Source organism: Ambystoma mexicanum, chromosome 2q, assembly GCF_040938575.1.
Source record: "Ambystoma mexicanum isolate Mex_15411 chromosome 2q, UKY_AmexF1_1, whole genome shotgun sequence".
NCBI lineage: Eukaryota > Metazoa > Chordata > Amphibia > Caudata > Ambystomatidae > Ambystoma > Ambystoma mexicanum.
Window position 1 is genome coordinate 1,089,467,740 of NC_090924.1, and position 72,089 is coordinate 1,089,539,828.

The window sequence follows — 72,089 nt, forward strand, 5'->3', positions numbered from 1 at the left end:
TACCCAATGTCTAGAATAAGGTGTGAGATCGCCATTCAGTTGATTGCTTCAATAGTTCTTTGGAAACAGTTTGATATCCCCCGAAAGGTGCTTGCTGATGAACCAACCCCAGCGATACAAATACTGCGATGCACTGACCATACCATGAACAACACAAGATTGTTAAAGTGGACTGGAACATTACAACAAAAGCTGTCTATTCCCTCCTATGGACCGTATGCAAGCCTTGCAATTGTAAAGTTTTTGAATGCATTATTTAAAACTGATTGATAGATTTTGTACTCGTCTGGGTTTTGCTTTCTCTCTCCTCTTCTTCTTATTTACGTTTAATCCCTTTTTAATTCTTGTGTTGAATTTTATACAATTGACATGCTATATCTGTTACTGATATTTTAAAGTCAATTGTAAACAAAACATATTATTGAATGTTAATCAAATAGTTGGAAATCAAAATAACTCTGTTTTATATTGTATCTGTTTTGAAAGGTTTAAAACTTTGAACCAACCAAAATAAAAAAAATATTTAAAAAAAAAGCCGAAGAAAGAGGATATCTCTCTGGAAATGTTGGTTCAACGACCCAAACAATCCAAGAAAAAGGTTCAATAGAATGATTTTTGAAGACAAAGAAAAATACTCCATGAATATACACTGTGATGGTGATATACGTGCTATTAATGAAGCTTTTCCCTGACCCATCGATTTGTCAAATATTCTTAAGAATATGATTGAATACTCTTCCGACGGGAGCAATACTCGCTGAAATCAGACAGATTCCAATGACAGATAGCTGCTGTCGGTTCTGGAAGGACCCCAAGGCTCCTGAAACACATTGTTGGATCAAAAAAGAAGACTTTATGGTAGCTTCTTCAATATTTCATCCATACAATCTTCGGCAGAACAAAGGTGGTCATTAATGCTAAGCGGCCAAGACAAAAGATCAATCTACACGATATCACAATTTCTGGGAAATGTCCTCGAACTATAAACAACGCTTGGGAAAGAACACTCTAATTCGCTACTGTTCTACTTTCTTTGTATGCAATTTAAAACTGTAAAGCGGGGACTCCAAGATGGCCGCCAGCACAGTGTAGATGTGCTGACGGCGCTCTCGGGTACTGACCATTGCGAGGTGCCTACCACCGCACGAGCAGGACCCCCATTAAGGTAGAGAGGAGCCGCACGGTCCAGGGAAGCTGACAAGCAGCAGTGAAGAGGCAGAGGACGTCTTTCTGGCTGCAAAACATTAGGGCGGGACGCGGCGGCCCTCCGTGAAGGAGCAGAGGAGTGAGAACCCACCCGACGAGCCGCAGCAGGAGAGGGGTGCATCTGGTGTTTCAGTACGGATGTGAGGAGGGCCCGGCGACCCCACACCCCTGCGCCACCTCGGGAGACATCGGAGCACTGCCGAGTGAGGAGGGGAAGCCCTGCCAGCCGCCCGGCCTCAGTGGAGGAGGGTGCGTCAGCCCCGGTTGCCCCTGAAGCTGCGGAATGAACAGCAACAGGAGCCGCGGTAGGTGGATGAAGTCCGCAGTAACTGTGCCCGGACAACGAAGGAGGCCCGGGAAGTTGGAGAGCCGGGACGCTACGGAGTGGGAAGGCGCCCCCCCCCCCCTTTAGCGGGCACACCCAGGTCTGGGGAGGACCTAGCACGGAAATGAGGACGGCACTGAGAGGGGCCGGTGAGAGCCCCAAGTAGTGGGAGACTCGGCAACTCGGGGCCTGAGGATCAGCAGGGAGGGAGCCAGCAAGGGGCTTGATTCGGGGCTCCCTCCCCAGAAAATAAAGGCGAAGTGCCCCGCAGGGGAGAACAGGTTAGACACTTACCGCGAGGCAGGGGGGGGTTGGAGGACTCCCCCCCCCCCCCCTCCTAAAGTCAGGGAGGCAGCAAAACCCCCGGGACCCCACACCGGCAGTGTACCAGTGTTAGGGAGAATTCTCTGTTTAGGCTGAATTTCCTAACCTAGTGAGTCCCCCAGCAGCTTTGCTGGATTTTTGGGGTTTATTTTTTTCTCCTGCCAAGAGTGAGACTCTTTTCCCCTCACTCTTGGGCATGATTTGAGTGTGTTTCTTTGAATCTAGATGTGTTTAAGGCGCTATGGGGTCTTTTACTCCATAGGGCTTCATGTGTTTTTGTGATGTGTGTTACACAGCACCCTAAGTGCAGTGACACCGGGGTGTCATAGCGACCCCCCAGTATAGACTCCATACCCTGGGACTGACTACTGTCTCCCAGGGCATGTAAAGTCACCATTGACTTTACTAGTCTTAAATTCTGAACAGAACCAGTACAAACCATCATATTGTGGACGTACTGGCTAGGGCAATTCAATTGCCCCAGGGTCTGTTAGTCGAGGGGGCACGTCTCCGCCCCCCCGATCGAGTTTTGGCTGGTGGCAGTGGATACTACTTTTTATATTGAACCGCAAATATTTTCCTATGGGATTTCCCATTGTTTTAGGCTACTATCTTTATTTAATTATTTACGGTAGCCTCGAACATACCGCCGGTTATTTAATTAATATTAATTCTCCGGTTGGTATTTTTTGCCAAAACTTGATTCTAAAATGGCATTTGTGTTCTCTTCTGTGATTCCAACCCAAGTCGAGCCCTTTGTTCCACTTTTTGGCGGGCTTCTCCACAGAAGCCCTCCAAAGTGGTGCCACTCTGTCTGGGGTACTTAGGAGGGGTGGAGGGGGATTTAGCCACCCTGGACTGAGTTGCCTAGGCAACTCAAGTCGCACTCCGTCCTGATTGGCCCAAGTGGTGAGCCGGCCGGCTCACCACTTAGCATGTTTGAGTGACAGCTAGGCTGAGTGAATGGGGGTTTTCTGCATAAAAGCAGGGCTTTGGGGACTGGAACTTCAGAAGTCGCCACAGGACCTAAGAATCCGACGAGGGAGAAGCTGAGCCGACCTGCCACGACACCACCACCGGTGGAGCCCTGCTGGACCGTCTCACCACTTTTCCCAACGACAGAGGAGATCTCCCGCCGGAGAGTCTTCTTCCTTTGACTGGTGGGGATAACCTGTTTCACCGTCTTTTCGCCTTCCCGACGTACCTCGTGGCCGCCTTGTCTGTGCCAAGCACCCCGGCAACCGGGATACCACGTTTTACCACGACCGCGAAACAAAGTTACCACCTTTAACCGGAAAACTCCACGGCTGGTTTCTTCCCTGGTAGTGCAACGACCTTCATCTTTCCTCCAAGTCGAGATCTTCTCTTCCCCTGGACAACGACGCAGCTTGCACCCACTACCAGGAACAACTGCCACCGCTGGAGGATCCTTCCCACTTAAGGTACCGTGTCCCGCCAGGATTCCCTTGCTACCGACTGTACGGGGCAGATTTAGTCCCCGGCTTTCGAACCTGGGTTAGCCTGGGACACCCTGGCTAAACTTTCCTAAGCCTCTCTAAACTCTTTTTGAACCCTCTGCAAGACTTTCAAAGCCTAGTGTAACTGTGTGATCTTGGGCGCATTTGTGCTCTGCTCTCTCTAAGAATGGGCCCAGCCTTTGGACTTTGGCTCACCAGTGATTTTTTGCTCTTCTGCCTTGCTAACAGTGTTCCTGAATCCTAGAGTGGTGTACCTTTCCATATTCTGCCTTTTTCCCTCCCTTTCTCACAAACTTATTGGAGTGCCATCTAGTTAAGCGCTCACCTCTGTATGAAAATAAGTGGTGTTTTACTGTGAGTTATCTGATAAGGGAAAAGGGGTGTATATATTACAATAGTAACTGTGTTTAGAATATTTTACAACAAGAGTGCTGGAGTGTTTCAAAGTCAGTGTTTGCTTGTATTATTGTGACTGGGTGCCTATTGTGTATACTTTGCATACTGTCTAACTCTTCTTGCGGGAAGTCGGACTGCTCAGCCACAGCTACCAGGTAAATCTGGGTGGTACAGACTGCTACCAAGTGGGTTTACTGCCAACACTTGTAGTCTAAAATCTTTTGCAGTGTTCCCTAAGGGAACTGCACAGGTTTCTGCCTAACGCTCTCCCCCCCCTCCTAAAGTCAGGGAGGCAGCAAAACCCCCGGGACCCCACGCCGGCAGTGTACCAGGGATACTGCGAGGTACCACAAGGAGGATAAAACTGACAACAGATAGCGCTTGGCGTATTCTGGCTTACTTGTTGTCTGGGGCATGCATATGGAATAATTCGCCTGAAAATACCCGGGCTGGAGTGGTGATGGAGGAGACACAGAGAAAGGGGATGCTTTGGAGGGCAGGGCACATGGTGTGCATAAGGAGCAGATGTAAGAAGCATGCTCTGAGCGGCCGGATAAAGTGAGGCAGCACAACGGGGATAGAGCACCTCACTTCGAAGTATTTACGAGGACTAGGGGGAAGCGGGACGACCACGAGAACACCAAGTGGAGGAGTAGAGGTGTGTCGAGGAGTGGAGGGCTGCGGACCATGTCCTCGAAAGCCAAAGGAAAAGGGGGTAAACTGGTTCAGGCCACAGGGGACCCCTCGGCCACCCTCCATGCAATGTGGCCCGTGCAAAACACAAAGACCGGGGCCTGAGACAACCAAGAAGAGACCAGAGAAGGCAATGTTCAAGGGGGCACCGTGGATTCGACCACAATGTCAAGACAGGACTTCTTTGGCGAGCTACATGCCCTACAAACAAATCTGGCAAATACTTTTCAGGAGCAGTTTCAACTCATGCATGCCGATTTAAATGAAGCCCTAGGGGGGATTAGACAGGCGATGAGGCAATTGGGGGAGAGAACAGACCTTCTGGAAAAGGGCCTCGAAGAAGTGGACAGGGAAACTACGGCCAATAGTGAAGCCATTGAGAGACTGGATGTAGCAACTCGAAACCTTGAAATTCAGATGGAGGATATTGAAAATAGATCCCGAAGGATCAATATTAGGGTAAAAATGCTACCGGAATCGGTGCTAGATAAGGACCTAAAAGCGGTACTCCAGGGAGTTTTCGCTGACATCCTGGCAGAAGAGAACCCGGATAGGGTTGAACTAGACCGCGTGCACAGAGTGGGGAAACTGCCTAAGGGTCAGACATCAAGGCCTAGAGATGTTCTGGCGGCCTTCCCCAGATATGCTCAGAAAGAATCGGTCCACCTGGCGGCAAGAAAATGTGAGCCAATTATGTTCAAGGGGCAGAAGATTGCATTGTACCAAGACTTGGCAAGCAGCACGCTCGCAAAGAGGAGACAAATGGGTCCGGTGTTTGCAGCACTTAAGGAGAAGGACATTCGGTATAAATGGACCTTCCCGTTTGGTCTGATCTTTGAGTGGGAAGGGAGCCAGAAGCGTATCACCACGATGCAAGAAGGGGCGGAAATACTTCAAATAGAGCTGGAGGAGACCCCCACAGGCTCGAACACGCAGGGGATGAGCAGTCGACCTAGGCCGAGACCCTGGGAGTGGACAACAGTCGGAGAGAAAAGGAGAAGAGGAGTGAAGGAGGGCGGGGCTATGCGACAAGAGAAGACCAGAGAAGGAGCAACGGTGACTCAAGGCGACCTCTGATGTACAATGGTGGTAAAAGGGGTCGTGGGCCTTTAAAAAGGGGAACTGAAGCTTTGGGGTCAGTGGGAGAGCCACCATTTTGGGAGCAGAACGGGCGGGAAGGCCTGGGATAGGAACGGAGGGGCGGCAGGAAGGAATGTTCTTCCTGGGGGGGAGAAAGGAGAGGAGGGGAGGGGGGAAGGGGACGAGGAGGCTGGGACGATGAGACAATCAGTAGAGGAAAGGGCGGAAGCGCAGGGGCACTGGATGCGGAATAAACCTTGGGTGATGACCTTTCAAGTGGCTAACGCATAATGTGAGGGGGTTGAACACCCCCCTTAAGAGGAAAAAGCTGGAGCAATTTACAAGGAAAGAAGACCCAGATATCATGGGGCTACAAGAAACGCACCTTCTGCACAGGGATCAGGGGCGGCTGAAATTGCGGGGGTTTGACCAGATTATGCACACCTCCAGCCATAGCAAAACAAGGGGAGTGGCCTTGGCTATTAAGAATACAGTTGATTTCAGAGTCTGTGAGGTCCTACGGGATAATGAGGGGAGGTACATTGTGGTCAAGGGAAAGTATCAGGAAATTCCCTACACAATTGTGGTTGTGTACGCACCAAACTCTGGGCAGGAGCAGTTCTTACAGCGAGTGCTGAGGGTATTAGAGGAACAGGCTTGGGGGCAGATAGTCCTGATGGGAGATCTTAACATGGCCTGGGACAGGGAGCGGGATAGGATGGGGGGTCAAGAATGGGGACGGGGGCAGTAATATCGGCAGGATTGAAGGATAGGATTGGGAGAATGGGGTTGAAGGACGCGTGGCGGGAACTCAAGGGGCGTGAGGACAGATATACCTTTTTATCGGGAGTTCACGGATCACAATCCAGAATTGATAATATTTGGGTTTCAGCCGGACTGGTGGGTGGGATCCAGGAGGTGAGCACGGGTCCGATAGGGATAGTGGATCACAAAACGGTCTCCGTCACTCTGGAATTGGGAAGAAGGGAAAGGAGGGTTTGGGGATGGAAGTATCCAAGATCTCTATTGAGAGATCCAGTGATCAGGGGTGAAATTGAGGAGAAGATTTAGATTTTCTTTGCCATCAACAGGAAGGGCGATATGAGAGGATGCACGATGGGATGCGTTTAAGGCCTCTCTCAGGGGGGAACTAATAGCAGCAGCTGCTCAACGAGCAAAACAAATGAGGGCATTGGAAATGCAACTTGAGGCGGAGGTGGAGGTAGCCAGGGAGAAAGCAGGTTTGACCCCATCCAGGCCTGCTGTGAGAGAATACAGAAGGGCACTGGGGCAACTAGAACTTCTCCGAACTAAAAAAGCAGAGGAGCCTCTACTTGCGGTGCGCCAGAAATATTATGCAAAGGCAAATAAGGCGGAGGCACTATTAGCCCGGTTACTTAGGGGCGCAAGGGCGAGGAGCGCAATCACAGCATTGAAAACGAGTTCAGGGGAACAGGTCACACAAACGGGGGAACTACAAGAAGCATTGTCGGAATATTTTTACTCGATTTATGCATCACAGAATCCTCAGGGCAGTCTGCCGGAGCAGTTTCTAGAAAAGGTGCATCTGCATAACATTGGGAGGGAGATCTGAGAGACCCTCAATCAGGAAATTACAGAGGAGGAAGTGCGAAACGTGATTAGAGCTCTTCTAACAAACAAAGCCACGGGCCCAGATGGCTGTTCCGCTGCTTTTTATAAAATGTTTGTTACACAACTGGCCCCACACTATAATACATTCCGACAGACAGGCAGAATCGCCCCATCTATGCAGGAAGCTAAGTTAACTCTTATACTTAAGCCCAACAAGGACCCAGAGGAAAGAACATCCTATAGGCCTATTGCGCTGATAAATATCGATGCCAAGATATTTACAAAGATCTTGGCTAACAGACTCGAAATCCATCTCCCAACCCTGATACACCCCGATCAGGCAGGTTTTGTAAGGGGCAGGCAAACGGCAGATAATATTAGGCGAGTGGCTCATCTAGTAGAAAAAGTGCAGAGAGTGGGCACTCCCTCGGTCCTTTTGGCACTAGATGCGGAAAAAGCATTTGACCGCGTGGAGTGGTCTTTTCTGCTTCGGGTGATGCGGAAAATGGGTTTTGGAGGGGAATTCTTAACTATGGTCCAATCTAATTATCAAGCCCCATCCATTAGAATAGTAGTGAATGGGACAACGTCACGGCTGGTAAAACTGCAGAGGGGCACAAAGCAGGGCTGCCCGCTATCACCACTGCGATTTATCTGAAGCCTCTCTTGCAGGCAATAAGGGAAGCACAGGGAATACAGGGCATAGCCTTTGGAGAACAACAGAAGGTAGCAGCATTCGCTGATGATATGTTGTTCACTCTGGCTGCACCGAGTACCTCAATCCATGCTAGCATAGCCTTGTTGGAGGGATTCAGGGAAGTGTCAGGATTAAAGATGAATGCAAATAAATCTGAGATCTTGAACCTAACACTTCGGGCAGGGGAGCGTGACAGGCTGAAGACAGACACCCAATTTTATGTGGAGCCCGGGAGGGGTTCGATATTTGGGAGTTAGGAACACAGCGAATCTGGCGGGTTGGTATATGGCCAATTACCCCCACTTCTGAAGGAAATTAAGAGATTTTCAGAGATGGAGATGTTTTAGGGTGCCCTGGATGGGCCAAATTGCTGCGATCAAGATGGTTACACTCCCGCGATTGTTATATTTATTTCAAGCAATCCCGCAGCCGATACCACCGAGCATTTTTAGGGAATTGGGATTGCTGACTAAAGATTTTTTATCGGAAGGCAAAAGGGCCAGTGTGGGCAGTCGTTTACTGATGACACCCAGGAGTGAGGGGGGGCTGGCATTACCGAATTTTAAGCGGTACTATGAAGCGGCGCAGCTACGGGTCATCAGGGAATGATTAAGAGGAGAGGAGGGAACCCAGGATAAGCTGTGGGTGAAGATGGATAGGGCGGTCGCGCATCGCATCCTGGCAGAAGTCTTGTGGCTGCCTAAATCTTACAGACATAAACATCTTTACGAGAGCTCCATTACCAAGCTCATGGCGGACATTTGGGATAAAATGGCGGGACCTATGGAAGTTACTCCATTTCCTTCACCTTTTACACCTATTTTCGGTAACCGGGATTTCACACCGGGGATGGAGAAAGGGGCATTTCAGCACTGGCAAGATGGAGATTGAACAATGCTAGGTCATATGTTCCGAGGGAGGGAATTGATGTCTTTTGAGGATTGTAAATGGGAATATGCAATAAAGGAATGGGAACGACTAAGGCATGCACAAATAAGGCATTGGGTGTTACATCCGGAGAACAGGAAAGCAGCTACTAAAGAACCAACGAAATTTGAAAGCTTTCTTTTATCTAATGATGGGGCGAAGGGCCTGATTTTCAATATTTATAAGATTCTAAGCAGCGGGGGCGTGGAGGGCCAGTGGGGGTATATGCAGAAATGGGAACGAGTCCTGGGGAGGGATATCAGCGGGGTAGAATGGGAGAGATTGTGGAGGAAGATACCCAAATTGGCTAAGCCTTCCTAATTGCAGGAAGCCTGGTATAAGATACTGGTTGGATGGCATTATACGCAGGCCTGCCTTCATCAGATGTATCCAGGAACCCCGGAGGTGTGCTGGAGGGGCTGTGGGCTGGTGGGCACAGCGGTGCATATTTGGTGGGAATGCCCAAAAATGGAACCTTTCTGGAGGGAGATACAGGGGGCGCAGGAGCAGGCCTTTGGCCCCGGAGATGGAAGAACGTCGGCGCAAATCCTCCTAGGCATGAGGGACTATGAGAGAGGGGGAACCTAGGGCGAGTGAGAAAGCAAGACTGATACTAACTTTGGCGGTTATGATGTTAATAACTCAAAGGTGGAAGGGCCAGGAGACCCCCAAGATTCAGGACTGGCTAAGAAAGATCTGGGAAATTGTGGCTTTGGAATGGGCAACGTATGCCAAGGACAACAAAGTACAGGACTTTGCCGCCGACTGGGGGGGAAATAGTAACTTTTCTTAAGGATGATTTTAGAGTGATGTGGTGCCCACAACGCCTGAGACTGTTAGATCTGCAATGAGCGTGAAGTGCTAGCCCGGGAAGAAAGCGGATCAGGAAAGGAGTAGTCGTCGCCTCAGGGGGGAGGAGGGAAAGGGAGGGGGGATTTGTTGAGGGAATGTTTCTAATTTGTTCTAAAATTCAATAAAGCGAGTTTTCAACAAAAAAAACTGTAAAGCGAAGTTCAAAGAACATTTTTTAATGAGAAAGATATGACATCATAAATGAAAAACGTTATTTTGTAAACTAAAACATTTTAATAAAAAAAAGTACTTTTCCTTTTGTGTTTAACTTGCTTGTTTTCACGTCGCATTGCAACATCCATCGACAAATGCCTTCCTTGTGCCCCCACCCTCCTGGTGCCCTCTCGCCCCTCCCCAGATCCCTGATTGGGCAAGCTGCCTTTTTTCTGTGAACCCAGCAGGGCAGCCCAACTGCCCGTTGCAGCCTCTGCGGCTAAGGGTCCAGAGGCAAAGGGCAGCTCCCACAAAAGCAGCTCCAGATGGTGTTTGCCGTGGGAGCATGCAGCGCAGCCATCAACCAGCAGCGACTGACAAGGTAATAAAGGTCGGCCAGGGGTACCAGCCATAACTGCTCCCTATTTATCTGTCCCTCCTCTTATTAATCCTATTAGCTAAGTTTGCCGTCTACTGCACGCCACAGTTTTTGTTATCCATTTCTGGCACTAGGTGAATTCTGTGTGTTAGCCACTGGGAGTTTACCCTCTTGCAGGAAAGTCAAACCTGTGTGTTTTTACATTTTTTTTTTTTTTTTTTTTTTTTTATTTGTATATAATCTTTCTAGATTTTTTAACAAAAGTTGAGAGGAAAGAATTGTTCGAGAGAAGCGGAAGAAACGGTGGAACTTTTCATTCTGTCTGTGTTGGAAGAAGCACGTTAAGGATGTGTTTCATGATGTTTATAGTTGCCAACTGCCATGCCTGTTTGTCTCCGTCCAACAGTTTGTTCCAACACGTTTCTTCGCTTTGAAGAGTAAAATTTGTAAAAATGTCTGTCAGGTATCTGTCACGAATTTCTATCGTCGCCGGACAGTTCAGGAGGAGGTGGCGTATGGTTTCCTTGTCCGTGGTGGACTTGCAGAGACGGCAGAAGCTGGATAAGGATTGATGTCTAATCGCCAGTATTTCATTGGTTTCTAGAAGGTTCAATCTTATTTTTAAAAAATAATTTCGGGCCGCTCTATTTGGGAATAGTTTCAGAAAAGGTTGGATAGCGTCGAGTTTCTTGGAGAAAGGAGGAAGGTGACTGGAAAGTTTGTATTTTGAGGCAGAGTCATTGGTGTTGATCCAGTCAAGTTCTTTGATTTTCTTGACAACTCGAACGGGGTTGGCGATGAGATCTTCTGTGTTACAGGCAACTGAGTCTAGGATGTTCAAGACTTTACTTTCCCATCGAGTGAGCATATGGCAAGTGCCCAGTCGGATTTCTTCACTTATCAGTTGGTATGCGTAAAGCGTTTCTTTCTGTCTACATTTTCGATAAAGCATGACGCTATTGCAATCCACAATTGATTTTAGCGAGGAGAGAGTTAGTTCTCGTCTAATTACTGATATCGGAGTTGTTTTCGGCAGGCCCAAAATTGGGCGCCAGAAGTTTGCTTCTAATTTTGGCCATAAGTCATGGGGAAGGTTCGGCATTGCTTCGGCGCCATATGTCAAGGATGGGATAACTTTCATTTTGTAGAAATCTCTTACAGGTCTAATTGAGAATCTACCATATTTAATGTCAATCGCCTTTCCTTGTGTGGCTAGCTTGGTAGTTTTGGCGCGTAGGGACTCTTGCATTGCTTTTTCTTTGTATGAGCTATCTAGGGTGACTCCCAAATATTTAAAAGTTGTGACTTTTTCAATGGTAGTAGTGCCAAGTTTCAAATTCGGTGCCGATTTCTTTTTAGAGAATTTCTCTATTATCATCATTTTTGTTTTGGATTCATTTATTTCCAAATTGTTTGACGTCATGTAGAATTGAAGATTTGTTAATTGACGTTGAAGGCCAATGGGGGTATTATCCAGCAAGATTAGGTCGTCGGCGTAGAGTAGGCGACTGATTTGTTCTCCTCCGAGTTTAGGCGGAAAAACTCTAATCTTTGTTTCCGTTTCCTGGAAGTCGCCTAAATAGGACAAAAACAGAGCCGGTGCTAGTGGGCATCCCTGTTTGACGCCTCTGTTTGTTGTTATTGCTTGTGTTAGAGTGCCTTGCTTGTTCAGGCGGACCCTCATGGTAGTATTTGAGTAGAGGGCTTTAATTGGGTTGAGTACGTCTAATGGACATCTCCATAGGGTAAGCTTTCTCCACAGTCTTTCTCGATCGACTTTGTCAAAAGCTTGTGTGAGATCGACGAAGATGATATATAGACGTGGGCGACCCTCCCAGATTTTGCTTTTGAGGGCACTCAATATCAAAATGTTGGCGTTAGTCCCCAGGTTCTTTTTAAAGCCAGTTTGGAGGTTATCGTGGCACGGGGAGTCTTTGGCCCAAGTAATGAAATGTTTTAGCAGCAAGGACCCAAACATTTTGCCTATTGGGTCAAGGAGGGCAATAGGGCGATAATTCGCTGGGTCTAATCTATCCCCTTTTTTGTAGATAGGGACGACGTTTGCACGAGTCCATGAAGATGGAATTGATTTTGTGGTTGTGCAGCGTTTAAATATTTGGCTCAAAAGGGGAGCCCAAGTCTCTGGATGGGATTTCAAGTCGAGGTTCGTGATGCCATCCGGTCCAGGCGCACGTGATGGTTTTAACTTTTTAATTAAGGCAATGATATCCTCAATGTTGTCCACACTGATCCAGGGGGTTTCGTTTGGTTCCATCAAAGGGGTTTTGATAGTTGGACTCTTAAAAAGGGTTTGAAAGTGGTGTTCCCAGGTCAGTTGACCAATTCCATTTATTTGGCATGGTCGATCTCCTGGTGCAGTTGAATGAAGTAAGGTCCAAAAGTCTCTGGCGTTGTTTCTGGTGATGGCCATGAGAATATTTTCCGCGTCTTGCTGGTACAACTTATGGCGGTAGCCTTTTAACCATGATTTGTAGTCTTTGACGGCCAATTTAATGGTCTCGAGTGCTGATGAGGGCTCCAACCCTTTTGCTTGTCTTTTTATTCTCCTCAGTTCTCTTTTTTTTTCCGTGACTAATGTGTCATAGGTATGGTTTCGGTCTAGTGGTGGAGTCTTCTTTTTTTTTTGAGGAGCTTTAAAGATGGTCAATAGGGGCAGGTAGTCCACGTCTGTCCTAGGGGGTTGATTACTGTAGTCTTTGTATTGCGCTGTGATAGTGGTTATTGCTTTTTCCGTTAATCTGAGTCTTGTTCCTTGCGTGGAGAGTTCAATATCTGAGGTCATGGTGTGGTTAATCGGAGAGGAGGTAGACCAAATTGTTTCTAGTAGATTATGGTCACTTTCCTTTGTTTTAATCACTTTAAAGGAGATTATGTGGGGTAGTAGAGAACGAGATACAAAGATGTAGTCAATTGTGGAGGATGAATTTGCTCTTTCCCAAGTTGGAAGTCTATTAGAGTCGGGAAATGTTAGATCTAAGTTGTCAAAAGATCTAGACTTCATTAAGTTTTGCCATTTTGTCGGCCTCTGGTCTGTTACTAATTTTTTCGATCTATGTCCCTTTGAATTTGCCAAGGGTTGACTGTTTATGTTGAGGTCCCCACATAAGATTACGTGGTCAGGCTTATGTGTAACTTGCACCCAGTCCAGTTCTTGTTCTATTGTGTTAATAAATCTTGAACTTTCAATAGTGGCTGGGTTCCAGTAGATGGTCACAATTATAAGTGTCTTTAGCAAGGTTTTAGACGATTCTCTTTTTTTGGTAATCCAATTTAACTTTACCATTAGCATGAAGTGGTTTTCTTTTAGCTTTTGCGAATTTACGAGACCTCGTCCGCTACGGATTGCTATCAGGAGACCGGCCGTTGGACGGCCTAAAGAGCCTTTCTTGGCTAATACTGTGTGGGTTTCATAGCCATCAAGTACTGGAGAGTGTATAAGCCATGTCTCTTGTAAGCAGACAATATCATAATTTGTTAGGTTTGAAGGTCCTGATGTTAAATGGAGGAAACCTCTGGTGTTCCACGAGCACAATTTTATTTGATTTTGGACGTTTGCGTTTAGACGATCTGTTGTGTTGATGTTGATCGTGTTCTCGAATGGCTACTTTTGTTTGTTTAACTTTAGGGCCTTTGGTAACCATGACCAGAGAGAAAGTAGAGGTGGGTTTGAAGATGGATTTGTTGTCACTGGGTGGGGTTCATTCTGAACTGTTCTTTGAAGTTTTTGACCTTCTTTTGGGAACGTCAGTCTACCAGCCCGCTCTCTATGCTCTGGGTTTAGGTTTTCCGGGTCTTTAGATGGCTCCTTAGATTTTGGTTTATTGGTGCTTTCAGACTGTTTAGGATTTTGATCCAAGGTTAGGCCGTTGGTCGTTTTTTTTGATGATTGGTGGTGTTTTTGACGTAAAGACTGGGAATATTCTGTTATTTTTGTAGATGCCAAGTAATCTTTATTAACTTGGTAGTTGCAAGTTTTAATTTCTCTTGAAGATTCGGTGAGGTCGTAGCCCATTATTAAAAGTTCTTCTAGGGCGGATTCCAGGGCATTTTTTGTTGCGTATGACGCTATGTATAAGTGTGAAATTGCCCTGGATCCTTGGTGGCTCGGGTCGACGATTTGGAGATCATCAGACTTCACTACTCGTAGTTTCGGAATGTAGCTGAATAGATCCATAACCGATCTTCTATTTAGAGTTACCTCATCGTGATTTCCCGGGATCTGTTCTAATTTCAATATCCATCGTATTAGAGGTTTTGTGTGGTGTTTTGTGGTTTTTGATTTGTAAATTGGTCGCTGGGCTTCCTTGCTAGGGGCTCTTGTTGAAAATTTCTTTGTTTGTGCTTTTGGCCACGAACGTTGGGAATTGTTATGCGATCTGTGGGATCGTCTTGCCGACTGTTTACTCGAAAAAGATTTTTCCCGTCTTTCAATTTCATGTTTTGGATCGTTCGTTTTAGGGGCTATCAAGGACTTTTCAAGTACAGGATCTTTAAATTTGTGGTTGGTCGTGGCCAGTCGCGTTCTTCGTTCCTCTAGAGTTAGAAATGGAGATTCTCTAGTCTTTGTTTCTTTGTTGGGGTTTCCTACCTGCAGTGTAGGGATTGTAGGTGGATCGAAAATTTCTTCCGAGTTTCGGGTCGAAGTGGTTGATTGGTCACTGATATGTTGCGAGATGTTCATCATTTCTTCGTCATTTAGAAATGCTTCTATTCCTCTAGGAGATACATTTTGTATTTCTTTTTCGACTCTGCTTATCACCTCAGTTTTCTTTGATTTGTCCTTTATTTTTGATGAAATAAAGAGGTCTCTTTGAGCGTCTATTGCTTTTGAATTTATTGAATTCACTTGTTGGATTAAGGGTGTTATTGGTATTGATCCTTGTTGGTAAGAATTTGTTTTTTCTACCCTTTTTATCAACTTGGTTTTTTCTGTACAGAGAGTGGGTGGGACAGTTAGATCGATAAATGAAGAAGTTTGGGTATTTTCTGAGTTTGTTTGTGAGATGACCTGGGAGGTATAGCACGCAATTGGAGCCACTTTTTGAGGTGGATCGGTACTCTGATCTTGATTCAGTTTGATCGTAGATGCGGAGATCTTTGCTTCTTGTGCCATAATATAACCCTCTAAAAAAGTTATTTTGTTCAGCATTGAAGTTTGAATCGCTGTATGGTCTTTCAACGAGTCCGCTATTGTTTCGTATAGTTTAATGAAAGGGTTGAGGGCTATCGATAGTGCTGACATTAAAGTACAAGTGTCAAGCTTTTTTGGATGTGGGTCAGTTGCATTGGTGTCACGATGAACAGCTGATTTAATTGTCCCAGGAGTTGATGGTCGTATGGGGGGTACAATGATGTTTGATGATCTTCTAGGGGGGAAGTCATAAGAATGTCTTCTTTGGTTACTATAATTGTCTAGGTTTGAGTAGAAAGAATCTAAAGTTTTCTCAAACTGTAACTTGTTTCTAGATTTGACAGAATACTGACTTCCACCATCTTTGTCTTGAGTTTGTGGGATTAATCTTGAGGGCTCGCTTAGTTGTTGAGGTGAGGACGACAGCCCTGATCTTTGTGCTCGGTGCTGTCGTTTGGTTGATGTAGTATATTGTTGGTCGTTTGTTGGTCTTGTATCAGACATTGAGTGGGGTTTATGATCATGGAACCAGTTTGCTTTGGTGGTGCCGAGATGGTTTGGAGAGGAACAGAGCTCTCTCCTTCGACTTGCTCTTGCGTGAAAGTCTGGGTGCGACTCTGCACTTCTTGATCACTGGTGAAGGTTTCCGCAGAAGTAGTGCTTTCTGGGACTGGTGTTTGATTAGTTGTAGATGGTTGTGCCAAGTTTCGGACCTGTGAAGTCCCCAACTCTTCCTGGATAATTTGTGGTATTTTTGAGGACACTTGGCCTGAGAAGTGCCATTTTGTTGGATCGATGTCCGGAGCTGGCCAGGTGTCATCGTTTGTTTGGGGGATAGGGGATCTTCGTTTTGCTTGTAACAATCTACGATGCTTACTAGGCGGTGTAATTGCATCAGCTGCCTCAAGGATTTCTGCATCGGTCAGCTCTTTACATTTTTCTTGGATGGCTATGGAGTGTCTATTGAAAAAGTCTGATAGTAACTTAAAAGGGCGTTGTGGTTTTTTACTGCCCTTTCTTATTGTTTTAGAGCCGACACGAGGAGCTTTAGTAGGGTGTGTTTGTTTAGGTGGCGGTTTAACCAATCTTGTGGGTTCCGCTAGGTTGTTTGACAATTCTAGGGTTGAGTTTTTCTTGAAAGAGACGTCTCTAGGTCGTGATCTCTTTTTTTTTATTGTGATATCAAGCTCCTGCGATGGCGATTTTGTTTTTTGGGATACAATTGAGCTTGTTGAAGCCGTAGCGATGTTTTCTGGATTTGGTATATTTGCTGGTAAGTTGGTGTGAGTTTCCCTATGTATCATTGCTGATATCTTAAAACCAGCTATAGATGGCGCTGTGACCATTTCTCTTTCCTTCACCAAGATTGATGAGCCGTACTTGACTCTCAAGCCACTCGGGCACTCCTGCCCTATTGCCGATGGGCGGCGGGTCTCAGAAGCTCCAACTGGCTGTGTCTCTCCTTCTCCCGACTGGTTGGCGTGCCGGGCATCTTCATTGGGGTCCCCCCCTGACCCTGCCGTGTAAACCTCGATAACCGTCGAGACCCGCGTTGCCTGCCCGCTCAACGCCGCCTCCCCTTCGAGAGGCCGCGGAGCCGCGGCTGCAGTGGCGGGGACGATCGGGGCATTCGACCCTGTCAGCGCCCTCGGGGGCTCCGACTCCGGGCTCAAGGCGGTCCCCCCTCCGGGGGGCCTCCGAGTCCTCGACGAGGCAGCGATCAATGAGGGCGCCGACGCGGGCGGCGCCGACTCTCTCTCGGGGCCAAGCCAAACCCCCGAGAGTGCCGGCCCGGGCCGCGGGCTGTCAGCGGCCGGCTTCAACACAGCGGTCTGGGGGGAACCCGCGGCGTCTACTCCCCGAGCTACAAGGTCCTCCTCGGGTAAGGCGGCTTCGCTGCAGGATGGTAAATGTTTGCTGCTACAAGCAGCAGAGCCTTTCTCAATGGTTTTATGATGGGGAAATTGAACGTTGGCAACACAAATTCTGTTTCCCATTTTTGTTTTAGTATTAAAGCTTGGACTCGTGAGAATGTCACGGTCGTCTGTTGTTTCCGTTACAGTCAAGGGGGGACTAGTTTGGAGTTGATGTTGTGTGGGTGATGTAGTTGCGTTTTTGGTTAGCGACTTGATTTTACTTCTAAGAAGGCGGCCTGAAGAGTCTTCTGGATCCAACCATTGTGGTTTTGAGGGTGATGAGGCAGCCAGGCCCGTCTTGCCTGGCATGACTGCAAGACTGCCACTCACCGCCACTCCGCGTCCGCTCCGCGGTGTCAATGAGTTTTTGTAGGGAAGGGTGTAGCAGGAAACACACCTCTTGAAAAATAGAGCTGGAAGAAACACTGGCAGCTGCAAGACTGCCACTCACCGCCACTCCGCGTCCGCTCCGCGGTGTCAATGAGTTTTTGTAGGGAAGGGTGTAGCAGGAAACACACCTCTTGAAAAATAGAGCTGGAAGAAACACTGGCAGCTGCAAGACTGCCACTCACCGCCACTCCGCGTCCGCTCCGCGGTGTCAATGAGTTTTTGTAGGGAAGGGTGTAGCAGGAAACACACCTCTTGAAAAATAGAGCTGGAAGAAACACTGGCAGCTGCAAGACTGCCACTCACCGCCACTCCGCGTCCGCTCCGCGGTGTCAATGAGTTTTTGTAGGGAAGGGTGTAGCAGGAAACACACCTCTTGAAAAATAGAGCTGGAAGAAACACTGGCAGCTGCAAGACTGCCACTCGCCGCCACTCCGCGTCCGCTCCGCGGTGTCAATGAGTTTTTGTAGGGAAGGGTGTAGCAGGAAACACACCTCTTGAAAAATAGAGCTGGAAGAAACACTGGCAGCTGCAAGACTGCCACTCACCGCCACTCCGCCTGTAGCACTAGCCACCCACCTACTGCTGTGGCGGACCATCTTGGAGGTCTAGTCGTCTAATTTGGTCAAACACCCGGTCTATGAGTTTAGCAAAGGCTTGCGACCATTTGTTGTTTTCACCGGCGATCAGTCTGTTCCACAACTCGTCTGTTTGGAATATCCATAGGTTCTCATCAAGGGCAGGGAGATACAGGTTTCTTGAAACCTTCATGTTGACGCATTCCATCACCAAGTGTTTCAATGTTTCTATGGAGTCAAGCTTCTTGCATAGTCTACAACGTTTATCCCCTCCGCCTCCTCTGATGGCACTAATCTCTCTGGTTGGGAGGAGGTTGAGTCTTGCTCTCATTATCAAAATTCTCAATCCTTTATTAGGGAACTTGGCGCAGTATTGTAATGGTTTATTTGCCTTATTGCAGGAGGGCGGGAGATGGTTTAACAGTTTGTTCCCGGTGGCATTTTCTATGGTGGTGATCCAGTCCAGGTCTTCTAGTTTCTTTTTAATTTTGTCGGGGTTTTCTTTTAGTTCTTTTTCTGAACATAGAATTTTTGCCAGATCGTCCTTTCTCCATTTTACCCAGTTTTTCACGGCCGTGCACTTCCCAGTTGCGATTTCCTCACCTATAGAAGCCAGAATGGGTGGACCCTCGGCCATGATGATTTTTCGATATAGGCTCATCGCTCTTTGGTTCACCATAGACGCCAAGGAAAGCAGCCCTAAATCTCTCCTGATCGCCGGCATGGAGGTGGATTTTGGGAGCCCTAGTACTGTTTTCCATACATATCCTTCCAATTTGGCCCAAATCGTCCTTTGGAGGTATAGTGAGGTCTCTGCTCCATAGATTAATGTTGGCACTACCTTGGCTTTGTAGAAAGTTAACGCTGGAAGAAGGGAGAATTTGCCGTACTTACGGTCTATCGCTCTAGTTTGGGCTGTGAGCCGTTTGACTTTCTCCCATAGTTGGTTTTGTAAGCTCTTATCCGTTTGTGAGCTATCCAAATCGATCCCTAGGTATTTGAAAGACTGTACAATTTCCAATTTGGTTTTTTCAAGGAAAATATTTAACTTGGCTGGTCCTTTATTGATCACTTTCTCCATTACCATGATTTTGCTCTTTGTCTTGTTAATTGCCAAGTGGTTTTTCTCGATGTACTTTTCCAGGATCTGTAATTTTCTTTGCAATCCCACTTTGGTCTGGTCGATGAGGATAATATCATCAGCGTACATTAAGCGCGGAATCTCCATTTTCCCTATCTTCGGGGGAAAAGCCCGAATGTTCGCTTCAGCTTCTTGGTAGTCCCCTAGGAAAGATATGAACAGGGCAGGGGCTAACGGACATCCCTGTTTGACCCCTCGTTCCACCAATATTTCTCCTGAGAGTGCGCCTTGATGATTCAATTTTACACGCATTTTTGTATCCATGTTTAAAGCCTTCATGGGTTCCAAGATGTTTGCTGGACACTTCCAGGCATGAAGCTTCGCCCATAACGTGGGCCTGTCGACCCTATCAAAGGCCTTTGAGAGATCGACAAAAGCCAAGTAGACCTTCGGGGCTCCTTCTTTAATTCTCGCTTTGAGAATGTTTAATGCCATTAAGTTGATGGAGGTTGAGCCCTTTTTTTGAAAACCTGATTGTAGTGGGTCTTTCGCCGGACTTTTTTTCTCCCAATCCCGAAAATGGTCTAGCAGGCGGGAGGCATATAATTTGCCCAGGATGTCCAATAAAGCTATCGGCCTGTAGCTTGCTGGTTCTTGCCTTGGGCCCTTTTTATAGATTGGGACAATCACCGCCCTTAGCCAAGATTCTGGCAGCATCTTTGAGCTGGCGCATTGCGCGAATATTTTGCTGATCCACTTAGCCCATTCCGCCGGAGAAGCTTTGAGATCTACATTTGTTAGCCCATCCGGTCCAGGAGCTCTAGAAGTTTTCAGGTTCCGTATGGCGATTTCGATCTCTTCAGTATTGGACAGGTCAACCCATGGTGTATCAAGGTCCGATGGCAAATCTTTCCTGCTGCCAGGAAGACCCTCGAATTCGGTCGTGAAATACTGCACCCACCTTTCTTCTGCTACAGCATTTGCTGTAATGGTCCTTTGATCTGCTTTCTTGTTTTTTAAGAGGGACCAGAATTCACTAGCATTTTTTGTTGCTAGTTTAGACATCATCTCCTCTGCGTCTCTTTGATATTGCCCTGCTCTCTGCTGTCTGAGCCAGTTTTTGTATTTTCGTTGTTCAAGACCCCAGCTCTTCCAATCTTCTATGTTGTTGGATTTCTTTGCTGTTCTTAGTAATCTGCGGACCACTTTTCTTTTGATCACTAGGTCTTTATCGTACTGGTGGGCCGTGACAGTACTTCCCTTTTTCTTTTTTGCACCTTTGGATTGGTAGGCTACTAACAAGGGCAAGTAGTTTGGACGTTGGTTAAAGGCCGACTTGGGGTCGGCGCCCTCTTTCTGATCCCACGCTCGGTTGATTTTGTCGATGTCTTGTGCCTTTAATCGAAGGCGGGTTTGCTGCGCATTGACCTCAGTCGCCCAGTCATAGGTGTTTAGTTGCTTCATGGACGTCTGCCATGAACATTTCAATAGGTTATGATCACTGTTGACAGTTTGTTGCACCTTGAAACTTGTCAGATCCCTGATGAGGCCGTTGGACACAAAAATGTGGTCTAAGGTTGCTTTAGAATCATTTCGTTCCCATGTTGGAAAATTCGTTTGATTGGGGAACAGCGTGGCCACATTTTGAATGTTTCTCGAGCTCAAAATTTTATTCCAGGCCTTTCCTCTCTTCACCGTGGGGTCGGCTGGGCCCCGGAAATTCGTGGGGCACTTTATGCTCGCCCTGGGTTCAATGCATATCGCATTGAAATCCCCGCAAATTATCAGTTCGATTTGGTCGAATTTTTCGTAGAGCTGGTCAATCTGCGCACTCAGGTTTTCACAGAAGGCTTTCGTGGATGAACGCTGAGGATTCCAATAGCAATTGATAATTGCCACCGTTTTTTTCCGGGTGATTTCCGCCTTTGGGTTATTTTCCTCCTGTGTGGTTACGGTTACGAGTGTTTCATAGGACTGTCTCCACAGCGTTGGTTCTGTGAGGCCTGAGCCCGATTTTATCGCTGTCAGCAAACCAGATGATGGTCTTCCCATCAGGCCTTTAACTGCCGGTGCAATCAACACGGAAAACCCATCTAGGGCAGGTTGTTCCATTAGCCAGGTTTCCTGCAGGCATAAGATATCGAACTGGCTGAGGTTTTACATTTGCTGTTGTGTTTAAAAAGTAGGCGTTTTCCCCCTTTCTGGGAAAGTCAAATCTCTGTTTTTTTACCTTTGCTGTTGTGTTTAAAAAAATAAAAATGTAGGCTTTTTCCTCTATCCCTCAATCTAGGTTTTCCCTCTATCCTGATAACTCACTTCTAGGTGTCCTGCTTTCTGCTGTATGATATAACCTAGGCCCTTTTTCCCCTCTTCTGGACATTTGATTCTTGATTGTTGCTTTGCTAGGTGGTGTAGTTCGGTTTTGTGCACTGCAGTTTCTCCCTCTTACCCTCTCTCCCCCCCTTCCTCTCCCTGTGCTCTCTCTCAGTGGCGTGCTCTATCTCCCCTATATTCTCTAACTGATATTCTATCACCTATTCTATCCCTCTCTTGAAGTCTGGAAGGATAAAGTTCAAGAAGGATCTTCTGGTCTCCAATCCAGGCCTGCCCATCACTGACACCTAAACAAAGCTTGTTCTAGGCAGACTTTCACCGACATATGGGTGCAGTGCTCTCTCCTTTTTCATCCTCTCCCATTAATGGTGGCTTCTGCTTGGAAGTACTCTTGGCATACTTCCTGTCCTGTAGGGAACATCATTAATGTCTACCAAAATGTCCAGGTCTCTCAGCCCAACCTCCTCCTTCTTGATGGGCGTCTTCCGTCTCTCATCAACTTCCTCGTTTCTCCTGCCACTCCCCCTTCAGCCACCTGCAGCAGGTGTACCACACTCCTGTACACCTCCTCGGAAGACCTTCAACAGTGGCAACTGTAAAGGCATCATGAAGTAAGACACAGAGAATAGACTTAAAATTCAAACAAAAGATGTGTATTAAATTAAATGTCAGAATGGTTGGAGGCCCAACTTGCCCTATGCTAAGGTGGGATTTTCGTACCTGAATGAAACTAAGGAAAGTCTGAGTCAAAGGGTTCAACTTAAGTCTGTCTGTGTCCAAAACCTATCCTTGCCCTCACAACTACAATTAACCAACATGTAGGGATGTCAATGTCAAAAGAAATAGTGTTCAACTTAAAGTTCTGGGCTTCTTCCATCTCACCGCTTTCTTTCAGCCCCTCTTCCCCAGCATAAGAAAGTTCCATGAAAAAGTCTTAAAGTTACCCATCTCCAGTTCAAGCGATATAGTTCAAAACCAATCCTTGGGGGTTCCCTTCCCCAAGTTCAAGTAACACAGTTCAAAAGAAACGTTTTGGGACTCTGTTCCCAAGACAGCAAGTGTGGTCCTTCAAGTCTCTGGGTTCCCTTCCACAAGACGTCAGCTTCACAACTTAACACTTGCTCCAATCTTTCAAAAAGTCTTAACAAAAACACCAGGTCAACCTCACCCTCGTTATGGCTTGCTTCACCAGCTCTTAGTTCAAAACAAAAGTCCTGATGCTCTGTTCTTCAGACAACAGCTGTGGTTCTTCTGCAGTAGTTTCATTGGGCTGCTGCACAGTGTTCTTATTTCCACCATTCTGGGATCACTGGTCTAGGCACAGTTGTTAGACCGCATGGTCAACCATCACAGGTCACGCAACTAGGATCCCTGGATTCCTCAGCCCACACAGGCTCCTTGGCACTTGCTCCTGTGCACCAAGTCACCTTTACTTAATTCCTTGTATTGGCCTCTTAGCTTTATAGGTATTCTTACACTTCTCTGGCTTCTCCTTATAAGCTTTGTGGCTCTGCCACCACATGTCACACACCTCTTGCTAATTTGTGGCCTTGCCGCACTGCATTCACTCATCAAAGTTCACTGAGTGGCTCTCTTTAGCCTTTGATGTATTTGATTTCAAAGTTCAAGTTAAATCGTGGTGCAACATACATTTAATATTGTTTCAGTTCATTGTCCAATGTGCACTTATGTTGCTCAATTGTAGGATCTCATTTAGTTTGGGATTAATTATGCATATATTAGCTTTAAAGTTAAGTTTGCATTTAATTCGGTATTCAATATTCATGCATTGGTTTGTATGCACAGACCGTTATTGATTTGCGGTCCCTCAGAGGCACCCTGGTGCACACACACCCTTCTGACACTCACCGGTTTGTTGCATGTCTTCCCGGTCATTCCTGTGACTTCCTTCTGACTTTGGAAGTCAGTAAACCAACCAGCGCAAGTCCAACTTGCCTGCCGTGCGAATTTCTGCGTGTCAGCTTCACATCTTCTTCCTGGACAGTGGCAACGTCCTCTCTGTACCGGGCTTCTCTTCACACACAGCTCCTGCTGCTCGCGCTTGGAGATGGAGGCTCCCAGACCTGGGGAACTTACTCTACCCACTTGTTTCGGGTCCCACAAGTCCTCTGGGATAGTTGCCGGTGTCCCGTCTCTGTCTTTGGTATGGCCACAACTGCCTTCTCCTAAGGGTCTGTTGCTCCTCCTGTCGCTCTCCTTTTCACACTCTGCCTTGCTGGTCTGGTCTGGCCTCCTCTTATACACCTGCAGCTCCTTGACAGGCTGCAGGTGTGGATGTCCCATTAGCCCTGCCTGACCATAATTAAAGAGACATGCCTGACCCTCACAGCTCCTAGCAGCATCTTCTTCGTCCCACTACCAAAGTGATGAAAAGCTGTAATCTTCACTGCTTACAGTTGCCTCATCCTCGTCTCAGTAGGGTCAAGTGTCATGTGTGGGAAAATGTGGGGAACTGGCTTATAATAGCCCAGAAAGATTGGGGGAGGATTAGGTTGGGTGTCAATAGGAAAAGGGGCATACCATGTCTCGCCTGAAGGCACCCCACTCTCCATCCTCAAGGACCCTCCACCCAGGTGATCCTCCCTCGCTTCTCCAACCCCAGGGTCAGGATCCAAGAGCAATGGCCTTTCCTGGCCACCTGCGCAGAAGATCCAAGGGGTGTAGGAGTGAGAATACCCTTGGGTTTCTCACACAACCTGCTCCATTTAGCTACACTCAACTCTCGCTCTGCCGTCAAACACTCCTCTGACATCTGCTCCTTCCTTGAAGACCTCCACCTCGACATCTTCGCTCTCACCTAAACGTGGTTCACTGCCACTTCTGAAGGCTACTAGACCCACTCTAAGCCAAGGCCTAACTGCTGCAGGGGCGGAGTAGCACTTATCTTCTCTGAGTGCGTCCCTGCTACTATCATTACCAATCAGGTCTACTCCTCCTTCGAATGCCTCGTCTGCAGGCTTGGTGCCTCCTCTGTCCTCTCTCTAGCTCTAGCCACCATCTACAAGCCCCCTGGCCAGGTATCCCTCTCCCTCTTCCTCTCAGAGTGGGTTGACCTCACTTCTTCTCTCCTGGCCTCTACCCCCAAGCTTCCCCCCCTCAATGACTTCAATATTCACCTCAACTCCCCTGATGCAGCCTCTGGACTTTTCTGCAACATCTGACTCTTTCACTCTCTATTCTTCACTCGGGTCTGACAAAACTCAGCCAGACATACCTTGGATGCTCTCATCTCTGCAGACATCCTCATCTCCAACCCTCTCAACAGGACCTTCTGGGTCCCCCAGCTGAGCCCCCGCCCGCAGTGCCAGTCTCCTCTGTCATTCGACCCATGAAGTGAGTGTCCGTTCCTGCTTTTGTCAATACCTTAACTCCTCCTCCTCCTACTCCTGCCATTGACTCTCACTCTGACACATCCCTTACTGACCTTCAGCTCTCCATCTCCAACACTCTGGTCATCCTTGCCCCTGTCATGAGGATCTGCATGAAACCTGCCTTCAAGTGCAACCCCTGGTATGACTCCGACTCGGCCACTCTGAATCGCAAGTTCAGAGCAGCTGAGCGAAAGTGGCAGGCTTCAAGCACATCCTCTGACAAACTGGCCTGCCGCCTGCTCCAAAGGCAATACAGACTTGCCACCTGCCCGAAGAAGAGGGCCTATATCCAAGTCTGAATCTCAGGGGCCACTAACAACACAACTGAACTTTTAAAAATCTGCAAGGAACTTGCCAATTCTACTGCAGTCTCTATCCTCCTCTGCCTTCCCTGACCCTCTGCACTTCTCTGGCGCCTCACTTCATTGCTTAAACTCAGGACATACTGTCTTCTCTCTCCTCTATACCACAGCCTTCTCCCTCACCCGGTCTCATGCCTCCCTTGCTTTTAAAATGGATTTCTGAACTCTGACCTTGCGGGCAGAGGTCCAGAAGGCCAGCCTAGTTTCTTGGAAAAGGGTAACCTTCTGGACAAGCCAGACCAATCAAGGTAGCATTGAAGGCAGTCAAGACTAGGTCTCAGGAGGGGTGAGGGTGATTGAAAGCCCAGAATGAGCACACACAGCAAGGACACTACAAATTACTTTTTCGGGTGTTGGGTGTTCACTACCTATGTATTACCTGTCCTACTGTACTAAGTAACCTGCTGTAACAGCGCCACAATGCCTCTGGGCCGCTGGGCGCTTTATAAATTCAAATAAAATAAAAAAGAAATAAAATAAAGTATATCAAAAATACATATTCATTTATTAAAGGCCTTTTAAATCAAACATCAACAGTAATACTTAAATCAAAACCACACTACTATAGAACATATTTACAGTTACAATGGCCTAAAGGAATGGCACACATTAAGGGTCCACAACCTGTAAGGGAAAGGGGCATACAATTTGAATATACTTTAGGCAGGCCTTCACTTTATCAAACACTAACTAGGAGGCAGTCCAGTCCCTACGAAGAGTGGAGCCTAGCGCTCAAAAGTACTTTCAGTGTAGCCACACGTGATCGTGTGGTAGAGTGAAAAATAGGGTCTCTTGCACGGACTGCAGCGACTCAGGAAGGTGGGTGAAGCAGTGAAGAATAAGTTCCCACTATTCGTGGAGGGTTTCCGCAAGAGGGCAGAACAGACTCCAAGAGTTGGGAATAGCTTGGTAGCACAGGCTACCTCGATAATGGTGAGTGGCTCTCAGGGACACTTGTGCGTAAAAATGGATGGATGAGCCAGGGGCCACCGGTAAGGGTTGCAAATATTCACTGTCCCAAGGTGCACTCCAGGCCAACCTTTTCAGCAGTCGAGTCCACTTCGGTTGCGGGTTGAAATGCTGCAATTGTGCGGCTCTGCAGCTTTCAGCGGCTGAGATACAGGGATGATTCTGTGGTGGGACAGTGATGATTTCTCCTCTCCTGGTAAAGGGATCAACTCGATTTCACTGCAGCACGTCTCAGGGCAAAGGGGCACAGCAGCAGTGCACCCTCAAAGTTCATCATCACGGCTGGGCGACACAGTGACCGTGTGCACTTGGGTTCCGGCGTACTCCCTTAATTCCAGACTTAGGGTACTGAGGTGTATGAAACTCGGCTGGAAAGTGCCTTATACCCAGTGCTTACGATCTCCAAAGTCTCAATAGTTAACTCAAGACGGCTGCGGTTCCAGAGCAAAGGTCCTGCGCAAGTTGGTCAGTTCACTGGTTGGCCCAGGAACACTTCAGAGAAGGCTTGCTTGCAGGTTAAGTTGGAGGTGCCATGAATAGTTGGTTCCACTATTCAAATGGATCAAAGCGCCTTTGCACACCTTCTAAGTTCGATCAGATGCATAGGGGTCCTGCGGGACAACAGCGGGCTCAGGGTGCCAAACCTTACATCAGGTCACCAGCGGTTCCTCAATTTGGCTTCTTAGTTTCAGAATGCTTGGATCCTATCCTAGGTTCAGAAAGAACTCAAGAGATCGACCTCGTATGGGTATTTGGGCCCTTCTCTTATCCAGAATCTCCTTCTCGCCAAAATGAAGAGGACCCAGTGAGAGACCTGCTCACATGCAGCCATGCTAGACATGGATCAATCACGGACCACAGTGGCCCCAGTCATTCCCAGCAGACCAGACTCTCAGGAACCCAGGATGTGTATTGAACTAGACAGTCCAGCCTACATCCTGCAAGCACACACACAAGGCATGCAGAAACCTGTGAAAGCTTGGCGTTTCATGGGAGAATGCATGACCAAATAAGGACTGACCTAGGTCTGCTCGACCTGGGGAAGGCAAAGGAACAATATGGCCAAAGGACAGAACAAAGGATTTTTTATGTGTGAAGATTTGTATTTTTCTCATTCCTGTAACCCTTAATTGCATATGTCTATAATTTTATCTGAACTGTATATGTCTGCAACATTGTAAGCTTCGCATATTCTTTCTGCCTGCGCCCTGCTGCCCCTGGGTATGGCGCACCATATAAATAAATAAACAAACAAACAAAACATTGTGGAATGGCCATTTTGGGGCCAAGCTACTGCCCATGGCTAAAAGCGGTAAACGCGATATGGATCGAAAGAAAGGGTTAAAAATATGTGAAAAATAACAGCTGTCACCAGCTCTGTCCAAGGCAAACCTGTACTTCTACCAAAAAATCCTTTGAGGGTGTCTAGGGCCTTTAGAAACGCAAGGAAGACCCCAGTGCACTGTACTGTAAGGTATTTTGTGCACTGGTAAAAATGTTGCAAAGAACTTGCAACAAAGTGAAAGCCTAAGGGAAACAGTCTTCCCGTACTGACTGTCTTTAAGGGCAGGTCAGTTTCACTACAACAAAGTGAGCGAAAACCCAGTGAAGGGCAGCAGAGGGCTGTGCCCCACTGGCAAAAGTTAGACTAGGATGGTCATACAACAGCAAAAAGTTGGGCGGTTCATAACTTGAGGGAAAATTACACATAAATGGAAATCTTTACTAACACTTGCCCCGCAACCCCTTCTCGCCTACTCTCCTCTTTCTATCCCATATCACCTGATGAGGTTTCTAGACAAGTCCACTCTACGAAAGTCTCTTCCAAACAGGTGCTCCCTTGCTCCTCCAGAGCTATCAAGGACAACACTGTCTCCCTTGCTCCAACCTTGGCTGGTTTCTGCAACCACAACTTTGCCACTGGATCCTTCCTGTTGCTCCTCAAGCACTCCCTTGTGCAGCCTCTCCTTAAAAAGTCTTATGCTGAGCCTTCCTGTCCCACTAACTACTGCTCTATCTCTACTACCGCCTTCCTGAGCAAACACTTTGAGAAGCTGGCCATCTTCCAGCTTATCCACCACACTGAATCTGTTGGTTGTCTCCACAACCACCAGTCTGGCTTCAGAGCTGCACAGAAACTGCAATCTTGAACACCCGTGAAGACTCTCCAATCTCGACTCCAAATCTCCTTCCGTTCTCATCCTTCTTGACCTCTCCTCTACCTTTGATACGGTCAATCATGCCACCCTTCTAAATGGGCTCCATGATACCCTTGACACCACAGACCTGGCTCTGGACTGGCTGACCTTCCTCTCTGAACAGCCTTCCCAGGTTCAACTGGGCCCTTTTCTCTTCTCCATCTCACTCTCCACCTATGGTGTCCCTCACGGCTCTATTCTCCCACCTTGGCTTTTCAACATCAGCCTTGCCCCCCTAGCCCATTTGACCTCTGCCTTCTCTAAAAACGTCCAGTGTTATGTGGACGAAAGGCAACTCTCCTTCAGGCTTCCCTCCTCTGCCTCCTCTTCTTTCTCTCTCATACCTGACTTTGTCTGCTATTCAGGCATGGTGCACTGCTAACGATCTCTGCCTTAATGCCAGTAAGACTGAGATCCTTCTCATTGGCACTCCAGCTCCCTCCTTTGCCACTACACTGTGGCCGCCCTCCATGGGCCCTGTGAGGAACCTGAGGGTGTCTCACTGTCTGGACCCCGGGGATCTCTTGCTCAGGTGGCCAGAGCATGGCCATCGCCTTTGGAACCAGACCCTGGGGGTGGACCATTGTGGGAGGACCAACTGGGTGAGGGGTTCTCAGGGAATGGGACATCTGAAGGTGAGACCCGATAGACCCCCCCTTTCCGGCGCATCCCTACCCGACACCCCCCCCCGCCCAACCTTCATGGGATATTTCCAACTAAGTTCCTTCCCCTCCCCTCTGAAACACTCTTGTGCACCCTCTTCTCAAAAAACCCACAGCTGACCCCTCCTGCCCGGCTAACAATTGCCCAATTTCTATCACTCCTTTCCTGGGCAGACTCTTGGAAAAGCTGGCCATCTCCCAGCTTAATCTTCACACTGATTCTGTTGGTTGTCTCCATGACCATCAGTCTGGCTTCAGAGCTGCCAGAAGCACAGAAACTGCTCTCCTAAACATCCATGAAGACCTGCTCTCCAACCTTGACTCTAACATCCCTTCTGTCCTCATCCTACTAAATCTCTCTTCTGCCTTTGGCACGGTCAACCATGCCATCCTGTTCAACCATCTCTGTGACAACCTGGGTATCACCGATCAGGCCCTGGCTGACCTCTTTCCTTTCTGATCGACCCTCCCTGGTCAGACTTGGGTCCTTCCTTTCCTCCATTTAACTCTCTACTTGTGGTGTCCCTCAGAGCTCTAACCTCTCTCCCTGGCTGTTCAACCAATACTTGGCATCCCTTGCCCACCACATTTCTGCTCTCTGCTCCAACTTTCAGTGCTATGCGTATGACACTCAGCTTGTTTTCAGGCTTCCCTCTGCTACCTCCTTTCCCTCCCTCATCTCTGACTGTCTGCCATCCAGTAGTGGTTTGCCACCTGTGATTTCTGCCTTAATGCCAGCAAGACAGAGATTCTCCTGATCGGCACACCTGCACCCACCTTTACTGTCGCTCTCTGGCCGGCCTCCCTTGGCCCTCTTCCTGCTTCCACCTGTAAGGCTAAGAACCTCAAGGTCATCTTCGACTCCACACTCCCCTTTGCTCCTCACATCTCTGACGTCTCTGAGTAGTCAAAGTACGAACTGCACCTCCTCAGAGGTATTCTTCCTTTCCTCTCCTTCCCTCAGGAGCTTACTGTCTCTAGAGCTCTGGTTCTCTCTAGGCTAGACTACAGCAGCATCCTCTTTCTAAATATGCCTGCTTCTACGCTCTGCCCCCTCTGCAACTCATCCAGAACAGGACTGCAAGACTTGTCCTTGGCTTCAAGCCCTAGGATCCTATCTCTCCAGCCCTGAAATCTCTTCATTGGCTCCCAGTGGCTGCAAGGGTTAAATTCACGATCCTCTGCATTGTCTACAAGGCTTTGTGGGGCATGGGTCCAAAAAACCTTCAACTCCCTCTCCGTAAATACCTTTCCACTCAAGCTCTTCGCTCCTCCACCTTCAACTCCCTTAGGGTCCGTCGCTTCTCCAAGCAACGAGTTGGGGGCAGATCACTTTCCTCGGCTGGGGCCTCCCTCTGGAACAATCTCCCTGCCATTCTGAAACTTGAAGAGAACCATCTCCGGTTCCGGAAGCACCACAAGACCTTTCTCTTTGCTACCGCCTTCGCTATTCCTCTCCCCTGCTGATCTGTCTGCTTTGTCTCCGTGCACCTGGCTACCCTCTGATTTCGGGCCCAGGTTCCTGCCCACCCAGCCACACACCCGCACTGCCTCCAGGCAACCCTTGCACTTGGGTCTGTATCTGTAACCCTACAGTCCCCTTACCTGCACTTATCAGACATCCCTTGTCTGCACCTTAAACCTTGTGCTTGCCACCTTGATGACTGCACTACCAGTTGTTGTTTTATCCCTTGCTCAGCACTTCCCCCTTCCCTCTCCCCTGCACTTGCGCGTTCTCAATGTCACTGGGCCTAGTAAGATCGTTGTTTTCTCTTGCTTTGTTCCCGTCCCTCTCCTCATCGGCTCTGAAACACGTGTGTATGAGCGCAATGCAAATAAAATATCACTATCATATCATACATCCCATCCTACCCCAGTGCGTTCCCTTAAAGAGAAGAAGGCAAAAGCCGTGTGGGGAAAACAAAATCCATTTATCCACAATGACACATGTATTCCCTTCTTTCTAACAATGGGCCTCATTACGAGTCAGGAGGTAACCATGCCAGAAATTCCGGCAGGTTACCGCCAGACTCTTGTTACCATTCCGCCTCTGTGATTCCCGGAATCGCCGAGGCATTACAACCCCGGTGACCCGGTAATTCCGTAGGTGGAATTCGGTAAATCCCCATTCCCATGGAGTCCTATAGGACTCCATGGGGGTGGGGAAGTGGAAACACCTGCACCATCTTGTAATGGTGCCGGTGTATCCACGTCTGCCTGCAGGTGGGAGGTGTTAAACCCTCCAGGTCAGACCTGGCGGGAATGACACCTCCCGCCGGCAGAACTCGAGATCAGCCAGTCTGGAAACAACAGTGGCAGCGGGTTTACCGCCACCGTTATTTCCGGACCGACTGACTCGTAATGAGGCCCAATATTTTTCCATCCCCTTCTGAGGGCCACTATATACCCCACAATACCTATTTTCTTATGGAAGGCTCACCCGACAATTATTCAACTGACTGCTTTTCAAAGTTTGCTAAACACTACATTTCCCAGAATCCCCTCCATTCATTCTATCCTTCTAGTACTGTGAAGAAGAGTCAATCGGGAGTGATGAAGATTACCCAAGGGAAGGTATACACATCAACCATACCAACTCTATGGCAATGACCCGATAATGAGGCCAGGCAGGGTCAGGCTTCCCTCTACAATCATTCCCACCTGAAACCTGTTAAGCCTCCCAGTCAGTATAAAAGGCAGAGCACACAGGCACATTCTGAGCGAGCTGGGGATGCTGCAAGAAGCACAGAGGCCAGGAGAGAAGGAATGTAGTTGGAGAGACCCTGTGCCTGGAGTAAGGAGGACTTCCAAACTACTGTGTCTGTGAGTACAGGGGAGGGTGCAGTATGGTGAGGGAGCTCTGACTCCAGGGAGCCAAACCAGTGGTGGCTGGGGTTACCTGGCATTGCCCAAACCAGAGCTCCTCCCCTAGCTGAGACAGAAAAGCACAGGCCTTTGAGGGGCAGGTGGAAAGACGCTGACCTCAGGAAAACATCTCATTAAGACCCTCCGCAGCTACCAAAACCATCTGGATGCCATTTGGGGGAGCCAGCGAAGTGGGAGAAAAAAATATGGTTGAATTCTGGGACTTGAAGTCCAGAGACAAATATTTTTGCATTATTGAACTTTAAACTAAAATATACAGAGTAGCGGAGTGGTCCGGCAAAAGGAAATTGCCCACTCAAAAGTTTCCACGAAATGTTTGTGTCATGATGCCTACCCCCGGCGACCCAGACCACGTCCAGCAACCCCGGAAGCAGGCATCAAGTTATCCTAAGCAAGCCCAACAACCCCTGCTAGGGGCTATTTGGGTCCAGTCTTGGCGCCTATGGCGCCAGGCTCATATGGAGAGTCAGTCCTGGCGACTATGGCGCCAGGCTCATAGATTAAAACTCACCTGATGCAGACCATGCTGCAAACTTACCTGATGCAGACCATGCTGCAAGAGCTCCAAGCCAAAGGAGGCTTGGAAGGGACTACTTTACTTAGGGACTATTTTTTTTACTCAGGCGGGGCTGGGGAGGAATACTTACCTGGGACTACTTTGGAGGCTATTTAAACCATGCCCGAAGAGCAGCACACGGTTCGCGTTATTCTGCATCCAGCAGCGTAACGCTCACCGTGCCTGCAAGTCTGCATCCAGCCGTCTGCCACGCCCGCCTCGAGTTTGGAGCTCCTAGAAAAAGGGAGAAAGAAGGAGAAAAGGTTAGAACAAGAGCAATACCTTTAATCCTTACCTGAATTCCCGATCCATCGTGACTTCGAGCTGGAAGAAAGAAGTTATTTTATGCGCGTCGCCTCGCCTGCTGCAGCGCCGCGCTGAACTCACCGGCCTTCGCAGCATCGTCACATTCCACCGCATCCTCCTGCATGTTCCCGCCGCACTCTGGCACCTAAGGAGAAGACAAGAACAGCAAGGTGAGCCAAGGGAATACACAGAGGAATATTAGTTACCCCCCCATAGACTTACCTGATTTTACCACCGGGGTACTATTCCTCTTCACGGGTCGGCGCAGCTTCCACTGCATCTTCGCCGAACGCCGGCCCCTAAGGGGAAACAAAAGGACAGCAAGGTGAAACAAAGGGACTAACAAGGGGAACCCTCCTCACCACAATAGACTTACATGATTTTACCGCCGGAGGTATTATTCCCCAAGACTTCATACTTTCTCTCAACACCTGAATAAGGGAGAAAGCAACTGGTTACATATTGACATTATTTTATCGAACTGTGTTGGAAAATACAAATCCTTACCAGAATACTGCCGGTTGCCACGAGGAACTCTTCATTAGGGTCAAGCTGCAACCTGCAAGGAATCAGACAAGAGTGAAAGTCAGGCATTTGAACTTTTACGAACTTTATACTAACGGCGTCTTGCCGGGAATCTCGGAGTCAATATTGTTCTGCAACTCACCAATTCCTTCGAGCCAGTGAAGCAACTGGTTATCAACGCGCCCCCTGTGCTCAATGCAGGATGGAGAGCTCATCTTTTCAAACCATCAGGTGAGACTATAAGAGGGGACTTCAAAGGAGATCTGTGGGGAGAACAGCGGGGGTGGGGGGATTTACGCTCAACTCCACGGGTGGTTAATTCCCTTTCTCCATTTGCAGAAGTCCAGTCCGTCATCTCGGCCCTACGCGTCACATTGGTGGAGACCGCAGCTGTCCAGTTCCGATCGATGCCTCTGTCGGAGCCAGGTGAGCATAACAGAACGCAAAGCCTACCCACAAATTCCCACCCGGGCGTTATGGATACCTCAGAGACTGACCAATTGGCCCAATTACTAGGGGAACTGAGGGCTGAAGTGCATTCCGCCCGTCAAGAAACCAATGCTCAAAGGAGCAAACTGATGACCTTGCTAGGCAACTATAGCAAAGCCAGGCTGGACAAGCACCCCTACCTGGTTCCGGGGGAAATCCAGCTCCTGTGTTATCGAGTAATCCTGTGCAAATAAACCTACCAGGAAATATTCCATTAGCTCCACCCAAACGCTTTGCCGGAGATCCCAAAAGGTTTGCCGTGTTTATGAACCAATGCCACTTGCACTTTTTATGCAGACCTGCAGCCTTCCCAAACGATCAAGCCAAGGTAGCCGTTGTATTGTCATATCTCAGCAGCAGTGCAGCTGATTGGTCAATTGCACTAGTTACTCAGGATGACCCAATTCTTCGGGATTTTCAGGGCTTTCAAATGAGCATGGAAAGACAATTTGCCCGGCACTCCCAAGGACAGGCCCTGGATAACTAATTTTTGTCCCTACGACAGGGTAACCAGGACCTTCTATCCTACATCGCAACCTTTAATAGGTTGATATTGGAAACTGGATGGCCTGAGGTAAAACGAATCACGTTATTTCATCGAGGGCTTTGAGGAGAACTCAAGGATGTCTTGGCTCAAGTCGTGAATCCACCTCAAGACTGCGCTGAATATATAGACTTAGTGGTCCAGTTAGATCACAGACTTCAGAACAGAAAGGCTGATCGAGCCAAGTTTGAGAATCGGGTGTTGGTCAAAACCCACGCTAACCCCTAAGCAGCAGATGCTTCAGAACCCATGCAAATCGGACGGGTTAAAGGATCCTTAACCCAGACGGAAAGAGAAAGGAGACAGCAAATGCAATTGTGTCTATATTGTGGAACTTCTGGACATTTTCTACGGGACTGCCCTGTAAAACCACCCAAGAAGGTGGTAGGAGCTGCTGATAAAAGCCATATGGAGTCAGACTCGGTAAACGACCACGCCCGACAAGCGTAGAGGTCCGCTTGCCGAGCTTGAAGAAGGATTCTCAGACCTCACATTTCATCATACCAATGGTCCTCGTAGATCCAGGGCAGCCATCGCGTATGCACGCAGTAAGGGCATACATTGATAGCGGGCCATAGGAAACTATGTGGACTATGAATTGGCTTCCAGGATGAATCTACCTCTCTGCCGAGAAACCACCTCAGATGTCATCACCACAGTCGATGGAACTGAAATTGCCTCTGGGCCTGTAACTCATTCCACCGCAGAGATGACACTATTGGCTCAGGATGGGCATCGAGAGACTATTGTGTTTGATCTAATCAAAGCCCCACAGTTCCAAATAATACTGGAGATACCTTGGTTGGAAACACATAATCCTTGTATTGATTGGCGAGAGAAGAGAATAACCTTCCCAGATTGTGCACAAAGCTGTTACCCAAAGAAAAGTCAGAACACAGGCCTGGCCACAGTAACCACAGCAGTCATGCAACTACCTCCAGAATACCAAGAATTCCAGGATGTCTTCCAAAAAGAACAGGCAAACGCCTTACCTCCTCACAGATCGTACGATTGTCAAATCAATCTCATACCCGGTGCACAACCCCCTTGTAGCAGGATCTATGCCCTTATGGAACCTGAGAACCTTCACCTACGACAATACTTAGACCAGTACCTTGCCAATGGCTTTGTTCGCCCATCCAAGTCCCCTGCATCTTCAGCTTTGTTCTTCGTGCCCAAAAAGGAAGGTGACCTCAGAACGTGCATAGACTACCGCGCATTGAACCAGATAACTGTTAAGAACCGATTGCCTCTGATCCCTGAACTACTAGACCAAGTGAAGGACGCTTGTATATACACTAAATTAGATCTCCGGGGAGCATACCATCTGGTACGTGTAAAAGAAGGCGACGAATGGAAGACTGCTTTCCGCACTAAGTATGGGTTATTCGAATACCAGGTGATGCCTTTTGGGTTGTGTAATGCACCAGCAGCCTTCCAATACTTCATGAACGATGTCCTTCGTGACCTCATTGATGTTTGTGTTGTCGTATATATCGATGATATTCTAGTATACTCCTCTTCAGAATCTGACCATGTGAAGCACGTCCGAGCAGTCCTTGAGAAATTGCGCCAGCACAAACTATATGCAAAACTGGAAAAATGTGTTTTTCATGCCACAGAAGTTGAATTCTTTGGGTTTATCCTGACCCCAAAGGGAGTCCGAATGCCAATTTCTACCGCAGATTCATCCCGTATTTTTCACATGTTGTACATCCCATCACAGCACTCTTGCGAAAAAATAAACGCTATATGTGGACTGAAGAAGCTGAAAATGCCTTCCAAGAGCTGAAAGCGAAATTCACGTCTGCACCTGTATTAAAGCACCCGCGCCCTGAACTTCCATACATAGTGGAAACCGATGCATCCAGTCTAGCCATGGGAGCTGTCCTGTCTCAAAAGGACCCTGAAACTGGCCAGCTTCATCCAGTAGCATTTTTGTACAGAAAGTTCTCGGCACCCGAGTTAAACTATGCGGTTACTGACAAGGAGTTATTAGCCATTAAATCCGCCTTCAAGGCTTGGTGGCACTATCTTCTCGGTGCCAGGCATACCATTACTGTGATCACCGATCACCGGAACTTAGAGTATTTAAAGACAGCCAAGGCCCAATCGTCACGTCAACTCCGATGGGCATTGTTCTTTGCCGAGTTTGATTTCGTAATAACCTATCGACCAAGTTGTAAGAATGGTAAAGCAGACGCCTTATCCCGAATAGGGATGGGAGAGGCAGAAGTGAACCCAGAATCAGAACCTATAATTTCCGAACAAAGAATTCTTGGCATGACTCCTCTACAGACACTAGAGGACATTCAGGTAAAGATCCAGCAACTCTTTGATCCTACAGCCCTGCAGGGCTGGATAAAAAAAGGCCCGGACTACTCTGTCACCAATGATCTGCCTTATTACCAAGGGCGGCTATTTCTGCCACACAAGGAACTACAAGAGCTAGTCATTTCCCGTTATCATGATACCCTAATGGAGGAGCACCCAGGTATTGCAAAAACTGAAGCTAAAATTAAAAGACGATTCTGGTGGCCCACCTGGCGAAAGGATATTAAATCATTTGTGATGTCTTGTGGCATTTGCGCCCAAAACAAAAGTCAAAAGAAAAAACCAGCTGGACTCTTACAACCTTTAGACATTGCGCCTACACCATTGCACACCTTATCGTTACACTTTATTACTGATCTACCCCCATGCAATGGATTTAACACCATTCTAGTTCTTGTGGATCTTTTTTCCAAGATGGCCCACTTGATTCCTTTAAAGGGATTACCTTCAGCTTCAATCCTGGCCAAGGAGTTCCTCGAATACATTGTTCGCATACACGGATTTCTGTCCATATTGGTCTCTGACCGGGCAGTCAATTCATTTCACATTTTTGGAAATAATGCTGTCAATTGGTGCAAATCGATGTGAGGTTATCGACCAGTCACCACCCCCAGACCGATGGTCAAACGGAGAGGACCAACCAGACTCTCGAACAATACCTGCGTTGTATATTAAATCAGACTGAGAGTAATTGGAAAGACATTCTTTGGATCGCCGAATATGCATACAATAATTCAGTACACTCTGGAACTGGACAAAGCCCCTTTTACACCTTATATGGGCACCATCCTCGAACCTCAGACCTTGACTCACCCCAACACTTAGAAATGCCCGCAGTGGACCATCTGCACGCTACGATTACACAAGCCTTTAAGGAAGCAACTACACATTTAAAACAGGAGAAAGAAAAATACAAGAAAGATGCTGATTGGCATAGAAGTGATACTCCATGTTAGGCAGAAACCTGTGCAGTTCCCTTTGGGAACACTGCAAAAGAGTTAGGACTACAGGTGTTAGCAGTAAACCCACTTGGTAGCAGTCTGTACCACCCAGATTTACCTGGTAGCTGTGGCTGAGCAGTCAGACTTCTCTCAAGAAGAGTCAGGCAGTATGCAAAGTATACACAATAGGCACTCAGATACAATAATACAAGCACACACTGACCAGAGCTTTGGTATCAAAGTATATAATTATTTATTTAAAAACACACTGTTTGAAACACTCCAGCACTCTTATCGTAAAACACTCTAAACACAGTTACTATTATGATATATACACCCCTTATTCCTTATCAGATAAGTCTTAGCTAACACCACTTATTTTCATACAGAGGTGAGCGCTTAACTATAGATGGCACTCCAACAAGTTCATGAAGAAGGGAGGGAAAAAGACAGAATATGGGAAGGTACACCACTCTAAGCTTTAGGAACACTATTAGCAAGGCAGAAGAGTAAAAGTCACTTGTGAGCCAAAGTCCATAGGCTGGGCCCACTCTTAGAGAGAGCAGAGCACAAATGCGCCCAAGAACACACAGTTACACTAGGCTTAGAAAGTCTTGCAGAGAGTTTGAAAAGAGTTTAGAGAGGCTCAGAAAAGTTTAGCCAGGGTGTCCCAGGCTAACCCAGGTTCGAAAGCCGGGGGCTAAATCTACCCCGTATAGTCGGTGGCAAGGGAAGCCTGGCGGGACACGGTACCTTAAGTGGGAAGGATCCTCCAGCAGTGGCAGTTGTTCCTGGCAGCGGGTGCAAGTCTTGTTGTTGTCCAGGGGAAGAGAAGATCTCGACTTGGAGGAAAGATGAAGGTCGTTGCACTACCAGGGAAGAAACCAGCCGTGGAGTTTTCCGGTTAAAGGTATTACCCTTTAATTCGCGGTCGTGGTAAAACGTGGTATCCCGGTTGCCGGGGTGCTTGGCACAGGCAAGGCGGCCACGAGATACGTCGGGAAGGCGAAAAGACGGTGAAACTGGTTATCCCCACCAGTCAAAGGAAGAAGACACTCCGGCGGGAGATCTCCTCTGTCGTTGGGAAAAGTGGTGAGACGGTCCAGCAGGGCTCCACCGGTGGTGTCGTCATGGCAGGTCGGCTCAGCTTCTCCCTCATCAGATTCTTAGGTCCTGTGGCGACTTCTGAAGTTCCAGTCCCCAAAGCCCTGCTTTTATGCAGAAAACCCCGATTCACTCAGCCTAGCTGTCACTCAAACATGCTAAGTGGTGAGCCGGCCGGCTCAAACATGCTAAGTGATGAGCCGGCCGGCTCACCAATTGGGCCAATCAGGACGGAGTGCGACTTGAGTTGCCTAGGCAACTCAGTCCAGGGTGCCTAAATCCCCCTCCACCCCTCTTAAGTACCCCAGACAGAGTGGCACCACTTTGGAGGGCTTCTGTGGAGAAGCCCGCCAAAAAGTGGAACAAAGGGCTCGACTTGGGTTGGAGTCACAGAAGAGAACACAAACGCCATTTTTGAACCGAATTTTGGCAAAAAATACCAACCGGAGAATTAATATTAATTAAATAAACCGGCGGTATGTTCGAGGCGTAGCCTCGAACAATGGGAAAATCCCATAGAGAAATATTCGCGGTTGAATATAAAAAGTAGTATCCACTGCCACCAGCCAAAACTTGATCAGGGGGGACGGAGACGTGCCCCCTCGATTAACAGACCCCGGGGCAATCGAATTGCCCCAGCCAGTACGTCCACAATATGATGGTTTGTACTGGTTCTGTTCAAAGACTAGTAAAGTCAATGGTGACTTTACAGACCCTGGGAGACAGTAGTCAGTCCCAGGGTACGGAGTCTATACTGGGGAGTCACTATGACACCCCTGTGTTACTGCACTGAGGGTGCTGTGTAACACACATCACAAAAACACATGAAGCCCTATGGAGTAAAAGACCCCATAGCCCATTAAACACATCTAGAGTCAAAGAAACACACTCAAATCATGTCCAAGAGTGAGGGTAAAAGAGTCTCACTCTTGGCAGGAGAAAAAAAATAAACCCCAAAAATCCAGCAAAGCTGCTGGGGGACTCACTAGGTTAGGAAATTCAGCCTAAACAGAGAATTCTCCCTAACACTCCACAATACCAGATAGGGGACCAAGTATGGTCAGCCACAAAACATATACCTCTAAAGGGAACACGGACCTTTAACCCCAGATATTTGGGGCCTTACTCTATTAAGGCCATTATCAACCCGCTGGCTGTTAAGTTGGACTTACCTGCTAATATGCGAATTCACCCCGTCTTTCATGTGTCACTTTTGAAGCCAGTGCAACCAGGGACAAGACTAACCAAACCACCAGACCCTATCCTTGTAGACGGAGAACCCGAATTTGAAGTTAAGAACATCCTGGACTCCAAGCTGATAAAGTCAAAACTCTTTTATTTAATCAACTGGAAAGGTTACGGACCACAGGAAAGGTCATGGGAACCTAGTGGCCATGTTCATGCACCCCGATTGGTGAAAAAATTCCACCGAAATTTCCCAGACAAACCACAACCACAGGGAGGAACGACTTTAGGAGGGGCCTTGGGGGGGAGTGCTGTCATGATGCCTACCCCCCAGGGACCCAGACCACGTCCAGCAACCCCAGAAGCAGGCATCATGTTATCCTAAGCAAGCCCAACAACCCCATCTGGGGCTATTTGGGTCCAGTCCTGGTGCCTATGGCGCCTAGCTTATATGGAGAGTCAGTCCTGGAGCCATAGGCGCCAGGCTCATAGATTAAAACTCACCTGATGCAGACCATGCTGCAAACTTACCTGATGCAGACCATGCTGCAAGAGCTCCAAGCCAAAGGAGGCTTGGAAGGGACTACCTTACTTAGGGACTATTCTTTTTACTCGGGCGGGGCTGGGGAGGAATACTTACCTGGGACTACTTTGGAGGCTATTTAAACCACGCCCGAAGAGCAGCACACGCTTCGCCTTATTCTGCATCCAGCAGCGTAACGCTCACCGTGCCTGCAAGTCTGTATCCAGCCTTCTGCCACGCCCGCCTCGGGTTTGGAGCTCCTAGAAAAAGGGAGAAAGAAGGAGAAAAGGTTAGAACAAGAGCAATACCTTTAATCCTTACCTGAATTCCCGATCCATCGCGACTTCGAGCAGGAAGAAAGAAGTTATTTTATGCGCGTCGCCTCACCTGCTGCAGCGCTGCACTGAACTCACCGGCCTTCGCAGCATCTTCACATTCCATCGCATCCTCCTGCATGTTCCCCCCGCACTCCGGCACCTAAGGAGAAGACAAGAACAGCAAGGTGAGCCAAGGGAATACACAGAGGAATATTAGTTACCCCCCCATAGACTTACCTGATTTTACCACCGGGGTACTATTCCTCTTCACGGGTCGGCACAGTTTCCACTGCATCTTCGCCGAACCCTGGCCCCTAAGGGGAAACAAAAGGACAGCAAGGTGAAACAAAGGGACTAACAAGGGGAACCCTCCTCACCACAATAGACTTACCTGATTTTACCGCCGGAGGTATTATTCCCCAAGACTTCATACTTTCTCTCAGCGCCTGAATAAGGGAGAAAGCAACAGGTTACATATTGACATTATTTTATCGAACTGTGTTGGAAAATACAAATCCTTACCAGAATACTACTGGTTGCCACAAGGAACTCTCTTCATTAGGGTCAAGCTGCAACCTGCAAGGAATCGGACAAGAGTGAAAGTCAGGCATTTGAACTCTTATGAACTTTATACTTACGGCGTCTTGCCGGGAATCTCGGAGTCAATATTGTTCTGGAACTCACCAATTCCTTCGAGCCAGTGAAGCAACTGGTTATCAACGCGCCCCTGCGCTCAATGCAGGATGGAGAGCTCATCTTTTCAAACCATCAGGTGAGACTATAAGAGGGGACATCAAAGGTGATCTGTGGGGAGAACAGCGGGGGTGGGGGTTTTACGCTCAACTCCACGGGTGGTTAATTCCCTTTCTCCATTTGCAGAGGAATATTCCTACGGGCCAAGCAAACAAAGCTAGGTGGGCCAGTCCAGTCCGTCATCTCGGCTCTACGCGTCACATTGGTGGAGACCGCAGCTGTCCAGTTCCGATCGACGCCTCTGTGGGAGCCAGGTGAGCGTAACAGTTTGATGTGTTTTGTGAAGCAGCAAGAATTGAATGAAAGAAACTGGATATAAGACATTAACTTTAAATCGTGAAATTGTTAGTTTTTATCCTGGCAGAGGGATAACCTGGATGAAATGCTTGTCTTTGAACTTCTTCTATTTTTGAAACTACGTGAACCAAGATGCTTGGTGTAGAAGGGAAATGTGATACATAAGCATAAGTCAAAGTGGTCATGCCTGGGTACTTGGGAGAAATCCTTGCGCTTTCGAAAGACTTCGACAGTGAAATCAAGGTGAAGAAAGGCTTAAGTCCCACTGGGGGGAGCCTAGAGAGTGTTATTGAAGCATGGGGAAGGTAACCCTAACACGTTCTACGATTGAGAGGTCTAAGCCCGACTGAGGGAGACCTACGTTGAATCAGGTACTTTTTGTTGAAAGAGGTCTGAGCCAGACTGAGGGAGATCTGCGTGAACCTTTAATACCTTGAAAGGTCCGAGCCCGACTGAGGGAGGCCTGTGTGCACTTAGATGACTTGAGAAGTCCGAGCACGACGGAGGGAGACCTACGTGAACTTTTCTTGAACTGTAAAATTACTTTGGTGAGCTGAGAACAAGTGACTAAATCGTGGAAGGCCAAGTAGGCGCTGGTCCATGGTTTGAACTGAATAATTGTGCTCACTGTCCAAAGGGTATTTCCAAACCACTGTGTTCTACCTGACCCCGTGCTATATAACATGGGGAAGGGAGTTAGCTTTGGATAGCACAGATATCCTGATATTTCATTTTACCCCTTAAGTGCCAAGAACGAGATACCTTGTCCTTTTTGGCACTTCACTTTGTGCGAGCCCTGCAAAGCAGAGATCACACAAAAATGAAATCCAACCCCTGGGCTATGTGAGGAGGAGGTTTCCTCCTCGCGGCCCGGGGGTTGGATTTCCTTCAGTTTCACGTCAGCTTGTGTAATGCGCGCTGACGTGAAGCTGAAAGTAAGTTTCACAGTTGCAGACATTTTAGGCTGCAACGGTGAAGGAGAAGGTAGGTCTTTGCCTTTCCCTATTTCGATCTCAGGCATTTTTGTGCTGTTTTGATTGATGGAGGTGTTGTTGGAAAGGTGAGACTGTCCCCTTTCCAACAACACCTTCCTTGAAGCATCGCTGGGCTCGGATCACTCGGTCCGCGCACAGTGATGCCACTAGACCACCAGGGATCTGTTTTTGAAGTGGGGGGGATGAGGTGGCCACTTAGTATGTAAGCAGCCTCTCACCCCCACCCTCCAAAGCATGGGGCAGCACATTTTGCCCCCCCCCCCTGTGGGCAGATGGGCACACTAGGGAAGGGGTAAAACATTAAAAACTTTTGTAAAGTACATGTTGTTGGTGAGGGGCACCCTAAACCACCAGTGATGTATGTAATGAAAATGGGGTGACCCTCTCTGCCCCACCCCAAGTGGATGGGGACATCTCATGTAGCCCTCCCTGGGGGCAGATTTCTGCCCCTTTGAAAGGGTACATGAGATGCCCCCCCCCATCCATTTGGGGTGGGGGGAATAGGTCTGCCAGAAAACATGGCAATGGCTCCCCAAAGCATGGGACAGTACGGTTTGCCCACCCTGGTGGCAGGTGGGCACACTAATGTGCCCTTCTGCTCCTAGGGAAGGGGAAAAACAAACAAAAAACAAAAGCATTTTGTTTTTTTCTGTTGATGTTTTGGGGGCTTGAGGGGCACACTAGACTCCAGGGATTATGGGGGATGAATGGAATGGGGCTGGCTGCTTTGCAAGGAAACCAAGTGCATTGCTGGGTGAGGATCGCTGGATCTGAGCCTAGTAATGGCACTGCACATTGGTGTGGTGCTTACTTCCTGTGCACAGTATTTGTAAAGGGGAAGTGAGCACCATAGTAAGTGTGCATTGGGCGTTTTGAAGGAATGAATGTTGACTACCCCCCGTTGCTCAGTAGCACAATTTGAAGATGGGAGCATGGCAGTGTGGGTTGGTTTTTGCTGGTCTGACACTGATAATAGATGTGTTTTTTTCCGTTTACAGGTCTAGTACTGTTCAAGCTTCTCCTTTGTTATGTAAGTATTGAATTTTTCAAAATTGTATATCATGCAGGGGGGCTGATTGTTAATGGTGTTGGTGGGACTAGGGCAGGATTGTTAGTGGTGTGAGCGGGAGTGGGTGCTCGGGGGAGTTATTGTGGTGGGCTGGGACACACTTGCAGGGTCAGGCCACAAATTGGCCCCATACCAGCAGAACAGTGCTGTTCCCCTGGGAGGGCAATTTGGGACTGTTAGGATGTGCAGTGTTTCCAATGTTTACCTGTTAAACCATGAGTGTATAATATTTCCTTCACTATGTCTATTGTCACTTAGATACTATAGAACATAGAACTGCATCTTATGTAGCAGGGTTCCAAGGAGAGCCAGTGAAGAAGCAGGACCTTAGTGGGAAGATTGTACTCCTCCTGCTGGGGGTCGTCTTATGTCATCAACTTGCAAATAAAAGGTTCTTTACCTTTAAACTACTGGTTATGTGAAAGCCTCCCTTTGTACATAACATTTGGCGACGAGGATTTTGACTGGGACCCGGAGGACGACCCCCAGCGCCTTTTCTACAGATCTAGTGTGCTGGCTGTGGAGCGGAGCCAGCCTGACTTGCCTGAGGGAGGGCCTTTTTCAGTGGATTATTGACGGCCTGACATCCAGTGTGTGGCATCCACCGGAGGGACATTGCTAGCGCCAGAGGAAAACCCCTGGAGGCTCCGTGGTCTGTGGGAGCTGGAATTGGACCCCTGCAATTTTGTTGAACTTGTGGAGACTGGGCTGGCAAAGACACGGCTTTGGCACTTTTATAATTGGATTTTGGGTTGTGTGTTTTCTGAGCGGCCATTGGACACCCTGGCCCCACACTGAGCAAGGTTGAGAAAGGAGTCGCCGCCGATGACCCTGGTGAGGCGCTCCAGGGTGAGTACATAACCAAGCAGCTATCTTTTAATTAGTGTCACCTACCTGATTGGGTGGGAGCTCTATTGGTTGAACCAGAATTGCAAGCTTGTTATTCTATTCTGCAACTTTGAGACATGGCAAATGTGCCTGCTCCTGTGTTTTTTCTGGCAGTGCCAGGTGAACCCAGGGTTAGATGGGAAGACTGGAAGGAAGGATTCAGCAAATATGCCTTAGCAGTGTTTGGTGCCAACTACTCCAATGAGCGCAAGGAGGCATTGCTATTTCACTGTTTGGGAACTGCAGGCCAAGAGGTCTTAAAGAGATTGCCGGAGCCTTCTGACATTTTGGATGCTGGTCCATATGAAAGGACATTAGCCAAACTGGACAGGCATTTTAGAGTGGAGGAGAACATTATATTGGAAAGATATAAATTTGCCACGAGAGAGCAGAAGAATGGGGAAAGTATCGAGGATTTTGTCACGGCTTTAAGGGGCTTAGCAGTGAAATGCAAATTCACTCACTGTCAGGATGAGCACTTGAGAGACCAGCTAATGATTAAATGTTCCAATGACAGTATTAGGAAAGAACTATGGAAAGAGAGGAACCCCACTTTGGATCGAGCAATTGAGATAGCGAAAATGGTGGAACACACAGATAAGTGCATTGAAGTTCTTCAATCGGATACTGTGAACAATGGTAAACCCAAGTTGGATGAGAGTCAGGGTTCAGTGCTGAAGGTGTCAAAGGTTGTTCAGAGGCAGAGTACGTGGAATCCAAGACGCGCCTCGCAGAATGCTAAAAGGAGCGAAGAGAACAGACCGGCAACTGGCAGAGGATGGCGTCAATGGGTTCCTGCAAAAGATAGCAGAGGGATTCCCAAAGACATGAATTCTTTCAAGATGGTTAGGGATTCAGGACAATCCAGAGGTTTTCCAGGGAGAAGATGCTTTAGATGTGGAAGCTTGTCGCATATAGCCTCTGATAAGGATTGCTTTGCTATTCATATCATATGCAATGAGTGTGGTGTGAGAGGGCACATTGCCCGATGTTGTAGAAATTTTAATGCTGGGTCAAATCAAGTGCATGAAATAAGTGCAAGTTATGAAGATGAGTCATATTGTGAGGATGGCAGAGAAGTGGTATTTACAGTGAATGCTGTCAATGGCAGAGTGAAAATGCAGAAACCTTATGCTGAGGTTGTAATTCGAGGTGTACCCGTACGCATGCTAATGGATAGTGGTGCTGACTACACCTTGATAAGTGCGGAAGTGTGGAGGAACAAATTCGATAGTTGTACTCTGTGGGAAAATACTGTTAAAGCAAATGCTTATGGAGATGTTCCCATAGATATTATAGGTTGCTTTGATGCTGAATTACAGTTTAAGGACAGGAAGGCCAAAGGTTGTGTGTATGTTACCAACAGAGGGGGTGAATTGTTGTCATGGAGTGATCAAGCTGAATTGAAGATAAGGCTTGAGGCAAGTCATCCCGAGCAGGTAATGTCTGTTGCGGGAGGAGAGCCCACAGAGATACAAACCACGTTATCTGGGAAATTGGGGTGTCTCAAGGGCTTTGTACATGTAATTCGCCTAAAGAAAGGAGCTGTCCCTAAGATTGCAAAACTGCGAACTATTCCTCTTGCTCTTAGAGGAGATGTAGAGGAAGAACTCAAGAGAATGGAAAGAGATGGTGTCATTGAAAAGATAGAAGCATCTGAATGGGTCAGTCCTATAGTTGTAGTCAGAAAAGGCAATGGGTCTTTGAGGCTCTGTATAGATCGTAGACATCTAAACAGCATGGTTGTGGCAGACAGGTTTCCCCTTCCCCGAATAGATGATCTGATGGTGGGAGTAGCTGGGTCAAAAGTGTTCTCCATACTAGATCTTAAATCGGCCTACCATCAGGTTGAATTGCACCCTAATTCCAGGGATCTCACCGCCTTCATCACCCCGATTGGATTGTTCAGGTGTGTTCGCATGCCATTTGGTTTGGTCTCAGCCGCAAGTGTGTTTCAGAGTATTATGCATAAATTACTTGGGGGTGAAAAAGGGGTGATGTGTTATCAGGATGATGTTCTTGTATGTGGGAGCGATGAGAAGGAGCATGATGTTCGTTTGAAAAGAGTTTTGGATATTTTGAAGGAGGCAGGCCTCACCGTTGCCTTGGAAAAATGTACTTTTAAAGCCAACAAAGTGGTGTACCTGGGTCATGAGATCACTGGGGAAGGGGTTAGACCCAAGGAGGAGGCTATTGAGGCCATAAAAAGAATGGAGGAGCCTAAGTCTAAAGGGGACATACTATCATTTTTGGGACTGGTGGAGTTTTACGGCAAATTTGTCAAGGGGTTAGCAGAAATGTCGAGGAATATGAGATTTCTCACTCGCAAGGGAGTCGTTTTTAAATGGTGTGACCGGTGCAAGAAAGAATTTTTGATGATAAAAGAGGCTATTGTCAATGCTCCCATTTTGAAAATATTTGAGGAAAGTAAACCCACATTGCTTTTTGTTGATGCCAGTGATTATGGTGTTGGGGCTGTTCTGATGCAGGAGGATCAGACAGGTTTACAGACTGTGGCTTTTGCGTCCAGGTCTTTGAAGGGCCCAGAATCTAGATATTCAGTTATTGAGAAGGAGGCTCTAGCATGCGTTTGGGGTGTCGAGAAATTTAAAAGATTCTTGTGGGGGAGGAGTTTCACCATTTGCACTGACCATAAACCCTTGGTTGGAATTTTTACAAAAGGTGGTTTGGAGGGAGTGTCAAGACGCATTATGAAATGGGTCACGGCATTGCAAGGGTTACAGTATACCATGCTCCACGTAAAGGGGGAGGTTAATGTGGTTGCAGACGCCTTGTCTAGATCTGTCCAGAGGGAAATTTCTGACGATAGTGACTTTACAAGTTCAGAGGAGAGTGCAGAAATATTCCAGGTGCATGAAACATTAAAGAAAAGTGAGTGGGATGTGTCTTGCACGGAGGATGTTGTATATCAAGGAGTACTTGCTCTGGTTGCAGAAGGTAAAATTAAGAGCCACAGGGGCGAGATGAATGGTTTTGCCAAAGTGAGGGAGGAGCTATGGATTCAGGATGGTTATTTATACAAGGGTCACCAGATGGTTGTGCCAGTCAGTATGAGGAAGTCTGTCTTGGAGTTGGCCCATGTTGGGCATTTAGGTCTGGCCAGGACGAAGGGACTTGTGAGGTCTGAATTTTGGTGGCCTGGTATCGACAAGGACATAGAGGAACAAGTCAAAGACTGTGTGGAATGTATTGAGGGAAACAAAGGCTTGAAAGTGCAAAAAGTTCCCATGGTAGTGAGGGAGTCCCCGCGTGTCCCTTGGGACGAAATTGCGTTGGATCTCCTCGGTCCATTTAATATTGGTGGTGGCAGAGATAGCTACCTATTAGTAGTCATAGATTTATTATCAAAATGGCCGGAGGTATGTGTACTCAAGGACATATCCAGTAGTAGTATAATCAGATTTTTGGAACAACTGTTTTGGAGAGAAGGGTTTCCAAGAAAGTGTTTGTCTGACAATGGGACCCAACTTGTTTCCAGAGAGTTTAAAGAATTCTTAGAGAATCATGGGATTGAGCAGGTGAATACTTCTTTATATCATCCCCAGAGTAATGGGTGTGTGGAACGATTTAATAGGACTCTGATGGAGGCTATTAGGATAGCGGTGGCTACTGGAGGAGATTGGGTGAGAACAGTGATGGAACGCACGTTCCAGTATAGGCTAACTACCCATAGTGTCACAGGCGTGAGTCCATTTGAGATCTTGAGAGGAAGAAAACCAAATACTCATTTATGTCCAGGTTGGATGGGCAAATCAAAAATGGTGGATGTGGATCTAGAGAGTGTAAAAAGGAGAATTTTTGAAGCTGGAGTTAGATCCAAGGAGAGGTATGATCAGAAGAATTGTTGTAGGGAACTCAAGGTCAAAGAGGGTGATTGGATTAAAGTCAAGCTCCCCACCAAAGTTCGTAAAGGAGCCTCGTTGTTTTCTGAACCCAAGCAAGTTGTGAAAGACTTGGGTTCGTCAGTGTTGGTCAAAGGAGGAGCTATTTGGAATAAGGAAAGGGTGGCTTTTCCGTTTCAATGTTAATTTGTCTTCAGTTAGTTGGAGACAGGGACTTTCTTGTGACTCTACCTAATCAACCACTAGATGTCATATATCTATGCTCTTGATTTGTGCCAGGAGTTGCAGCGCATCCAATGTTTTACCTGTTAAACCACGAGTGTATAATATTTATTTTACAGGTTTCAATTTCAGTTGTTCAATATGTGTTTTACAGGTTTCAATTTTAGTGGGTCCTCACCCACACAGTTACTTGTTATGTTTAAGGAGGAGAGGTGTTAGGATGTGCAGTGTTTCCAATGTTTACCTGTTAAACCATGAGTGTATAATATTTCCTTCACTATGTCTATTGTCACTTAGATACTATAGAACATAGAACTGCATCTTATGTAGCAGGGTTCCAAGGAGAGCCAGTGAAGAAGCAGGACCTTAGTGGGAAGATTGTACTCCTCCTGCTGGGGGTCGTCTTATGTCATCAACTTGCAAATAAAAGGTTCTTTACCTTTAAACTACTGGTTATGTGAAAGCCTCCCTTTGTACATAACAGGGACTAAGCCATCTGGACAATATTTTGCGATGGTGGGGATTCCATATGCCCATTGGCCTTATTCCCATTTCCTATCAGTGTGCAGTTCACCCTTCTGTGGTGGCAGATGACTGGTATGTGCCATGTATCTGGCCCTAGGAATCGAAAGGTTTGCAGATAACATCCTGAAAGTTTGGATGTGTTATTGGTGGGCTGAGTAAAGATAGTAATTATTTTTTGTTTCCTTTGCAGTTGTGGCAAGTCGAAGCTTTCGCTGACTTATGTAAGTAGTACGAGATGTGCTCTTGTTATTATGCTTTGTAATTGGGGGGTGGATGGTTAGTGTGGTGGGTGGGACTGTGGCTGGAGTGTCAGTGGTATGGGTGGGAACGGGTAGTGTAGAGGTAATGTGTTCAATGATGGGTGTGCCCTGAACAGACGATGTTGGCTGCTTTGTATGAAATAAACTTTAGTAAACATAATAACTACCACTTTCTGAAACATGTTTTCGCTAGTAATGCAGATGTTCATTTCTTCTGAGCATTCAATGCACACTTGGTATGGAGCTCTTTCCTTTTATTAGAATGGTCACCATTTGTGTCGACCGTCTCCAAGTCCATCAGTGGTCCCTGTGAGCACTGTCAGGGTCCCCATCTTTTCCCAGGGGGCAAAGCTGTAACCCAGGCCACCCAGAGGTCCAGTACAGTCGGGGGTGATGTCACTGACTTTGGGAGGCTGTCTCCCATGTGGGTCTTTCGTCCCCCAAGTTCAGCAGTGGTCCCAGGGAGCCCCAGCAGGGTTCGCATTCCTTCCTGGAGGGGAAAACTGTAACGCAGCCCAGCCAGACCTGTAGGATGGTCGGGGGTTGATGGGCCGCCCATGGGTGCCTGTCTCCCTTTATTTTTATTTATTTTATTTTTTACATTTGTAAAGCGCACTACAGCCCCAAGGCATTGAGGCGCTGTTTACATGAAAGTGTACGTAGTCATGTGTACATTAGGACATGCGGTTACTTGGTTACAACATATGTGCTAGGTTACAGAGTACAGATGGGAATGCGGCGCCTGTCTTTTAGACAAACAGGCTAGTTTTAATGGCCTTGCGGAAAGCTAGGTGAGAGTCGATTACCCTAAGGTGTGAAGGTAGTGCGTTCCAGTGGGTGGCAGCGATGGCTGGGAAGCTGGAGCCCCCTGCACGGACTCTGCAGGTTTTGGGCTTGGTGATCAAGTTGGTGTAGGCTAGCCTGGATGGCTTTGTGGAAGTGGGGAAGGCGATGCGCTGGGCGAGGTAGGGGGGTGCCAGATCATGGAGGCATTTGTGAGTGATGGAGAGGATTTTAAAGATGATTCTTTGTTTGACAGGAAGCCAGTGAACCTGTCTCCTTAGGTCTGATATGTGGTCCTTTTTTGGGAATCCCGTGGCAGCCCTAAGGGCATTGTTCTGGACAAGTTGGAGTTTGGCGATGTTTTTGCTGGAGGTGCCTCCGAGGAGAGCATTACAGTAGTCCAGTCTTGAGCCGATAGTGGCTCTAGCGATGGTAAGGCAGTTCTGTGTCGTTAGGAAGGGTCTTACTGCGTTGAGCAGTTTTGAGTAGTATGCTGAAGAGGCAGCAATGGCGTTAACCTGTCTATTCATGGTGAGATTAGAGTCTAGGTAGACACCCAGAGTTTTTACTGTATGGGACACAGCGATGGGTATATTATCGATGGTGAAGGAGCGATATTTCTTGTTGAGGTTGCCCAGGATGGTAGGTGACCCAATGAGCAGAAGCTCGGTTTTGTCACTGTTTAGGCATAGCCAATTTTCAGCCATCCAGGCTTGGATAGTACAGTAGATGGAGTTGAGGGATATCCTATCTGCCTCATAGTCACCTGTGAGGGGGATGAGCACCTGGGTGTCATCAGCGTAGTTAGTATATGAGATACCCAGGGTGTCAAGAAGGTTGAAAAGGGGCCTAGTAAATAGGTTGTAGAGGGTGGGCGCAATGCAGGAGCCCTGAGGAACCCCACATTTGATCTGACTAGGGGAAGAGCATGCTGAGTCTGAGAAGACTTTCATGGCCCTATCCTGTAGAAAGGAGGTGATCCAAGCACATGCTTTAGGGGAGAAGTTAGCTGCGATGGAGAGGTGATGGCAAAGAGTATTATGGTCCACGAGGTCAAACGCGGCCGATAGATCAAGAAGCAGAAGGAGCGCTGGTTTACCAGCGTCTCTGATGTCGTCCATTTGATTTTTTAAATCGAGGAGGGCGGTTTCGGTGCCGTGTCTTGAATGGTCGACAGCTCCCAAGTTCAGCAGCTGTCCCAGGGAGGCCCGGCAGGGTCCCCATCCCTTCTTCGAGCTAAGAGCTGTAATGCAGCCTAGGCAGAGGTTCAGGATGGTCGGGGGTGATGTCCCCGGCCTTTGGTGCCGCTTTACTATGTTGGTGGACAATCCTCCCATTCAGCGGTAGTCCCAGTGAGCGCCCAGCAGGGTCCCATTCCTTTCCCAGGGGGCAAAGGTGTAACGCAGGCCACCCAGAGGTCCAGGACAGTCGAGGGTGATGTCCCTGGATTTGGGCGCTTGTCTCCCATGTGGGTTGACCATCCCCGACTCCAGGGGCGGTCCCAGGGTGGCCTGGCAGGCCCCCTATTCTTTCCTGGAGGGAAAAGCTATAGCCCTGCCCAGCCAGAGGTCTAGGATTGTCGGGGTGACGTGTCTGACCTTGGGGGCTTGTATCCCTTGTTTGTAGACCACTCCGAAGTTCACCAGCGGTCCTAGGGAGCCCCGACAGGGTCCCCATCTCTTCTTCGAGTGTAGAGCTGTAAAACAGCCTAGCCAGAGCTTCAGCATGGTCGGGGGTTATGGTCCCCCCCTTGACCGCCTGTTCCCCTTGTTGGACAACAGTCCCCAAGTGCAGCACTGGTCCCAGGGACCCCCGGCAGGGTGCCCATCTCTCCCTGGAGGAAACTCTGTAACGCAGGCCAGCCAGAACTTCAAGATGGTTGTGGGTGATGGCCTGTTAGGCAGAAACCTGTGCAGTTCCCTTAGGGACCACTGCAAAAGATTTAAGACTACAGGTGTTTGGCAGTAAACCCACTTGGTAGCAGTCTGTACCACACACATTCACTTGGTAGCTGTGGCTGAGCAGTCAGACTTCCCTCAAGAAGAGTTAGGAAGTATGCAGAGTATACACAATAGGTACAGAGACACAGTAGTACAAACACTGACCAGAGCTTTGGTGTAAAAGTATATAATTATTTATTTAAAGACACACTTGTAAATTACACTAGCAAAAAAAGGTAAGTAAATTCAGCACACAGTCACTATCATAAATATACAACCCTATTCACTTATTAGACAAGTCTTAGTGAGAAACACCACTTATTTTCAGACAGAGGTGAGCGCTTAACATAAGATGACACTCTAATAAGTTGTAAAGAAAGGGAGGGAAAAAGGCAGAGTTAAGGAAGCACACAAGTTTCAATACTTTTACCAAGAACTTCAGCAAGGCAGGATAGGCAGAGTTCTACTGGAGAGCAAGGAAGTCAATTGCCAGGCCCACTCTTGGAGAGAGCAAGCAGAAGGAGTCCAGGTTCACACAGTGGGGTTATGCCCAAAGAGTCTCGTAGATAGTTCGCACAAAAATGATGAAATTCAAGTTAGGAATAGTTAGCTAGGTTGTCCCAGGCTAGCCCAGGTTAGAAAATCGAGGCTTTACTGTCACCCCGAACGATATGTCGCAAGGGAAGCCAGGCGGGACACAGTACCTTATGTGTGAAGGAAGCTCCAGCGGGGGCAGTTGTTCCTGGCAGCGGGTGCAAGTCGGTGTTTCGTCCCTAGGAAGAGGAGGTCTCGCCGTGGAGGAAAGATGAAGGTCGTTGCACTGCCAGGGAAGAAACCAGCCGCGGAGTCCTCCGGTTAAAGGGTACTACCCTTCTCTTCGCGGTAGTGGTAAACCGTGGTATTCCGGTTGCCGGGGTGCTTGGCACAGGCAAGGCGGCCACGAGATGCTCCAGGAAGGTGAAAAGAAGGCAAAACTGGTTATCCCCACCAGTCAAAGGAAGAAGACTCTCCGGACTGGAGATCTCCTCTGTCGTCGGGAAAAGTGGTGAGACGGTTCAGCAGGGCTCCACCGGTGGTGTCGTCGTTGCAGGTCGGCTCAGCTTCTCCCTCCTCGGATTCTTAGGTCTTGTGGCGACTTCTGAAGTTCCAGTCCCCAAAGCCCTGCTTTTATGCAGCACACCCCCATTCACTCAGCCTAGCTGTCAATCAAACATGCTAAGTGGTGAGCCGGCCGGCTCACCACTTGGGCCAATCACACAAGAGTGAGACTTGAGTTACCAAGGTAACTCAGTCCAGGGTGCCTAAACCCCCTCCCACACCCCCTGTGGTACCCAGACAGAGTGGCACCACTTTTAGAGGCTTCTGTGGAGAAGCCCGCCAAAAAGTGGAACAAAGGGCTCGACTTGGGTTGGAGTCACAGAAGAGAACACAAACGCCATTTTAGAATCGAGTTCTGGCAAAAAAATACCAACCGGTGAATTAATATTAAATAAATAAACCGGCGGTATGTTCGAGGCTATAAGAATTAAATAATTAAAGTTGGTAGCCTCGAACAATGGGAAAATCCCATAGAGATATATTCGCGGTCGAATATAAAAAGTAGTATCCACTGCCACCAGCCAAAACTCGATCAGGGGGGACGGAGACGTGCCCCCTCGAATAACAGACCCCGGGGCAATCGAATTGCCCTGACCAGTACGTCCACAATATGATGGTTTGTACTTGTTTCTGTTCATAATTTGGGACTAGCAAAGCCAATGGTGACTTTACATGTCTTGGGAGACAGTAGTCAGTCCCAGGGTATGGAGTCTATGTTGGGGGGTCGCTACGACACCCCTGGGTTACGGCACGGAGGGTGCTGTGTAACCCACATAAAAAAACACATGAGACCCTAAGGAGTAAAAGACCCCATAGCCCATAAAACACATGGAAAGTGAAAGGAACACCTCAAATCATGTCTAAGAGTGGGAGCAAAAGAATCTCACTCTTAGCAGGAGAGAAAAAAATATACCCCAAAAATCCAGCAAAGCTGCTGGGGGACTCACTAGGTTTGGGAAATTAGCCTTACAGAGAATTCTCCCCAACATGGCCCCAGGCTTGGGAGTCTGTCTTCCTTGTTGGTCGACCGTCCCAAAGTGCAGCAGCGTTACAGCTGATCCCTCTGATTTGGGATGTGGACCCTGCCAGGGCTCTGTGAAACTACTGCTGAATTTGGGACGGTTGACCGACATGGGAGAGAGGCGTCCAAGGCCAGGGACACCATCCCCGCCGTCCTGGAGCTTTGGCCGAAGCTCTCGCAATGAAACTGTCCAAAATTGTATCCATTTGTGATGATTGGCACACATTCCTTCAGGGTGCCTATATTAATAGAGCATACAATGCACACTTGCTATGGAGTTAATTTCCCCTGTCAGAATAGTCACCCGGCCAAAATGTGAGCAAAGTATTGAACAGTTTTATTGTTGGTGCTTGGACTGTTGTGGGACGGGAGGAGGCAGGTTGGATTGGTGTGATCCGCTGTTGGAGGATGTGTGGAAGATCCTGGAGCACTGTGTGAAGTGTATGGTGGTAAGGAGTGTTGCGTTGTGTGTGCTGTAAAGAAGGCAAGTGGGTGGGTTCTGGAAGAATTACACGTCTTGTACAGTGCTCTACGCAGTGCTCGGCATGGAGACTTCACTGAGCCTTTGCCTTCCTTTCTGGCTGAAACTCACTCCCATTTACCTTCCCTGATACCTCAGTATCACGGTGCAGTACGTGCAACTCTCATTACCACCGTGCAGTACAAACTGTGGGCCAAAGGAACAGAAACCTTCACTGATTACAATTGTGCCAGCACAACTGTGCCATTGGCATAAGGTGACATAATGTGTCTTTCACCGCTTTTGTGCTGAAAAGTATGTGCCAATTATGTAATGACCCACTGTTCTCTCACATGTGAAGTGCATGTAAGATTGGGGGAAGTGTGTGTCTGGGTTTGTTGCAAGAGACATGTGTTGAAGCACTTGCTGTGCTAATTGATAAACTGTACGTCTGGCCATATTCATGTTATTTTATCATGTTTCCATTTCCTAGGGAGTATGAGGGTTGTATGGATTGTTGGGCACACTTTCATCCGAAGGGCTGAAGCACATTTCAGTGGGCCAAGCACATCTGGGTCTCAGAGGGATGATCTATCGGCCCTCTGGTTTGTTTTCGGGGGAATGCGCTTTCACCAATTCAGAGGAGCCATCTGCGATGCCCAGCCAAAATGAGATGTTCCCCCTCCTGTCCTCATAGTGGTGCTTCTATGGGACGGAGAGGGGTACGTTAGCTACTGTTGACTGAACTGCACTGGATTGCATTGAGGTTCCCAAACACTGTGGTGGCGTGGTCCTAAATGCTTCCGAGGAGGGATTGGAGAACTCCTAGGAAGGAAAAGGCCATCATCTCCTTGGTGAGGAAACTGAATGGCGAGCTGGCAAGATTGACCAAGGACAATGACAGAAGTCGGACAATTCACCATGGCTTCATCAAAGATTGAACTAATGTTTCACCGAGACGGCGGGCACTTTTCAAAGAGAGGTATGGACGTTTTCATTGAGGACATTATGAACTTTGCCCAGACGTTATGTTGGGGGTGGGGGATCCCAATAATTAATGGACTTACTGGTTTGTGCGGCAAGGTAATAAAATCGTGACTAATCATGTTGACAGTCAGACTCTGAATTCCTAGCAATTGCATGTTACTTTATTTTGGTGGAATGTCAATGTATTCAATATGTCAGTGCTGCCTATTTCTTTGCCAAGCATCACCACATTTAGCAGATTAACTACACTTGCTGGCCGTTGCAGTCATCCTGTCATTGTGATCTTTCCCCTTCACACACAACCCTATGTGAATGAGCAGGGGGTTTTGTGGAAAGTGTGCCAGCAATTGTCTTGAAGGGCCTGCCATGTACTTTCCTCATCTTCACTGTCTGGGTCTAGATCGCCTCTGCCTTTTCACCTCACCCAATCACTAATACATTGCAAGGTTGCTTCCACCTGTATTTCCCATCCACCTGCACCCCATGAGGGAGGGGAGGGTGAAACGCACGGTGGCTGTCTTTGAATTGGTACTGTGGGTTCCATCCTCGTCCCCACACTTGTATTTGTGTAATGTATAGCTGAAGATGACATCTTGCTTAGATTTTTTTGTTGTAGGTGCAGGTGTGTTGTAGCAGTCTACCCACTTGTACGTAAGCAGTGAGCTGGTCCTTTGCATTTCATGTGAGTGTTGGCAAATTAGTACCCTGTTTTATTTAGCGTGCTGAGAGTACATCACATTGCAATGGGCTGCTACAGTTTGTGAGCAGAGTCTGGATATTTTGGAGTTATTGTGTGGTCCTGGTCTGTGGCATTCAACACCACTTACTCTACTAGGTTCCATACTTTCAGAAGCAAAGATACTTACTGTTTCAGTCTTCATCTGTTCTTTGACCAGTAAAGGGTTACATTGCGACATTCGTCATGGCTTCTCATCAGATGTCTAGTGAGGATGCTTTGGCCTTACTGATGCAGTCTGACTCGGAGCAAGGCACAGAGCCGGATGTGGAATCTGAAACAGAATCTGCTTCTGAGGGTGAGCAGGCAGTTGATTCGGGTAGCGAGTTTTCAGTTGAGGCTAACTCCACTTCCTCATCTGACGACGAAGAGAATGAAGAAGTACATGTACCTCTTCTGACACTTCCCACACACATTTTACTTGCAAGGGTGAAGCAGGACAGGCAAAGTTTGTGTCAGATCATGACCTGGCTGATTAGTCACAGTGGGTGCCTCCAGCAATGGCTCAGCCTGTTGTGCCACCTTTCAATGGAATATCAGGGTGCACAAAGAATACAGATGGGTCTCAGCCTATTGACTTTGTCAACCTTTTTGTGGATGATGGGTTCATTGCAGAGGTTGTTCAGCAAACCAATTTGTACACTGAACAGTTCTTGAGGTCACGAGTCCCACTCTCAAACCCCATTCCACAGCAAAATTTTGGGTTCCAACTACCAATGTAGAGATGAGAAAATGTTGGGGTCTCATTCTGCTCCATTCATTGCCGAAGCCGTCTATCTCGATTTCCCCGTTTACTCGAGCAGTATTTACAACCCCTTTTCTTTCCAGCAACAATGAGTAGAAATCATTTACAAGCACTGCAACATATGTTGCATTTCAATGACAACTTGGCAACATTACCCAGAACTGACCCAAACTGTGATAGGCTATTTAAAATTCTGCCATTTCTGAAGGACTATACTATTCGGAGGTGTATGTTCCCAGCCACAACATATCCATTGATGAATCATTGTTATTGTTCAAAAGTCGGCTACTGTTCAAGCAGTATATTCCAAGCAAGAGAGCACGATATGGGATCAAGGTGTACATGTTGTGAGAAAGTACCACTGGTTATGCCTACACCATCAGAGTCTACACTGGAAAAGACTCTAGCATAAACCCTCCGGGCTGCCCAGCCCATTTAGAGATAAGTGAGAAGATTGTTTGGGATCTTGCCGCACCATTGTTCCACAAGGGCCACCATTTGTATGTGGACAATTTCTACACAGGAATTCCACTCTTCTAGGAATGAATTGTACAATGTGGGCACACTGGCATGCAGTACAATCTGCAGTAACTGCAAAGGCTTCCCCATACAACTTGTGTGTAAGAAGCTGGACAAAGGAGCATGTAGGACTTTGCAGTGGGATTAACTGTTGGCAGTAAAATTATGCGACAGAATGGATGTGCACATGCGAAGTACTATTCATGATGAAAGCACTTCACTAGTCACTGTGCACAGGCAGGCTCAGCAAGTGCAAAAGCCCAAGTGCATTCTGGACTACAACAAGTACATGGGTGGAGTAGATAAAGCAGACCAATTGCTTTAGCCGTACAAGGCTGCACGCAAATCTTGCATGTGGTACAAGAAGTGGTACAAGAAGTTGGCTGTACACATTATGCATGTAGCTACATACAATGCTTACAATGCTTATGTTGTATACCGTGCAGCTGCTCCACAAAACAAACTGTCATTTATGAACTTTGAAAAAGAAGTTGTAAAATCCCTAACCATTGTCCATGTACAAACTCCCTCCTTTCCAGAGGTAGAAGATTTAGCCAGATTGAAAGGACAACACTTTGCTGATTATGTTCCTGCCACACCCATGAAGTCACAACCATACAGAAAATGTAAGGTGTGTACAAAGCAAGGAAGGAAGAGGGATACTTGGGTGTACTGTCTCCAATGCCCTTCCATGCCAGCCCTCTGCCCACAGCCTTGTTTTCTTTTGTCTTATACAAAGGAAATGTATTGGGAGATCGACTGATTGCCTGGAATGCCCATCATTCCTTGAAAGGGTGTGCCATAGGTGCTCAATTTGTGCTTGCCTTACAAAGGAACGGCACTCCTGCTCCCTGCACTGGAGGCGTGCCTTCAATATAAATGCGACACAATTCGGACTCACTTCACTTTAACGTGCCTTGACAAGCATTGCTAGTCCTGCTCCCTCCACTTGAGGTCTGCCTTGGAAAGGCATGCCACTCTGGCACAATTCACTTGAGGCCTGCCTTAGGAAGAAACGTCAGTCTAGCTCCCTCGGCTCGAGGTGTGATTTCCAAAGGAATGCGATGCAGGCTCCTCCGACTTGAGGCGTGTCTTCGAAAGAAACTTCAGTCCAGCTCCCTCCACTCTAGGTGTGCCTTGGACAAGAAGGCAACACCAGTCCGGGTCCCTCCACCTGAGGGCTTATTTTAGGAAGGATTGCCACTCCAGCTTCCCTCTACTCGTGGTGTGTCTTGTACAAGAAGGGAACACCATTCTGGTTCACTCCCCTCTGGGGTGCCTTGGCAAGCAATGGTAGTCCTGATCCCTCCACTTCAGGCCTGCCTTAGAAAGGCACGCCACCCTGGCACTTTTCACTTGAGGCCTGCCTTAGAAGGAAAGGTCAGTCTAGCTCCCACTGCTTGAGGCGTGACTTGTAAAGGAATGCGATTCAGGCTTCTTCCACTTAAGGCGTATCTTGGAAAGGAATGCCACTCCAGCTCCCTCCACTCGAGGCATGGCTTGGAGAAGAAAGGAACTCCATTCTGGTTAACTCATTTTGGCGTGTCTTGGCAACGCATGCTAGTGCAGTTCGCTCCACTTGAGGCCTGCCTTAGAAAGAAACCTCAGTGAAGCGGCCTCCACTGGAGGGGTACATTGGAAAGGAATGCAATTCTGGCTCCTTCCACTGGAGGCTTGCCTTACAAAGATACACCAGTGGATTACAAGATAGCCACCATTTCGTGAGGGTGCACACTGCTGTTTACCGTCCGGGCAGGAAAAAATAAGGAGACATAAGCAGTCCGAAAGCAGAAGAAAACATACCGTCCTAGCCCCAAGACCCACAGAGAAGGGGGACTGAACGGCAGGAGTGGAAAGGGTCACAAAACTCGGCAGATACGTGTCTCTGGCAGCAATCCCAGAAAGAAGCCCCAAGGCAGAGTGAATGCCGTAGTGGGCCTCGCTAGCAGACCCAGGAGGGGAGACAGGCGGTGTAGAACTGCAACAACCCACCAACGAAGCAGAGGTGTAAACAGATACTTCTGCGCACCGCCGATAACACAATAGTCCCTGGACAGCTTTAAGGGTGCAGAAGAGCCATAAACGAAGGGAGTGGACCACGACAGTGCAGCAGCGGCTCCAGAGGGAGAAGCAGTCGGGACAACCCCCGTGGAACAGCAGGGGAGCCAAGAAGTAAGCAGAGTGGAGAAACAGTATGACTGTCGGTCTCACAGCGCAAGGAGCAACGGGGAAGCAGCAACGAGCCCCACCACACATCAAGTAAGCTCTGGAAGGAGCAGGGAGTGAGGAAGCGTGAGAGCTGGGGAACAGATACAGCAGCGCAATGCCGAGTTGAGGTAGCGGCGTAGGAGCGAGCGCCAGGCTTGACAGACTAATAGAACCACAGAGACACAGTGGGGCAGAGCATAACCTAGAGATGAAATCGCACAGACAGAGAAGAAGCCCGGCACCGTTAGAACACGGCAAGGAAAGCACTCGCTCAGAATTTTGCCGCCTCGGTGCTGGCACTGCTGAAAGATACGCAAGGAGGAAGCGAGACACAGAGAGAGAGGAGAAAAAAAACACGGGACAACAGATATCAACATGCGAAGGAACAGCAAGGCAGCAGACAGACCAGGGGAAGAACATGTGAGTAGCATACATTAAAGGGTAAAAAGAGGACGCAATAACACATTACAAGAGGCTCCAAACCAAACAGGTGAAAACAACCTAACACAAAACAGCACTCAAAACTAGGACTGTGTGGGTCCAGGAAACGATGAGCATGCAAGGGTAAAAGAATATAGAGCGCCAGGCTGAGATTACACTATGCAGGATTACGCCGGATCTTGCACTAAATAACACAGCGTGCTAAAAGAGAAATAACAGAATCCATCCTTCAGACCCAGGGAAATACTCAGCCATGCCTCGGCCAGAGGCTGGAAGTGGGCACCATGAACAGGTGTGATCCACCCCCTGCCAGCAATGATCCGGGAGCAGTTATCAGAGGAATCAGGGCAAACAGCAGAGCGTAGAGGACACACATAAATCAACGGAAGATACGTTAACCCTGGCAAAAACTGTGCAGAGAAAAACTCACAATTATCCCCCTGGTCCCCAGAGAGAGACGCACCGCAGGCAGGGAACAAATTGAATTTACAGCACCAGCCACCTGATGCCAGGAGCCAAGCCCAAGAGCACCCCTGCGGCAGTCGAAGGCGCAGCAAAAGCGCTAGGAGGACAGATAGAACAGTGCTGGAGGCAGCCACAGCAGGAAAAAGTACAAGGGTCCGAATCAATAGAGGGTGTGGAGAGGGGCCGTAACAGCGAGGAAGACCCCACAATGGCGTGAAACAAGGAAGAACTACAAGATTGTTGGAAAGGGATAGAAAAGAGAATTCTTCCAGGAGCAATTTGGAAAGATGAAAGATGAACTCAAGTCGTCACTACAGGAGGTTAGAAAGGAGCTCTCAGAGTTGGGAAACAGAGTCGAGGTAACGGAGGATGGCTTGTCGGAAATGACAGAAGAAATGAAACAGAACAGCATACTCCTCGAACTAGTGGCCAGAGCAATGCTCATCCTGAATATCTAGGCAGAGGACCAGGAGAATAGATCCCGCAGGTCCAACATCAGGGTCAAAGGCCTAGTGGAGACGATTACAGATAAAGACCAGAGGGACACAATGCAACACTGCTTCTGCAGCATCCTGACCGGCATGCAACCTGAGGAGATACTAGTTGACCGGGTGCATAGAGTGGGACCTAAGAGAGGGGACCCAGGGGCGAGAACCTGTGATATCCTAATAGCCTTGTCTTCCTACACTTTGAAGGAGGAGATCCTCAGAGCAGCGAGAGCACAGCAAGCAGTGTCAATCAATGTGTCTCAGATCCACCTATACCAAGACCTGGCCATATCCACGTAACATAAAAGAAGAATGATGCAGCCAGTCACTAGAGCACTAATTGCGAAACGGATCGCCTACAAATGGACATTCCCTTTCGGTCTGTTGTTTACTTGGGAGGGCAAACAGAGGATCACCACGTGTAATGAGTAGATAGAGGAAGACAAACACACAGGTCAAAGTCCAAAACACAGCCCGACCGGGGACGAGACTTGAAGATGGGAATGGGCATTGGACAGCAAAAAGAGAAGGGGAAAAGAAGTTAAATTAACAGGCCCCCGCAGGAAATAAGAGCTGGGGCAAGGAACAAACTAATAACGCACAGATGTCCCATAACCAGGATAAAATGGATAAGGGTAAGGAGGAGGGAAAAGTAAAATAAGGAATGAAAATATGCAAGCCCGGACGGGGGGGAAGCAGGGGACAGTTTGGAACCCAAAGCAGGATATGGGTATATCCTGGCATAGGGAAAACCCGGGGAGATACAGGGCCCACATCCCCGGAAGGGAAACCGGGGGGTGTTTTGGAGAACCTGGACCAGAAGGGAGGGAAGGGAAGGGGGAGGGGAAGGGAAAGAGATAGCGGAGGGGAGCAGAGTAGAAAGGTGGTTGGAACGAGGAGAATAAGGGAAACAGAGCGGGACGGGCACGTGTGGAGTAGGGAGAAGGACATGGAGGGGTGGAGAAGGTTAATTAGAGTCATGGTGGTAACTAGACATAAGGGATATGGCTGACCATAACATTATAACTCTGAATGTGCAGGGTTTAAATTCACTGGCGAAACGCCTCCATAATAGGGAGACTGAGGGACCTGCAGGCATCAATAGTATTTTTGCAACAGACACACCTACTCTCGTCGGATGAACGGAGGATGTCGCATAAAGCATTCCCCAGACAATACTATGCAACGAGTGGTAGAAAGACAAAGGGGGTGGCGATATTGCTGAGTGCCAATTTGAAATTCCAAAAGTAAGCTCTGTATAGGGACATGGAAGGTAGATACCTGGTGATCAAAGGCACGCTGGAGGGTCAACTATTCACATTGGTGACGACATATGCCCCCAACAAAAAGCAAGACCAATACCTTGAGGAGATATTACAAAAACTAGGGGATTGGTGCAGGGGGCAGATAGTGATTGGCGCTGATTTTAATTTTGTAATGAATCCTGCTCTGGACAAAACACTCCCTGCCACAGATATAGATTTGATAAACAGGCAAGCTCTATGGAAATTCTTCAGGGACTTAGGGGTAATAGAGACTTGGAGATTCTTTCATGAGCAGGATAACAAATTCACTCATTATTCAGCAGTACATAAAGGCTACTGAAAAATTGACATGATCCAAGTCTCCACACTGACCCTGCAGGTACGTGAGGTACGGATAGGGGTTAAATATCTTTCTGTTCATGCACCAGTTATAGTGCAAGTTGAGACGGCAAAGAGAAAGGGGGAAAAACAGAGGAACTGAAGGCTGAATGAACTGATATTGAGGGATATAGCCCTGGAGGAGCATATGGAGAAAGCAGTATACAATTACCTTAAAGACAACAATAACAGGGCGAGGGACTGGAGAATAATATGGGATGCAGGGAAGGCGGTGGTCCGGGGTGAATTCAATACACAGCATACGCTAGGGAAAGAGGGCTTACTACAAACAAATTGGAGACAAAGCGTAAGGAAGCGGAAGCGCAACATAAAGCCAGGCAAACTAAAAAATCTCTGAGATCACTCAGAAAAATTAGAGCTCACTTAGAAACACACATCGCAGATTGCATGGCACAGATTCTATTAAATGTCAAACAGACATATTACCCAGGGTGGGAAGGCTAATCGATTCCTGGCTGCTAAGCTAAGAAAACAAAAATCCTGCAACTACATTGCCCAACTGAAAAATGAACAGGGGGAATTGTGTGTATCAGAAGAAGGGGAAACTGGAAATAATGGAGAGAGTTCATGTAGGATTGCTGAAACGGGGGGGCCTGAACCAACAGCAGCAAATACATTACATGTCAAAACTACATTTGCCCCAAATTACAGATGAGGGCAGAGCATCCTACAAGGTCCCATAACGACACAAGAAATCAGCAATGCAATAACATCCCTGCCTTGTAATAAGACACCGGGCCCAGATGGGCTAGGAAATAAATAAAGCGTTTCAATTCAAACTAATAAGCCCACACTAACAAAACTGTTCAATCACATAAGGGAACAGGGTAAGATCTCGGAGTACATGGGAAGATCAATCACGATATTAGTACCCAAATTGGGGAAAGACCCCACAGAATGCACCAGTTACTGACCCATCTCTCTCCTGAACAGCGATGCAAAACTATATGCTAAAGTACTGGCAGCAAGACTAATGAAAGTACGACCTGGAATAATCCATGAGGACTAAGAAGGTTTTATAGTAGGTAGACACACGCAGGACAACATTAGACGGGTGGTAGACCTGATAGTTTGGGGACCAAGACAGGGCAGAAGTTCTCCGTAGCGGCACTGGACGCACGCGTGCCTTTGATAGCCTAGCCTGGGGGTACCTGCAGACGGTCCTTCAAGTTTGGATACAGGACTGATTTCAGCAGGATGGTGCTGGCAAACCTCCAAATACCAACTACAAACTTTGTGGTCAACGGGCATCCTCGGCACAGATTAGAATACAGAGAGGCACACAGCCAGGGTGTCCCTTATCCCCATTAATATTTGGCATGGCTATGGAACCCTTTGCGGAAGTAATCAGACGAGACCAGGTGGTGGTAGGGGTGACCTGTGGAGAGAAAACACATAGTCACTTTATATGCTGACGACATTGTACTCTTCCTGAAAATCACAAAAACCACATAGCCTAAAGTAATGGAGAGGTTACAAGAACTTGCAGGGATCTCGGGTTTCACCAAAAACTACACAAAATCCAAAGCATTGAACAACTGAGGAGAGAGGTGAGATAGATACATTGAGGGAAATGTATCCTCTGTTATGGGAGAATGAGAGTATAGAGTATCTGGGGATAAAACTAGTGAGAAGATACAAACATAATACCACTATGGAAGCAACTGAAGGAAGACATGAACAGATGGTACACTCAGGAACTTTCTTGGTTCCATGAATCACAGCAGTGAAAATGACGCTGCTCCCACTATTATTATACATACTGGACTCCTTACCAGTTGATATACAACCCGGAATGAGTAAGACACTACAGAAAGAAATAACCTTTATATGGCACGGAAAGAGACCTAGAATACAAAGAACAATCATGGTGGGGCCACAACTGTTAGGAGAGCTGGGGTCCCAGACGTGGCGAGATATATCCTAGCAGCACAAATAGCACCAATGATGAAATGGGTAGGACAGGGCAGACCAAAGGGCTGGTGGGGGATCGAACAAGGGGTCACATATTGATGTGACCCATTGTTTGTCCCTTGGGTACCCTGCACGCGCTGAGACCAATAGCTCAACTGCTAGAAGCCAGAACTGCTAGAAGCCACCAAAGTTTTGCTGTGGGATGGGATCAGGCAGTTAAGAGGCATAAACTAGCGCAGGGATTGGGGCCATTTACCCCAATGGCACACAATGCAGATTTCTGAGGAAAGAAATTCTGGGACAATTGGATGCAGCTATAGACCCCCCATCTAAGGGAATTCTTTCAGGGTGGCAGCCCCCTATGTTTTGAAGAATGTAAACAGAAATTTGGTATAGGGGAAGAGGAGAGATATAAATACACAGATCAGGCACTGGATATCACAAAAGGAGGTCAGTGAGGCGGGTACAAGATCCCTAGTGGGATTAGAACTGACACTTCAGGAGGGTATGACAGCAAGAGCATTAGCGGGGCTGTATAGGCTGTTGGACAAATCACAAATGGAGGACAAACTCCTGTATAAGGATAACTGGAAAAAAGACCTGGGAACACCTATCACAGATGAGGAACGGTGGTAGATCTTGAGAAGAGCGCATAAAGTATTCAAATGCACACCCATAAAGGGAACAGCATACAAATTATGCTGCAGATGGTACTTGACACCTCATCGGTTACATAAAATGAATGCCAACTTGCCCCCCCAATCCCTGTGCTGGAGACACTGTGGAGAGAAAGGGGACCTATATAGAAAGGGGAGCCGGCAGTCCAGCTTGCTGGTAAGACCCCAGCACGGTCCTCGGGCCTCCTTTCAGTGTTTTTTGTTGTTTTTTTTGTTGTTGTATTTGCACTTCGAGCGTGTTGTTTTCCCCTCCCCCCCCCCTGCAGCCACTTCCTGGCCCCACTCCCTACCGCTGTCCTATTGCGCAACGCGATTGACGCTCACTCGCTATCTGTCTGCCTATTCTCGCAAGTGTCTCCCCTCTGTCCCTTCTACTCTATGGTGCTCTCTGTCTCACCTATCTTTTCTAACTGCTTCTCTATTGACTATCCTGCTCTCCTCACTAAATCTGGTAGGAAGCAGTTTAAAAAGGACATCCTGGTCTCCAACCCAGGCCTCCCTATCGCTGACACCTACACCTTTCGATAGATGCTTCCGGTGCCTCATCAACTTCCTTTCTTCTCCTGCTGTCCCCCCTCCCCTTTCCTCGGCTACCTTGCCTTCTCCCAGTGCGCTCCGCTGCCTCTCGGGCTCCTTCTACGCCTCCGCAGAGCGTACCTCTGATCTGTACCCCTTCCCGGAAGTCCTTCAAGGATGGTAACCTTCTTCACATTGCCACACTTAACTCTCGCTCTGCTGTCAAACATTCCTCTGATATCTGCCGCCTTCTTGAAGAACTCGACCTTGATGTCCTCGGTCTCACTGAGACATGGCTCACTATCACCAGTTTTTGACACACTCCTGATAACTACAAGATCCTCTCTGTGCCCAGGCCCAACAGATTGGGTGGAGTGTTGCCCTTATCTTCCCTGAGTGGATTCCTGCCTCTGTCACCCCTACGCAGAGTTACTCCTCTTTTGAATGCCTCGTCTGCCGGCTCTCTCTCTCCCCTAGCCATTCCCTTACTGTGGCTACTATCTATCGGCCACCTGGTCAGATTTCTTCCTTCCTCTCTGAGTGGGCTGACCTCTCCTCCTCACTCCTGGCCTCAACCACTCAACTCCTCCTTCTTGGAGACTTCAGCATCCACCTGGATGCCTCCTGTCCCCCTCTGGACTCTTTTGTGACCTCTGCGACTCTCTCTCACTCACCATTCTCCCCTCTGGCCCGACTCATTCTGCAGGGCACACTCCCGATGTTCTGATCTCCTCTGACCTTCCCCTCTCTGTACCTCTCTCCACTCCTCTCTCCTGGAGTGATCACTTTCTTCTATCCTCCCACCTCACCCTTCCTACCCCCCAGGCCAAGCCACCTCTATCACTGCCACCCACCTTCCCGGTCATTCGACCTATGAAGTGCGTGTCAGTTGAGGCTTTCGCCACCACCTTCTCACCGCCTCCCCCTGCACCACTCTTCTATATCTGATACTCTCGATATCCTTGCACCTGTCATGGGGGGGCATGGCTAAATGGCCGCGAGATAAGACGTGTTTATGGAAGGCTCCTGCCGATCCGACGCTGATCTGTATGATAAAGGGGCAATCTATGGGGATTGCAAGCAATATCTTTGAAGCAACTGATGGCGGAAGTGAGCGAGCTTGCTCCGGTATGAAGTGTGTGGAAATACGACATCAAGAAGCAGAGTTCGGATCCAGAGAACTTTGCGGACACACATGAACAAAGGAAAAGAAAATGGCGCCCACCTGGGACCTGCACTAAGGTTCGGTATTAGAAAGAGATGTGGACAGATATCGGAGCCCTGCGCTTCATGAGAAACTGACCCACTGCACTGCATACCGAGGACAGCAGTGGGGATACATTGTAACCGGAGGAGGAGCAGAGGACTCTCGCCGAAGTATCACGTCGGATCCAGTGATACAATGTGGACCCGGAGGAGGCAGAGACGGGTGGGCGGCCGTAGTGAACTGCAGCCCCCGGTAATAACAGTGCGGCAATAAAGGAGTAGGCAACAAAGCCCACGGTAGGTGGATACGGGCGAGAGAAGAGCACTGTCTAAAGTGACAATTATAGCAGTAGAAGCACTGCAGAAGCAATACGGAAGATCAAAGCCTGCACGTTAGGCAATGATTAGTTTAATAGTGCAGCAGCCGATTAGCAAATGAAATCGGCAGGAATATAAGTGAAAGACCACAGCCGGAGTAATATTGGTTAGAGGCTGGATGCATAGGGCAACAGCTGCACTGCAATTGAAGCGCAGCAAACACCAAAATGAAAGACCACATGTACCAAGACATGGGGCCAAGAAGAGGTGCTGCAAATTGACAAATTACATAGTTTGCTGCTCTTGTTGGAGGCCATAATGATCGAATCTCGCTGTGTTTCCTTATTTTCCCCCAGAGCATACCAACAATAAACAATACCTTAGTTTGCAAAATGCAATATTGAGCAAAAGCTGGCATGCGGAGTGGCTGTTACACTGTACAGCAAAGGAAGGGGTGACAGTGGCCCTACTGGTACCGCAAGAAACGGTCAACGGAGCTAAGAACATAGGTGGGGTGCAGGCGCTGAGAAGTGTGTACTGCGGTCATTGTATGCTGCACCCGTAAGATGACGGTTGCTACCGGATTGACGCTGAGCATTGCGGACACACTTGTGGCCACGTGTGGATCCCGGAAACGCCACATTGGGCCAAAGACCAGTTGTGTTCACCCCCAGGAGGACACATTCTCAGCACTAGGACACAGCGAGCGTGACAAGGACTGGTGGTGGGGCGGTTCCCCTGACTACCGACCCCATGCCTGCATGGTGGTTCGCTGAAACATAACCGCTCGCTCAGAAGGGAGGATCATTACCCTGGCCAGTGCACATGAGCGCTTGCCCCACCGGAGCACAATCACCCTGACGCGTAGGAAGTCAGCTGCACGGGTTGTGGGCAACAAGGACCAAAAACAAACTGCAGAGGGCTGGAGATCCTAGACGTAATGTTCTGGGGAACATAAACTAAGCTCCCTAAATCCAGGTGCAAAAAAGTGGCGCTGAGAGCGCAGAGCACCTGATACGGAGACTAAGAGTGGAACGAGACCAGAGGCTGCTGTCTGACCTAAAGGAAGTCAGAGCTGGAGACTGGCACACATCGGCAGGGAGCTGAAAAATAGAGCACGGATGCACCGGGGAGCAGGCACCCTGCTCTGGAGAAGTGACCGAGGAAAGGAGCGAAGCCCCTCGGTGCCACACAACCCCCATAGTGGGAGAAGCTGAAAGCAGAGCGAGAGGAAAGGAAAGACCAGCGGAGGAAGGAACTAAACAAGTGAAAGATGGCATCCAAGATGCCCAAAGTCAAGGGGAAACAATCAACCCTGGAGGAGTTCGGCAAATTGCCACCAGCAGTAGAAGGGGCTAGATCCAAGGGATAGCACATACAACAAGATGAAACCACAGCCCGTAACGACAAACAGATACTAGATGCTATAGCGGAACTAAAAGTATCTTGGGAGAGTAATATGAGCGCTGCTATCCTGGAAATGAAGACCTTGCTGGAGTTCAAAATTGACGCAGTAAGTGTAGATGTTAATCTAATAAGACAAGATGTCCGAGCGCTAGCCAAGCGCACAGGGAACTTGGAAAAAGAGGTGAAAGCCAACACAGGCACATGCTCAACCAATGCCAAGGAGATCCACACACTAAAACAACAAATGCACAACCTCGAGAGCAGAGCTGAAGAAGCAGAAGTGCGTGCACGTAGAAACAACGTACGCATTGTGGGGCTTCCGGAAGGCGAGGAAGGATCGGACCGGACAAATTATGTCGAGACCATGTTCTTGCAAGAAATAACCGGCGGAATACTCAGCCAGGGATTTGCGGTGGAGTGAGCGCACAGAGCACTGGCCAGGAAACCGCCACCGGGAACCCCCCCTCCCGCGGCCAATCATCGCTAAGATACTGAATTATAGAGACAGAGAGAAGGTTTTGGAGCATTTTCGCAAAGGGGGGATGATAAGCAGAGCATCAGCTACCATCACGGTGTACCCGGAATACACCCTCCTGGTGCACAGACAGCGAATTAACTATGTGGCAGTCAAAAAGAGGCTGCGGGTGGCGGACTACAAATACATGTTACTGTATCCCGCGAAGATGAAAGTGCTCCATAAAAACAAGGACTTTTTTTTGACTCACCAGAAGATGTGACGGCATGGCTGGACGCAAGGAACTGCCCAACAGGGTCGGGAGCCCAGGCGGAGCGAGAAAGGGAGAAGTGAAACGAAACCTTTGCAGGGCCATACATGCGGACATATTGACTCCACGAAGATAAGTACGGCACATATACCTACCTTTGGACTCGATTAGAATTGAGCATTAGAACTGAACCCTTGATCTATAATACATATGGATAATAGGTAGCTTGGGTTGTGAAAGGAATGCAGTGCTTGTGCAGTGGAAAGTATCACAAACTGTAGCTAAATGCAGGAACGGAGGAGACGCACCTTTACCGCCAGTAGGTAGATTAGTTAGGATATTAGTAGTGTAGTATCCCCCCGCTGGGTCCTGAGGATAAACTAAGCCGCAGAAAGGGACTAGATGCGGTGTAGCCTGAGATCCAGGGATGGAGCTGGGTGTTACGCTCACCTGGCTCCCACAGGGGTGTCGGTCAGACCCGGACAGCTGCGGTCTCCACCCACGTGATTCGTAGTGCAGCGATGACTGACTGGATCTGCCCTCCTAATCTTGTCTGCTTAACCCGTAGAAATATTCTCCTGCAAGTGGAGAGATGGATTTAGCCACTTGTGGATTCAAGTGATGGCACCCCCACAGTCCTCCCCAACTAATCACCTCTGAAATGCCCTCACAGCAATCTAAACTTATATTCTTGAAAGATAAGCTCTCCATCCTGCGTGGATTTGCAGGGGCGCATCGATTCCAGTTACTTGACTGGTTTGAAGGCTCGGGAGAGTTCCGGAGAGTATTGACTCTGAGGTTCCTGGTGAGGACCAGTAAGTATGAAGTTCATAGCGTTCAATATGTCCGATGTTCACTCTTGTTCCCCCCTTCCTTTTTTGTCTTGCAGCTGGCTCGTGAAAAGATGCTCTTGTGGCAGCTGGTGGCGCTCATGTTAGAGTCTGTGTTACCCGGCGCTATCCGGTAAATGTTTCACGAGGAAAACGTGTTGTTTTGTCTCTCTTTACAGATGCGGCACGTGAAAATATGGAGAGTCACAAAAGGATGCCTCTGGTGGTATATCCGGTAAGTCTATGGTGGTAAGAATTATATTTGTTGGTTACCTCGGCTCACCTTGTGGTTTTCTTTTGTCTCCTAGGTGCTGAAGTTCAGCGAAGAAATGATGGAGGTAGCGCCGACCCGAAGGATGCTGTGAAGACTGGTGAGTATGGCGCGGCGCTGTTGCTGGAGGTGCGGCGCGTGCAGAAATGATGTTCTTTACAGGTCCGGAGACGAGATGGATCCAGAATCAGGTGTGGAATAGAAATAAGTTTGTTTTCTAACCTTGTCCCTTTCTTTTAGGAGCTCCGGATTTGAGGCGGGCGTGGCAGAAGACTGGATGCAGGCTGCAGGCACGGTGAGTGTTACGCTGCTGGATGCAGAATAATGCGAAGCGTGTGTTGCTGGTCGGGTGTGGTTTAAATAGCCTCAAAAGTAGTCCCAGGTAAGAAGTCCCTAGAACCACACCCGAGTAAAAAATAGTCCCTGTAGAAAAATAGTCCCTTTCAGGCTTCATGTTGGATTGGAGTCATTTGCAGCATGGTCTGCCTGAAGTAAGTAATGACTATGAGCCTGGCGCCTTAGGCGCCAGGACTGAATCCTACTATGAGCCTGGCACCTAAAGTGCCAGGACTGAACCCAGATAGCCCCTAGCCGGGGCTGCTGAGGTTTTATTAAATGTCTAGATGCCTGCTCCCGGGGCTGATGGGCTTGGTCCGGATGCCTGGGGGTAGGCATCATGACACTGGGCACATGTTTGGGGAGTTGGGGCAGTTGGGGATGGGAAGGATGGGAGGTGGGAGGGGAGTGGGGAGAGGGCAACAGTTGGGGTTGGGAAGGGTGGAGAAGGGGACCGGGAGGGAGGGGGGTGGGGGGAATGTTGGGGAGTTTGCAGTGAAAATAGTTGGGGAGCGAGCTCATATCAACGCAAAAGCATACATGGGGCGCAGGACAAAGGAGGGTGTAGATGGGACGGGATATGGATGAAGATGAGAGACCTTAGAATAGTAACCTGGA